We start from the raw sequence: 60,948 nt of genomic DNA on the forward strand, positions 1-60,948 counted from the left end.
GTACCAGATGATAAAGTTAAAATCAAGAAGTTAAAACTCCTGCCATCACATTATTACATTTATTTCTGTAAGCCTCCTGGAGTCACTGTGAGTGACTTGGGCAGTTGTATTCATTTTCTTAATAAATAAATAACCATGATTTAGATAAAGAAACATCAGACTTTTTTTTTCTTTTCATAGACAACATCTTAATTTCTCACTAGTCTATTTAAAATAACTTAATTAGCTTAGGAAGACCTTCTATATATGTATATCAATAATATTCTTTTTGCAGAATTTATCTTTCCCTGTAAACTCAGTGAGGCTTATTAATTGTCTATTTATGTCAAATCTTATTGTGTGCATTTGTGTATTTCCATGGAAACATTGTAGTTTATAGAAAGCGTATGAGAGTTCTTTCAGTTACCTGAATAACTAGACAAATTACCAAACTGTTACACAATATTAATTTTAATGCATTTTGGCAATGTGTTTAGTGCATTTTGGCAAAAAATGCATAACTATAAATAAGATATATAATTGACAGGTATATAATAGCCATTTATGGTATGTTCAACTCCAGCCACTATTATGCCCAAAATATCTTCTGTCTGTCTATCTAAAAAGGGGAGTCCAGTGTTTCCCAAATGAAATTAAAATAAGAATTGCTAAAAGACTACCTTGACAAGACAAGCCACTGGATATCCCGACAGATGAAGAGACAATACTTTTTCTAATAACTCTAATACAGTACCACATGTTGATGCAATTAATATCCAATTTTCCAATTAATAAAAATGATATGATTTTTTTCACCTAAATATACATGGGAATGACACTTAACAATCTAATATTATCAAAAGAAGGACCAGGGGAGACATGATAGTGGTCTTCCAATATTTGAGGAACTGCCACAGAGAAGAAGAGGTCAAGCTATTTTCTAAAGCACCCGTAGGCCAGACAAGAAATAATGGATGAAACTGAACAAGGAGAGATTTAACCTGGAAACAAGGAGAAACTTTCTGACAGTGAGAACAACCAACCAACGGAACAGCTTGCCCTCGGAAGTTGTGGGAGCACCATCAGTTGAGACTTTCAAAAAGAGATTGGACTGCCATTTGTCAGAAATGGTGTAGGGTTTCCCGCTTGGGCATGGGGGGTTAGACTAGATGACCTACAAGGTCCCTTCCAACTCTGATTGTCTATCTGTATCTGTATAAAAGCCTAGTGGCTTTGAGAGAACCAGCTTATTCAAAAAAAAAAAATTGAAATAGATTCTCCAAGGTATGTGGGAGAATTTGTATTGGCTGAGAGTATGCCCAATGCTATCTTCATTTGCTTGTGAAGATTATATCCATGTTGAAATAGTGCACCAAAGCTAGCTGCCATTGTTTCCCTCCCACTTCACACACACACACACATATTTCCCTTGGTACAACTAAGGGACATAAAATGATTTTTAATTATATCTCTAAATGAATTTGTAGCAACATGTTTTGACTTCTGCACTACCTGCCTAAGCTCCTGGGCAGCTTTTAATGGTCTATTTCCTTTTGAACAGAGAGGGCAAGGTTGATACCCTTTTATTTGTATCTGGGGGAAACAAGCAAGGTGTAGTTTATGACTCCTAACTAATAATTTGTGATTCCTAAATAATTTTAATCTCTCCCATTAGAGTGCTGCTCAGTGCTACTTTGGCCCTTTCTGTTTCTAAGTGCCTGTTTTTTCTGCCAATGTTCAAGACTGCAGTGTATGAAAGAGCTCCTGCATCTTAATAGTCTGCTTGCTTACTGCCAAAAGCATTTCTTAAGCAGAAATATATTTCATAAATAAAAAAAAACCCTCACATCTCCTTTAATTTAATGCTTCTCTCATTGCTTTCCAGCTGCTTAGATTATTTCTATTCCTGCATAATTTTGCAAAGTTTAATATTTTTATGCCATTAAATCCACAAGCCTGCAATTCTGCAAAACATTTACTCTGCCAAAGGTCCATTGAAACCAATCAATGTAAACAATTGGGAGGCATGGGGCCACCAACTTGTCCTTTTTTTCAAATGACCAGCATGTTCAGATGCCTTAATTACTGCCTGTCATCTGATTCTTAGAAACCAATGGGATATATTTCTCGGTGCAGGTTTAATAAACTGCATGATATAAACCCCAGAGAGAAATAGACGAACAGCTTGTTATCAAGATAATTCATAGAAGTTATGATTTTAAGTGTGTTAATTGTATGCCTGCAAAGTCACAACCCTGGGCGTTGATCTACCAAGCTCCTACCACTCAGATTATTTTGATTTTTATTCATCAGACTTAATGAATCAGGGCCGTAAAATATTTGGAGGATCACCAGATGGCATTATTTATATCTTTGTTGCCATCTACCGTGTTTCTCCAACAATAAGCCCCACCCCAATAGGAAGACCCAGCATGTTTTCTAGGCATAAAATGAAATTAAGCCCCTCCCCCCAAATTTAGGCCTATTTTAAAACATGCAAAATTGGGGGTGAAGGCAAGGGGGGAACTTGCCATTAGGAGTGCCCTGCAGGCACTAACAGCCGATCATGGCGAAGCATGGAGGGCTCCCTTATCCCCACCAAGTGCCTTTGCTGCAGACCTGGGTCAGCAGGTGGGCAGCATTGACGTGGATGTCCGCCGGCAGCATTTCAGCCGCTTCTCAGGACTCCGTAGTTTCCATGGTTCCCACCGGTGCTGGCACCTCTCTCGCCAGTGCTGTCTCCAACAATAGTGTCTGAGTCACTCCCGCTTTTCCCCCATCCCCGTAACAACAGGAAAAAAAAACATTTTGAGGTACCTGGGAGTGCCACACGCTGCGTTTTGGTTTAATCCCGAGCAGCTGGGTGGGCGTGAGAAGAGCTGAGTGAGTGTCTCTGCTGCTTCTACCCTTGGTGCTCCAGCCTTGGGCTCTGCAAGTTTCCAAAAATCCCGGTGTGCAGCCCATTCCTGCATTCCAAGCGCCCAGGACGAGCTGCAGCTGTCCCTCTCTTGCCAGCACCATCCCCAACAACAACAGCAGCAGTGGTGGGAACTGTGGAAGTTATGGAGGTGGCTCCCTCACCCGAGAAGCAGCTGAAATGCTTCCACGGTTCCTGCCGCTGCTGCCGCTGTTGTTGGAGATGGCGCTGGCGAGAGAGGGACAGCAGCAGCTTGGCCTGAGTGTGCTTGGAATGCAGGAATGGGTTGCGCACTGGGACTTTTGGAAACTTGCAGAGCCCGAGGCTGGAGCACCAAGGGTAGCAGCAGTAGAGATGCTCGCTCGGCTCTTCTCATGTTCACCCAGCCACTCGGGATTAAAACAAAATGCAGCATGCATTTTGGCTGTTAGGAGTGGCTGGTGGCGAGGCATAGGTGCTGGCGGGGCACTCTAGGTGCTCATGGGGGGGGGGGAAGAAATGAATTCACCCCCGAAAGGATGTCCTAGCGGTTTTTTGGGGGCTCAAAAAAAATAATAAGACCCAGCCTTATTATATGAGAAACATGGTAGCGATAATCAGATTCTGCAGCTCAGACATGATAGTTCTAAATTAGCACAATTCTCTTACCTAGGTGGGGATGCTAAACTTGGGCTAAGCCATTTGGCCATCTTTAACAACTCTTTTTCACAACCAGACATTCACAGGTTTTAGAAATAAGACTAACTTTCCTCAAATCTTATTGTTAGGTTTTAACACTAAGAAAACCAGAGAACATGACAAAATGTTCACTCCTTGCCTAACTTTTATCAGGGAAGGAAATCTCCTCAGTCCTTTGGAAGGCAATTGCAATTGGTTCTCAACTTGGTTTGATTTGTACTGTGATTTTATAGTTCAGCACATTGTGAGCCATTCAAAGTTGGTTTGAAGTTGGACAGCACTTATATTTACAGTAAAATAAGTCAATCAGTCAATCAATTAATCAAATGAGAGTGCTGCCACCCAAAAGCCTTGTTACAAGTTCTCATCAGCTGATCCTCTTTCATGGTGGAATTTCCCCATAGATTAGTGGAATGTAAACATCCTTTTATTGCTTTGATAGAAGATATGATGTATCTCCTGTACATTAATGTGTAGCCAATAGAGGGAGCAATTTGCCCATTGCACTCATCCACAGGGTTGCCATCTGGCCGTTTTTCCGGCCAAATTCGAGAAATCTGTCCGTATAGAAATATATATATATATATTTGGCCGGAAATTTGGCCGTATGAAAGTTGCTTGGCTGTGAAATCGAAATTTTGGCCGAATACTGGTTTTCAATACAATATATTCACCCAAAGCACTCGGAAGCAGCCGGTGGAGCGCAATGTTAATTAACCATTTCTGAGTGATCTCGCCTGTTGCAATTGTTCAAACCAAAGGGGCTTAAGAGGTGCATGCGCACTCAGGAAAGGAAAAGGTCGGATGGAGAAAGGGGCGAAGGAGTGTGACAGAAAAGCGAGCCAGCGCGAGTCTGTGAGTGTGCGGGGCTTGAGAGACGATAAAGGAGTAACCAAGCATTTAAAATTAGTATCACTGCCCTAAAATAATACGCCGAACAAACATCAGCTGTCCCTGAGAAACTAAAGAAGCATTAGACCCATCTTGTGTTTGGATAGGAGACATCTGAATGATCCCAAGTAGGGTGTTTAAACTGGAAAAAAGCACCACTTCTATACTGTCAATAAGGTGTGTCCATGATATAGCACCTGAAGCACGAGAGAGACTTTACTGCTGCTCTTCCCGCATGACTGCCTGTTAAATTGGCCTCTTTAAAAACAGTTAAAAAAACAAAAAAATATATATCCTCATGTTATTATGCATAAAAAAAATTTGGCTGTGAGAGAAAATAATTTGGCCAAATTTGTCCGTATTTTGACTTGAGTTTGGCCGCAGAGCCAAGCTGCGATCTGGCAACCCTGCTCATCCAATTCCCAAAGCTGATGTGTTGGAATGCAATGTGATGTGAGGGCAAGGGTGCATTTCAAAGGATCAAGAGACCACTCCTTTCAGATAGTTTGTGTGAGAGAAAAAGGGTGAAAGTGACTCCTACCTAATAGTTCCCAGAGTACATGCTTCATGGAGATGATAGTTGCTTTAGTTTGTCATGATTTTGTCTGTAGGTGAAGAACAATAAAGAATTCTGCTTAGAATTAGAAGAATGATGCATCTTTCATGGTTTTTGGAACCTGACAACTGAGGGCAGAAATGAGTGAGGTCAGAGGATAATTGTAGATCATGAACCTTGTGGCTTTGTTTGTTTCCAGGGCTATGTATAGGGTGTGGTACAAAAGGTCAACATGGGAACCATGGAGGTACTTTAGAAATTGCATCCATGCACATAAAACAGTGGGCCTTTGATTACACCATCGTGGCCAGCATCCTGACATTCTTTTTTTACCACACTACAGCAGGGGTGTCAAACTAGATTTCTTCAAGGGCCAGATCAGCATTGTAGTTCTCCTCTGCGGGCCGGCAGCGGGGGCAGTGGGGGGTGGCAGGGGGCAGGGTGGATGCCTCCTGCAGCACCCTGCCAGCCAAAACAGGGCACAGGGGTCTGTGTGTGCCCCCCTTTGCCTCGTTTTCATCCTCCGTGGCCTCCTGCAGCACTCTGCCAGCTGAAAACAGGCTGTGTGTCCCATTTTTGGCCCGTTTTCAGCCTGGTTTTGCAGCATTTTCAGCCTATTTTGGGCCTGTTTTTCAGCCCATTTTTGGGCCATGTTTCGGGCTGTTTTCATCCAGCAGAGTGCTAAAGGAGGCCATGGAGGGTGAAAATGAGGCACAGGGCCCCCACATGCGGCCCGTTTAAGCCGCCAGAGGCACCACGGGCCAGTCCCTTGATATTTCCAGGACAGCCCTGCGGGCTGGATTTAAGCACCCCATGGGTCTTTGATTCCCCTGCTCTACAGATAGCTCTGTAGATTTATGCGCAATGGTAGGAATGTTGCATTGATTCTGTTGGCATTATGAAGTCTGGAGCTGTTTTTCCCCTCTCTGCATGCCATTACCTTTTCAGACTTTAGAGCAGCCTCACATTTTGAACTTTTATTCAAGTCACCAACAGGACTGACTACAGGAATGATATGCAGTCTGAATCTGCTGCCCTGATGATACTCAACACATTTCCTTGGGGAAAAGTTTGACTTTCTTGTCATGAGCATGGCTAGCTGCAGGACACCTCACTATAAAGTGGTTTTTGAAAACAAGAGACGTTGCAGTGACCTCTGTCTGGGCTGGAGGTGGGCCCCAGGGCTTCCCCGGACACCTACAATCTGGAAACATCATTTCATATATGGGGGAGGAAACATTGCAATTGTAACACAAGTCCTACAAAAAACTTAGCAGCTTTCCCCTTTCAGAAGATTCCTCACTCCCCAAAACAAAAAGAATACAAAGACAAAATAATAACTCCCCCCCCCACAATAACAGTGTTTTTTTTTAAAAAAAAATCATCTTCATTTTAGTATGCATTATTGCTCCATTCATCTTAGCCCTCCAAGCAGTTAAGGGTAGCCTTTGATTGACAATAATTTTACCTCCAGTGGACATGATGGGTATGGGCTCAAATGAACGCTACTGTGGGTAAGCCAGGACTGCCATCTCTAGTTTTGGATAATCATGGAGTTGGAGGAATACTGGACATGTATTCATCTCCTGTCTCCTGCCATGTATTGAATGATGGGTTTCAAAACTCAACCTTATCTTCTTGCTGAATTGCTATAGCTTATAAACTGTGCAAGCCTGGTTGACATTGAATATAAGCAGTCACTTTAAAAAAAATAAAAAAATAAACAGCATTGTAGAATATTGTGTGTTTTATTTGGATGAGGGAAGAACAACGTGAATTTTCTTTTCATCTACTAAAACCCCCAACAATTTAATGGACCTATTCCCTTCTCTGTCCCATGGAAATATTGATTCACAGTAGCTTGAACAGATGGAAATGTTACCGTTGCTTGGGAACAATTCACATCTTGTCTCATTACTATTGTTTGACACATCAGTAGATTTTATAGGCAATTCCCATTTTTCCAATGCTAACAAATTGCAAAATTTGAATAAATGGCAGTCTTGGCTCTAATAGTACAGATCTGAAACAAATCTAATGTCCTGGGAATGCTTATATTAAATGTTTTTATATATTCCCTGAATGGTTTAATATTAACAGAATATTTATTGAATATGAGGCATTTTATTATGTATGTTATTTTATTTCAGGATATGGAAATAGTATGCAGTAAAGAGCCAGTTTGGTGCACGATTAAGACATGAGGCTAGAAATGAAGAGACTATGAGTTCTAATTCTGCCTTGGGCCTTATGCCTAAAGCAGAATTACAACTCACAGTCTCTCCATTTGGAAAGAGACAATGGCAAAACAATTCAAAATCTTGCCAAAAAAACCTGCAGGGACTTTCCAGGCAATGTCAGGAATAAAAATTGACACAAAGGCACACAGACAAACAATCTAGCTTTTAAGAGCAGTAACAACAATTAATAGCTTTTAACAACAATTAATATACAGTAGTATTTTAACAGCTTTTAACAACAATTAATATACAGTAGTATTGGGCTGAATAAAAATTAAAAAAACAAATTTTCACATTTATTACCGTAAATAGCAAACTTGGATGTTTATTTTAGATTTAAAACAGCCCATCTAAGTTGGGTGCACGGTTGCTTCCAGGTGTTCTCCTTCCTTCCTGTCTTATATTAAATTAAAAGCCACTACCTGTAACGTGAAATTTATTTTCTTCTCTTCTCTTTTATCTTGATAAAGTGTCAGCTAAGGCATGAGGCTAGAAATGGAGATACTGTGAGTTTTAATTCTGTGTCGTGCCCCTGTCTGAATCCAAGGGGGAAGATAAACAGTTGATAGTGAGCAGGAGTGTGGCTCCATTGGCTGTGGAGGAAACTGGGGAAGGGCAAAGTCCAGCTGGGCAGAGCAGGGAAAAGGTAGAACAAGGGAGAGGGAGTTCAGAGGAAGACCCAGGCCCACCCCTTTCTTCATCTTAGGGCATGCAGGGAGGAATGGAGAAGAGAGCAACATGGATTGCATGGCTTACGGGGGAGGAAAGGGCCCTGTTTCCCTTCATTAGCTACACCTGGGAATGAGAGCTTAAAACAAATGCATGCTGAGTGCGTTGTCTGCTGGGAACAAATGTGGGTTTATCTTTGGTTATCTGTGTTCCTGGAATCCTCCCAACCAGGTTGATTTACTGCTGTTCTTTCATGTCTGGAATTCCTTCTCTTGCCCTGCTGGACTAATTACCTCATCTTGCCCTGATTAGACTTATAGTTACAGTTTTTGTTGACAATGTTTTGGATTTGATTCTCTGCAGCCACAGGCTGTTCCTGGGATAGTTTTTCTCCAGCCCAGAAGATAATCAAGACATTGGGGGCAAAGTTGGAGCTAATAAAGTGACTCCTACTGATTATCTGACTGTGTTGCCTTTGTGCCATGACCCAGATCATCACATTCTGTCTTAGGCATTGGTAGCCATTACATTTTCTTACTTCAAGCGGATCACTGCAATCATGGGGCGCAATCAAAATTATTAATTAACAGGAAAGAAGGAAAGAATCTTGATCTGCTTCAGAAGATGAGATTTTAGATATTTTTGAGATTTCTTATAAAAGTAAGCATCTACATTTTATGGACAAAACACACACACAATTATTATAAACTTACTTTTGAGATAAATAATTCAAAATGAAATTTGAAGCTTTTCATTTCAAAGTCTGTATTTAGATCTCAGAATCACATTTTAACATCAATTCACATTTTCTGTCCGACTTATGAGAAGAATAAGAAGCACAGCCATAACACTAACTCAGTTGGAAAAGGAACAATTACAATTTGTGTCTCTTTTCTCCACGCCCCCGCCAGTGAATATGATGGGAGGCCTGACCACTATTGTCTGCATTACAGGCATTCAAAGTCATATTATATTATTAATGTGATATATCTGCATTACAGTGGACATTATGTGACCCATTTAACATTACAATTAATTATTCTTTTTTTTTTCCATGTCTTTTTATTTAGATTGGGAGCCTGAAGATGAGTAAGAGGCTCAGGAAGTCCTTGTTCTTCAACATCATCACACCTTTTCTCCAGAAGCTCAAGGGGGCTTACATTTTATCTCTGCAAACTTCCATGATTTGCCATGGCTGGATGTCCCCAGTTCTAGTCCAACGCCTTCAATGTCACAGCTAAGCGTAGGAAACATGAAGTAAAGATCATAAGTACAGTTGAAGGTTCACCTAGAAACTGCTTTGCTTAATGACTGAGTCGTTGGTCCTAACAGTGCTTGCTAAGCAAGTGTTACCTGTATCAACTTTTACCCACTTTTCAAAATCTTTGCTCAGTTCCAATTCTTAGTTCATACATATATGAATCTATTTATATTCGCTCTCTCTCTCTCTCTCTCTCCCTCCCTCCCTCCCTCCCTCCCTCCCCCACTTTCCATCTCTCTCCCCTCCCCCTCTCACACACACACAGATTCCAGAGGCAGAATGCTGGCATCTCCTTTCATCTTCACATCCTCAACATCTTGCAATGGGACGACAATCTCAGTTTAAATTCTTTACGTAAGACAAAGGTATTTTTGGGGGGGGTGGGGGGGAGGAATCAGAACAAACATGCGAGATATTTCAAACCAATATGAAAGATCAAGATTTTCATCATGACATAATTACAATAAATTGCTACTTATCATCACCGTTTATTCTGGACACCTATGAATGACCAGTGTGTGGGTGGATGAGGCGAGCCATCATGGGAATAATGACAGAAACAGAATTTTCGTGCACCTTGTGTTCAGCATTTCCTCAAATGGTGATAAATGATAGCCTGAGTTGCCTTTGGGTTAGACAGCAACAGAGATTTCATATTGTTTGTTTTATTTTTAGCTATATAAGCAGTGCATAACATGGAGGCAACTGGCAAAGGCAGAGCTTCCAGTAGTCTCAAGGCACTTCCTGCCATACGAGCTAACAACCTAGCATAATCAAGATTCTTGACAGGTTCAAGACTTCTAAGCAAAACACAGCCAAGAGCACATAGAAACCTTCGTCAGATGTGAGGAATCCATATAAAGGAGGAATAGAAGCAAGACTTTAATGTACATTTTTTAAAAAACAACTTTTTTCCTCTTTTTATACTTTCGCTGCTCAGACAGGAGGTATCTCCAACAAAGTAAAATTCTTTACATAGAATTCTTTATTGGCCAAGTGTGATCGGACCACATAAGGAATTTGCCTCTGTGGCCATAACACTGTAATAGGTATAGTTAGGAACAGGTAGGCTTGCTTCATTTTACATGAAAATATAAGTATTACTGCATAAGAAATAATTTAATGTAATCATATTAATTATGCATACAACATAATTAAGCATAAGCTCTCAATGTACATATGAGCAACAAATGATAAATCATGTTCATAAAATATATTCATCATAACTCCTAACCAATTCAGTGATAGTCATAGGACACTAAATAAGCAAACAACATATAGTGGATTCAAGACAGCACTCAGATCCCCTCCACCTTTGTTCTTGATAGCCCTTTTCTATACTGTATAAATACAACAAGAGTCCAATAATTTGTTGTATAAGTCCTAATTTGAGGTCCATTGACATTCTTGCTACAGAAGTTAAAACACTCACCCATTGTCTTGGCATATGGGAATCTCTAATTCTTTATTCATTTCGTAATATCTGCATATCAAATTGATTTATTGATAACAAATATCTATGGAAATGAATGGCTTTTAATTTTTTTATTGTTTAGTTGCAAAGGATTTATCAAGTTGTTCTAGTATCTCAGCTTCTGGTTCAAACAATGTAGTTAACAAATGTAGCAACTGCACATATTGCCATTGAGTACCTGGCAGGGCTCCACCAATGCTTGAATACAACTGAATAACATAAGCAATTTTTTGGATTTCAGCAATTGGAAAAGTGGAAGGGCAGGTGAGGAAAGCCTGATTTATCTTTTCCTCTCTGGATGCTGATCCAGATACTTCTGTATCTGCTGGAGAAAAAGAACCCTCATTCTTGAGAGAAAAACAACTGAGGTGATTCCCCAGGTTGCTTTGGCCTCAAATATAGATCAAAGATCTTTTCTGTAATGTGTCATATTTGATTTATGCCTGAATGTGAGAATTACTTCTATTGCATTCAAAGAAATGCAAGAGAAGAAAAACCATTTTTATGGTTATCAAATAATGCCATAATTATGGACTCAACCCCAAGTTCATGTATTGTATTACAGGATTTACACAGACTTGCTAAAGTCTAAACTACTGTCTATAGATCCACTCAACTCATATTCGAGGCATCTGTTTTAACCATGGGTTGTTGAACAAGCCATAGTAGCACAATTAATGCATTGCATTAAGCCAAAGGTAGTATTAAAGGTATGGAGCACTAGAACTAAGTGTATGAAGCCTTGGACAAATATCAATGTCCCCATGCAAATGATCACCCAAAGATCTGGAAAGAGCTCTTTTCATTTCATTTACAGGTAAGTCTGGAAAAAAGTATCAGAGAGAGAACAGGTTTTCAGTTTTACTTTTATTCCCATCTACCTATCTTCATTCCTGAGCTAACCACAAATTATAAACCAGAATGGCTTGGTTTGTGGACAATTCCTTGGAGTTTTCTTGTCAAGGTTTTTTTTTCCAGAAATGCCTAGGTTATGCCTAACCATAAAAATGGTTTTTCTTCTCTTGCATTTCTTTGAATGCAATAGAAGTAATTCTCACATTCAGGCATAAATCAAATATGACACATTACAGAAAAGATTTTCCTAGGTTTGAGAGAGAATGACTGGTCCAAGGTTACTCAGCTAAGTCAGAACTAAAATTCATGGTCTCCAATTTCTAGCTTGAAGCCTTAAACTGGTTCTTAGCTAAAATCAACCCAACCAAAACATAGTTTATAAATGTATAACCTTATCTATGTGTGTGAACTGACTTAAAGAAATGTCCATGGATTTGACCTAATACAAGCTGTAACAGCAATTGCTATGATCCTTGGGAAGAGAGTAATTACTTTTTAAAGAATGGCACATGTTTAGCTGATCAAGATATGATACTTGATTCCATATTTGATGGATAGCAGCTATAGTAAAAATGGAGAAGCCAAATGAATTGAACTATTTACTTTTTAAAAAAACGCTTGTCAAAAGTATGACATAAAGTTACTATATTACATTAAAAAGTTATGTTCTGTAAAAGAAAGGTTGAGGATTGAGAGAAAAGATAAGCAGACTGGAAAATGCTGTTGCCATGGATATGAAATTTTCTGATTAGCACAATACTGTTATTTTTGCATAGGGTGTACTTTGGAAATAAAAAGACCAGAGGAAAGGTCAAGCTTAAAGATTCACTCCCTCCCCACAAAGAAATATATTCAGAGCTACATAGTGCAGCAAAAAAACAATACTGCTCATTTTCCTCAATGTATTGGACTCAGCGTGCTCTATGCCAGTAATTTTAGACTACTGTGGTATAAAAGGAAAATCAAAAAGCAACTACAAGGCTATTGATGAATGTTGTTTCCCTTGGTGAGTTTGGAACATTTAAAGGATATCTTTCATGACAGAAAATCTTCCAAGGTGTCATCTGTGGAAACAATCAAACTATAATGCAAATTAGGGGTCCTTGATGCTCTCTGACCTTGGTAGTTTTATTGCAGATGTTTCATTACCCAAATTAGGTAATATCACAGGGTTAATGGGGACTAGCACTGATGATGTTACCTGGTTAGGGTAATGAAATGTCTGCAAGAAAACAAGCTGAGAGAGCACCAAGGACCCCTCCTTTCAACCCTGAGCTACAAATTTTCTCCTTTATTAGTATAATGCAAATTAAAATTCCCATTTCAATAAATCAGATAAATTCAAGTGTATTACAGTCAAAGGCCAGAGACCAGAACAAATCATTTCAATAAAGTAGATTTAAAATAGCAACTAAAATATTGCAGAAGAGTCCAAAATTCATATCACATAAATGAAATCAAAGTTAAAGTCAATATATACCTATTAATGTGCGATCATTTTCACACACATACATTCTATATACATACACACACACACATTAACACACACAGACACATAAATATATATGAGTTCTTTTATTGTTTTTTAAATTCTTTATACTTAATAAAGTTTTATCTCCAAAATTAGCCAAGAAATTTAATAGGATTTCATCATTTGATATGTCTATCTAGTGTATAAATAAATTTACTTATAATAATAGTCACTAATTCTACTATAATGAGTATGAGTGCACAGAAAAAATAGAGGCTATTGGGTAATAATTTTATGTACTCTGCAATATAAAAGGGGAAAAATAAATGCATTCTTACCAATAATGAATTATTATTAACGACTGATGCTATAAATATTTGGACACTTTGCATCAATAGTTAAAATTGTCTGTATTTACCCCCGAGGCGTAATATTTTCATTGATGTTGATGAATGATGGACAGTGTCATGGGACGTTGATGTGATACAATCATTGCTTTTTGTGTTGACAGGTTTAGTATTTCTTATTCTGGGGTTTGTTACTTAAGATGCCTGTGGAATTTTGTATCTTTCACCTTGTACTTAAGGCACTCAAAAGTGAAATTTTGTGATTTTTTTGGCACATTTAAAGTCCTTTTTCTCTCAGAGCTGATTGGAATGGAACATCATAAACATGTTTATTATTATTGTGGTTGGTTGCACAGCCAACCAGATGCTTAGCTGGTATTTAGCATTTCTGCTCACCTATTAAGTCCTCCCCAAGGCCCTGAGATAGGTAGATGTTGTTGTTTAATAATATTAAAGTTATCATCACACGATATTAGTTGTTTCAAGTATTTTTATTTGTTTGAGCAGAATGTGAGGTTAGTTTCAGCCGCCCTTTCACTATTTTTTCCTCTCAACTACAATCCTTAGATTGAATTTTAAACTGGATTTGAATCAGAGAGGCTTTCCTGCCAAGAATGCCTCCAGATACAAGGCTATTCACGGATTGTCCTTGAACTAGAGAACTGCCCTCTGAAAAAGTTGGACACATGCCCACCCTAATGGAAAGAAGAAACAAAATTATGGAAAATCTGCCTCCTAGAACAATTTATGTGGTGGAAAAAATTAAGATGAAGAGTGGCTATGAGCACATTTGTTCTATTAATGTTGTTAACTTGTCCTTGGCAGAGAGAGATTAGCACAGACACAAATAGGGGAAGAAAATTTATTATCAGAGGTCTCCAGTGTGTAAAGATCAGCAAAACCAAACAGCAGATTATTATCATTGCTGATATATCATACACAGTAGGACTCAGGTTGCTTAGCTGCTGAAACTGAAGAACAATTCAAAGACTGCTCTATGTAGTACATTTTTCAAAATTAGTGGAACATTCCCACTGCTTCAACTACCAGTATTAATTTCTTTAATTTCTTTAAATAAGCTTTAGAATAAACAAAAATGGTGAGATTCCTCACCAATATTAATCCTATGCCCCAGCATCTAAGTGTTCTATAAAGAATTTTATAGAAAGAATTTAAGCAGAGTGTCAGATCTGAAGGATGGAAACTTTCTAGCAGTTTGTCTTTGTTCCTCTGTTTGGTGTAATTCCCATTACTTCCAGCCAATATACAAATTTTGGAATATATTGTTAAGGAGCAACAGCACATTTTCTAATTTGTGGTTTTAAATGGTCATGGATACTACAACTAATCTCATGAGGCTCTCCTGCATGTCATTGAGAAATAAGCATAGCTTGGTTATGCTAGTCTGCTGCAATTAATGTCAAAAGAGAGAGAAGCTCCATACCTTGATATAATTTGTTTCTCTACACCATCATTGTCCTTGTCCTTCATGGACTCATCTACCCAGTATACCATTAAAGTAAAAAAAAAAAGTCCTGACCAACACTGTAGAGAATGAATAATTTTCTGAAGGTCATGTTTGAATCGTCTTTAGCTCTGGTTATTGTGAATGCTCACTACCCCTGTAGAGCCCTATAATAATGTACAGCTTTTGTAGGACATTCAAGTAATTTCTTTGGTCTTATTCATCCACCTTTCCTTTATAATTCCCTCTTTTATTTATTTCAACCTGCCTTTTTCTGAGTCCATCCCTTACTGAGTCCATCACATTGATTGCAGGAAATACGACTTCAGCAACAGAGTGGTCGATGCCTGGAATACTCTTCCTGACTCTGTGGTTTCATCCCTGAACCCCAAAAACTTTAACCTTAGACTGTCTACTGTTGACCTCACCCCTTTACTAAGAGGTCTTTAAGGGGCATGCATAAGTGCACCAACATGCCTACCATCACTGGCCTAATATTCCCTTTATTCGTATCCATTTCCTGTATTCATAATCATGTTTATACTTATATCTGTTATCTAATACATGCTCAACAAAATTAATTAATAAATAAAAAATAAAAATAACTAAACATTCCCAAAGAGAATAGTCAGATTTTGTTTTCTCCAGGATTGAGTGATGTGTTCTTTCAAGTTCATGCTACTGTTACTGTCACCAAATATATAGTTCAAAAGCATCTATCTTCTTTCCCTTGCCTTTCTTCATTGTCCAGTTTTCCCAGTTGTAAATTTCCATTGAAAGGACAATTGCTCTAACTAGTCTGATCTTTCTTGTCTTTGAATTGTCCTTTTCCTTCAGGATCTTTCCTCTGGTTGCCTTCTTCCTTAGATTTATCTTTTTATTTTTCCAGATGGTTCTTTGTGCCCCAGAAAACATAGCTATTAACACTTCATTTTCTTGCTTCCTTGCTGTGAAATGGTAAGTTGATTAAGCAGGTTGGTTGACATTTCCTTTTCTTCTTAATATTCTATATTAATCCAGGATTTTTACTTTCTATTCTATATTCCTAATGAGTTTCTTTAAAACATTTTTTACTTTCAGCCAACAACATTTTTGCATATCCCAGTGTGATAATATTTCAACCATTCACTTGCTATTATTATAACATATAAATTAAAAAGATATGGCAGGATTGATTCATTGATTCACCTCCCTTCCTTATACGGATCCATTTTGTTTCTCCAGATCTGTTGTATAGAAATAGCTTACAGTATTTTTCATAATGAAATATAAAACTCATTTATTTAGAATAAATAGGTTAAAAATATACATCTGAATATTTATTTTAGTTATGTATACATAGAAATGCAATTGGTAAATATTATAATGATGTATTATACTTCGTTTTCTTTTTTCTTTTTCTGCTCTTTTTATTTTTCTTAAAGTATTTTAAAATATTTATGTATCTTTTATTTTTCAAAAAGCCCTTTTTATGGGGTTTTTTCCTTTGAGAATGTATGTACTTGCATCATAATTATCTTTGTGTGTTAACTTTCTTTTTTCTATTACTATTCTAAAAGCACAATAAAATTAAAATACAATACATTCTTGTTCATTGTAAATATTCTGGAAAAGAATAATCAGGGGTTCTGACCCATTCAGTACTATGTGGGTTGGCTTCCTTCATACCTGAAAAAAGAAGCCTCACCTGCCCTATCATTCCTCTCCTTTCAGCCATACCAGTGACAGTGATCCTACTCAAGCTTCTTTCAGCATTATTTTCAGTGTAATTGTTGTTCCTGAACCCACTACAAAATTGGCCAGACTGTGCAAACGATCCAAGAAAGATATCACAACCAGAAACTCATCTTAACGTGTGCTAAGCTTGACCTATGCAAGACTGTAGACCAGTGGTAGGATTCAAAAATTTTCACTACTGGTTCTGTGGGTGTGGCTTGGTGGGTGTGGTGTGGCTTGGTGGGTGTTATAGATCGGAAAAGGGAGGCCACACCAGAGCATTCCAATAACACACTTTATTCAGGGAATAAAGGGGCTGTCGCGTCTGCTTCTAACCAGGCAGACCTACCAGCGAACAGCGGCTGGCTCGACCTCGCAGCCAGCTTTTATAACCGGCTGTCGAAGGGAGCCAGCCAATGGGGCTGTTGACGCCCCGCGGAAGGAACGGACCTGATGGGGAACTTGTGTCAGTCCTGGGGACATAACAGTGGGCATGGCAGGGGAAAGATACTGTAAAATCCCCATTCCCTCCCCACCCCACTAACCTGCTTTCCAGCTCCGTTCTCCTGTGCAGGGCAACAAAAGAAGATCCAGCAGATCAGCTGGGACTCGGGAGGCAGAGAATAGTTGGGGGCGGGGCCAGTCAGAGGTGGCATTTGCCAGTTCTCTGAACTGCTCAAAATTTCTGCTATCAGTTCTCCAGAACTGCTCAGAACCTGCTGAATACCACCTCTGCTGTAGACCTCAGAGAATTTAAGTAGAGCCACATTGGTCATATGTTGTAGATTTGAGTTTCCTATAAAATCTGTTTGGAATATCTAAACCACAATAATGTTAGTGAAGTCTTAGGAAAGCAGGCAAGCAACCCTGTTTGTATTGATACCACGCCCTCCCACTTTCCCTGCTCCAGTGATGGTATGATGCCTTAATAGCCCAATAGTTCTTGAAGTCCCTAATAAAATTCACAGTAGAACAACTGGGGTTTTTTTAGGCTCAGTCAAAATATTATAAAGTAACGAACTATTGCATAAGGATTTTGTTGATCCTGCCTCAGTGGCAGCACCAGGCTGACTTTGATTAGGTTTGAAAATTATGCAAGGTTGATCTTGGTTGGTATGTGGATTAGAGGCTACCAAGGAATTCCTTGGTTGCAGAGTAGATTGTGAAGTCAACACAACATTCCTGAAAAAGGAAACAGCAAACTAATTTATTTATTTGCTTACAAGATAATAGGTATAAGTAAAAACATAGTTATGAATACAGTACATATATATGGATACATATAAGAAAAATAAAAATAAAAGAAACAATAGGACAGGGACGGTAGGCACGTTGATGCGCTTATGCACGCCCCCTACAGACCTCTTAGGAAAGGAGCGAGGTCAATAGTAGACAGTCTAAGGTTAAAGGTTTGGGGGTTTGGGGAAGAAATCCACAGAGTCAGGTAGAGTATTCCAGACATTGACCACTCTGCTGCTGAACTCGTATTTCCTGCAATCAAGTTTGGCGCAGCCAAAAGTTTTGTGCAATCACTAACAGATAAGCTCCAGTCAAAGGTTTCTTTAGCTTTAATTTGGTATTGATGAAAATATTGTCCAAGTAATCTGTAATATGTTAGTAAGAGCCAACACAGAAATATGTTTATTTGCCTTTGATAAATTTTGGATGAAGCATAAGGAAAAATTGGAACAATTATATGGCAAACAAGTCCTAGAATAAATGGATTTAGTATGAATTTGAAGGAAGGGAAGGGAAGACTAGGATTCATGACAGAAGTCCTTAAATGCTTTCTAATATCTACAAAGGTAGAACTAAATCCAATACAGGGAGTCCTTGACTTACGACCACAATTGAGCCCAAAATGTATGTTACTAAGCAAAACATTTGTTAAGTAAGTTTGTCCCCACTTTATGACCTTTCTTGTCACAGTTGTTAAATGAATCATTGCAGTTGTTAAGCTAGTAACATGGTTCTTAAATGACTCTGCCTTCCTCATCGACTTTGCTTGTCAGAAGCTTGCAAAAGGTGATCATAGGTACCCAGGACAATGCAACCGTCATAATGATGAACAAGTTGCCAATGCCAAACACCCAAATTTTGATCACGTGACCAAAGGGATGCTGCAATGGTTGTAAGTGTGAACAATAGTCATCAGTCACTTTTTCATTGCCATTGTAGCTTTGAACAGTCACTAAACGAACTACCTGTAGGTTTAAGTTATGGGACAGTTGTCTTAATAGTTAGAGTGGTCTGAATACATTACACTGGGCTAGAGTTCTATTTATTCGAAACCTTCACATGGAGACAATTAACCTTCATTCAGAATAGAGGAAGCTCTGAGATGCCAGCTAGAGGTCGGACATGACAGTTTTCAAGGTCTTCTTGATGTTTCTGTGCTGTTATCTTATGAAATTGTTGCCCTGAATCCCCTTAATGTTATCTTATTGCATCACTACCCATGGTCTCCATGAAGGCCTATTATCGCTCTAACTATCATGAAAGCTCCTGGCACTGTGGTAGGATTTACTGAAAGTCCAGTGAGCCCAAATCTGGTTTTGTTCATGTTTTTCACTTTAAAAAAACCCCAGTTAAATGCCACATAAACATAACCTGTAAACATGCCACATATTTTAGCTAAAAGCTTGATTGATTAGATTTCCTTCTGGTATCTTCCAAAGGGGTAAACCCCAATGATAACTTGGCAACATACTTTATTATAATGAGCAGATTAAACAAAATCTTCACCATCTGTTCTGGTATTCAGCAAAGAGAGACTGATTTGCAGTTGAAAGAGAAATAGGAAGTGAGAATGAGGCTCCTTCATTTTATTCTTTGGAACATTTTTGATGGTATTGAAACCGTGAACAAAGAACTAGAGGCCTGCTAATTATTGTTTCAAACTTACCAATTTCAGGAACTGTTTTTGAGGGTCATTGCTTTTGTGATGGAGAACTATTGGAGACCTTGGAAACCAATTGCAGTATATGTTTCCTTTCATATATTTTTAATCAGTCCAACGCAGGGATATGCCAACACGTCTTGCTTGAGATACAGTTTTTAGCCAGTGTTGCTTCTGCACAATTCATTTTCTCTATAATTGAAATAATTATTTAATTCTTTTCTTAGAGAATCTTGACAATGCCAACATTTCATTGCATCTCAAATGTCACATTTCAAGTATTGCATTTCAGTGTTTTCCAATTTTCCATGTTTTGCTATATTTGTGAAATCTGAATTTGACTTCTCTTAATTCATTTACAATTTCATTGCCAGCTTGTCCATGGAATTGTTGCTGGTGGCCCCCACTGGTGCATGTCTTGTCAAGCCCGATCAGTTTCTTTTTCCTTAGCAGCCATTTTGCTTTTTTGAAATATAACTTTCTTCCATTTCCTCCTATTTTTTTGGCATAAAAATGAAAGCCTGTTAATCAAATATTTTCTCCACTGTTCTTCAACAATGTGCAACTGCACATTGATTAAAATTTAAAGTTCACCCATCAACTACTAGGGAAGCAAGCAAAGGATCTAATAATTGGAGAAATCCGTTAACGAAGCTGCTACTTGTATCCAAAAAGGGACAGGAAACACATATCTGTAAGAGGATTGTAACTCCTTCCAAGTGCATATTTAGATGCATATTTTTCAGATTTGGCAACTTTAAGATGTGTGAATTCCCCAGCCAGCATGATGGTCCCTCTGTTAGCCAGATCTTATGCCATGAAGGGCTTTTGAAATGATCATTGACAACATGAATTGCCAGTTTGTGAAATAGCAGGGATGGTTGTGCATTCTATGACACAGCCATGACTGAAGCTTTCTGAAGTAGTTATAGCTTTCAAGTGATCAGCAAGGGCCGTCCTATGTAGCATGCATTACACTAGTCCAATTGAGAGATGACTATCCAGTCCAGGAACAGGCAAAAATCATGGACACAATGAACCCTGTGCATAAATCATGAAAGGATCTCAGTGGGGATGAGATGGCTTTCGGTGTCAAGTATAGCAATGCATCATCATTTTCAGTTTCAAGTTCGAGAGAATGTTCTTCTGTATTGTATTGTAAAGTCATAGGATTGGAACACTGTAATCAGACTGAAAGGCAGTAAAATATGGTTCATTTGTAATAAGTTGAAATGATAGACTTGACAATACACAACCAAGAGTTAAATCCTCTCTCATCCATTAAATTCATGAATGACCTTGGAACAGAATGGCTTTTTCAACAAATCTATTCCAGCCTCTGATACCTCTTCAGAGAGCAGTGTCAGATCCAAAATATAGTATCTTAAATCACAGGCCCAAGCAACACTGTCCCTTGTCACATTTAGGGATGGGGGTGTATCTTATTTCCTGCCTGTGAAATTGATGCCTCTATTTTAATCAGCTAAATTTCTTCTGCTTTTCTGTTCTTTTTTATTTTTTTGGACAATTTAGATCAAATCTTCTTTAAAGTGTATTTTCTTCAGGCTTGTAACCATTTCAACTCTCTTTTCCAATTCTCTTTTGCATCTTTCATGAGGCTACTTGCCTGAATTTCTCAATTCTTTCTCACACCGCATCCTTAACAAACCAGATGAACTCGCCTTTGGCTAAATTTCCTGTGCTGGTTTTTTTCAAGCTGATCCTTTCTTCCCTCAAAAGCTCAGAACACAGTTCACAAGTGCCCTCTGCTGGAACAAAGTATAAATTTGGGGGCTCTGAGGTTGGGGAGAAAAACATGGAAGTGAACTAGTTTCATACTGTGCGTATAGGAAAACGTACTGTTTACTGATGAAATATAACAGTTCTTTATTAATCAGAAGTTTGGCAGTTTACTTGACATTTCATTTGTCATCACATCTTAGCCAAGCAATTGGATCAGTCAGTCTAAAGCTTTTACAGGCAACAGATCCGCTTTCTCAGCATAAGGAATTCCTCATTCCATCATCTTTTTTGTCTGAAATATTTCTGCTTGACTATCTCTTGATTACAGCTTTTGTAACCAAGACCTTTGACTGCACAAATGCTGCTATACATTTTCACTAATTTTTGCTGATTTGTAAAAATATTGTTAAGTATTATTTTGTTTTTATTGTTTTGTAGCCTGAGCCCTCTGTTCTTAAGACTAATCAGCAACCCAACTCTTGATTGTGGATCTAGTATGGGAAGATATTCTACTGATTACAGGATTTGTCCGGTTAATGTAATTCATTGCCTGAGCCGTGATGGTGCAGCGGTTAGAATGCAGTATTGCAGGCTCACTCTGCCGACTGTCAGCAGTTTGATCCTGACCAGCTCAAGTTTGACTCAGCATTCCAAGGTTGGTAAAATGTGGACTCAGATTGTCAGGGGCAATATGCTGACTCTAAAATCGCTTAGAGAGAGCTATAAAGCACTATGAAACAGTGGATAAGTCTAAGTGCCATTGCTATTGCTGTTCCTTCTTTCCTGCTCTAATCTTTTACCTGAAGCTGAGCCTATGTTTCTACACTCTATTGTCTACTGGGAAGTGTGAGGGCAATGTAGAATGGACTTAGTAATACTCACAATATGGGTTTTGTTGTAGTGTTACACTGGCTAACTGGTGTGGTTAGCCGGCAGCAGGTGCAGACGGCTGAGGAGAGCGAGGACTCAGATGAGGGGCCAGGATCATTAGGGAGTGGACTGCTGCCTTCAGAGATTGTGGGGGCTAGCAGCAGTTATGAGGAGTTTCCTGAGGAGCCTATGCTAAGTGCACGGGCACGCAGGATTGCTTGGAGGAAAGAACAGTTACAACAGCACAGGCAATTCGGGAGTAAGGCTGCAAGGTAATGGCCCCTCCTTCAAGAAGATAAAAGCCAGCTGTGAACAAATGTATTTTACAGAAGACAAAGACATTTTGAAACTGCAGCTTTGTGGATATGAGTTTGTGAAGATTCTTATTTTGCAAATTATTTCTTGTCTGTTATCATTTGGCAAGTCTCACTCAGTTTGACAAGGCTTGTGCTTATCACAGCTAATTATTTTGTAAAAGCATTACAAAGTTTCTGTTCTTTTTGAATTGTTTGATTTTTTGGAAAAGGGCGTGGGTCAGAACACTAAATAACATGGGTTTCTTGTATTTTAATTTGCCTTATTTCCCCTTTCTTTTTAAATGTATAATTGGCTATAAATCTATTGCTAAGGGCCTAGCAATAAGAACGTAAAAAGCCTTTCTTCTAGAAACCAGAATCTTGCGGCAGTATTTGGTACATTGTAAATAAACATTTTGAGCATAGTGCTGGGGTAGTGTTGAGAATGTATCTTTATGCTCTTCCCTTGCAAATGTTTTTCTTTAAAACTTTTATTCAGAATACAATGCTCTTTTCAATCCTTATGCTTACATATTATTGCATGTTTAATTTTTCATGATGTAATTGGATAGATGATTTATCCTAAACCAATCAACTTTTACTTTGAAGTTTCTTTGTTATATAAACTACAAAGATAAAAGTAAATCAGTTTCCAGGTTCTTTCCTCTAAAGGGAATCATTTTTAACTGAAATAGCAATCGAAATAGCTCTTAGATTTATATACCACTTCACAGTGCTTTACAGCTCTCTCTAAAGTGGCTTAGCATATTGCACCCAACAATTTGGATCCTCATTTTACCGACCTCAGAAAGATGGAAGTCTGAGTCAATCTTGAGCCTGGTGAGATTTGAACTGCCAAATTGTAGGCAGCCGGCAGTCAGCAGAAGTGGCCTACAGCACTGCATTCTAATCACTGCAGCTCTTTTAAACATTTTACATAATCTTCCTTGTCTCAGTTGTCTAATTGGGCCCAGCATATTGAGGCATGCGGTTAGAGGTCATTTACAAATGAAGCAATTCTGGTGAAGTTGCCTACTTAATCAAACCTTATTAAAGCAATAAAAAAAACGATGTTTGTACTACTATTTATTTATTTATTTTTCTGCTTTTCTCTTTGCATTGTGATTTAAGTTACACAATGACTTCATACAGATAGGTCAGGGAAAGATCTAAATCAAAATCCAACCATGGAATCATCATTTGCGGTTTATAATACTCATCACAGCATAACGCTGATTACCTACTTCCTTCTTCCTAGTGGGTAACTCTTGTCTGGACCCTGGGAAATGGGCTTGTAAAGACTAGATTTTAAACTTAGCAGATTGCCCAGTGGTGGCCATGTTGGAAATTACAGGCCTCTTCCTGACACTTCCCAGGTCCCTGGCATCTTTCCGTATTTATGGCATTTCCAGGCTTTTCTTTACAGTATGCATCTTTATATTATGCTCTTGACTTTCACGATTCAGCCGCTTCTTCATTTCTATTTTTCTTTGGAATTCAGTGAGCCTGGAGGTTAAATTCTGTTTCAGGGGTGGTTATTATTTCATTCGGACTAAGCCCAAAGAGGGTATGACTCTGGAGCAGATAGAAGTCAGGGAGGGGAATATGCCCGTGGTGAGTTTTGAATTCAAATCCAAATCCTTTATTTGACCAAGTGTGATAGGAATTTGTCTCCAATGCTGAAAATCTCAGTGTACATGCAAAGCAACAGAACCATCATCATCAGTCCAAGAAAAGTGGGAGGGAAGAAGACAATAAGGATAAATAATACTACAGTCATATTACATGGTTAAATACACTTAGGCATTAGACAGCACTGTGAGAATTAAGTGTTCAGCAGAGTGGTGTCATGAGGGAAAGAACTTTTGTGTCCAGTTGTTTTGGACATGCAATGCCCTATATCCCAAGGAGAGGAGTTGAGAAAGTTTATGAGGGATGAAATTCAAAATATTCCCTAACCGGCTCTGTGGGCGTGGCTTGGTGGGACTCAAGTCTTTAAAAGGAAGAAGGCAGGTGGGTGTGGGGCAGGGCCAACCAATTCAAATTGTCCCTACCACCTCTCCCGAGATGGCGCGAGGTGGTTGAATTTCACCCTTGCTTTGTGTCCAAGATGTGAGAGGTCTGCAGATATCCTAACTCTCCTTCTGACCCTCGCACTATACAGGTCTTCTATGGAAGGTAGGCTGGTTGCATTTGTTCTTTCTACAGTCTTGGGAGTCCTATCTGTTGGAGTCTGTACCTATCCCGTTTGGTTGCTGTACCGAACCAGGACAGTATGGAAATACAAATTAGACTCAGTAATTCCTCTGTAAAACTGTTAACAGTTTCTAAGTAAGTATCATCACTTGCAAAATCAATCTGTGTCTCCTTTCACTGCTATAAAATCCTGCACTTTCTATGGCCCACGGACCATAAATTGTACCCAGTAAGATAAGTGTAGCTATGCCCCACCACATCCATTCTTGTTGTGTCATTTTTTATGAGATGACTATTGATTCACTGGCATTCATTCATTCTTAGTGAAAACCCATTGATCCATTGGCATGATTTATTTGTATGTTTGGGCATACAAATACGGCACTCCAATTGCTGATGACTCTGAGCATACCTCACATTTGTAAATCAGCTTAACAATAAGAATACAAAATAAAATCAAAACTGAATCAACAGATATACAAGTTGTTGCAGAATTGTTCCATTTTACTGTTGCAAAATGCAGCGGACACCTCTTGCCACTTGGTTATATAAAATCCCCTCATGGGAAAGAGGGAAAAAAAACAGAATCAGAGAACAGAATTCAGGGATCAACACATTGGTGATTTTTATTATTTTTTTTGCCTCGAGATCTGCAGCACAGCACTTGAATTTCTGCCTTCAGATGAGTGGCAAGTCAGTGGAGAATAGAAATAAAAAATTCTCTCTGAGCAGCCAAAGGTCGAAGGGAAGGCAGAAGCAAATCTCTGATGCATGCTCAAAGGTATACGGGAAGCTTTTTGAAATGTTAAGGAAGCAAGACTGAGCTAGGGACTGCTAAAGGACAAAAAAAAAAAAAAAAAGGAACGAAAAGAAATGGCTACAAGATGTCATGCTGAGATCACTTGTCATCCATCTCTATATGCAAACAAAAAATTGCACAACCTCTCTCGGGAAGCTCAGGAACCCTGATGAACACGAAGAGGAGACGCTTATCAACGGACCTTCTGCCCACTGACTGTCAAGTAAGGAAGACTGCCACTATTTTTTTTTCTGATAAAGAAAAAAAAAATTAAAAGTAGGAAAACATATTTGAAATGTGAGTTTTGAACTGAAAGGAGCTGTTCCAATAATACTGGAAGTGTTCAAAGAACACCAAAGCAGGGGTGGGATTCTACCAGTTCGCACCTATTCGCTAGAGCCGGTTGTTAACATTCTAAGCAGTTCAGAGAACCGGTTGTTAGAAGAAATTACTGGCCTAATCCTGTAAGGAAGGCAGGAAGGAAACATTCTGGTGTTGCTTACAGAAACTGCCTTTCCATTAACCCTTATTCCATTCTTGGCAGGAATAGACTTCCTGTCTCAGGAATGTCTCTGGAGTTTTTCCCCCTCCTTTGTTGGTACTTTGCTTGTGTGGAGTGATCATTCAAAGTTACAATGGCACTGAAAAAAGTGACTTATGACCATTTTTCATACTTACGACTGTTGCAGCATCCCCACAGTTTTGAGAGGCCAGGCGAGATGTGTGCCTTGATGGGAATGATATTGAGTTGGCCATACCTAGCCAATAACATGGCCACAAAGCCATATCCACCCAGTCACATGACCACCAAGCCATGCCCAGCACCTAAGCCATGCCCACAGAACCAGTTGTTAAAAAATTTGAATCCCACCTCTGCACCAAAGGTGTTGTAGGCTCAAAACAATCTTGTTTCAAACTCTCCCACAAATGTCTAAGAACATTTTCAGTGAGATAGAAACAATAGCTCAGAACATTTCAAATTTGAAAGGCTTTGCATAGTTCTAAGAGAAAAATTGATCTTAAAAGAATCCTCCCAGTTAAGAACTCCTATTTTTTCTGTTCACATTTTCTCTCATTATTCCACAGATTCAGGAATCTATCTTGCAGTTTAAAAAAAATATAAACCAAGGAAAAAAGAAAAAGGGTAATAATGTTATTCTCATAAAGACAAAGTTTTAGCCTTTCTGTAGTGGTATTTACTGTAGCTACTAATTTGAAATCCTATTGTAATAAAAGGATCAATTTTCCCATTATAGTTTTATTTAAAAGATGGTTACTTGGGACAGTTGCTAATTAATATTTTGATGCTGATATTCACAATGCAGATTCATTTTAACTTATGTTTTTATTTTAGATGTTTTGGATGGATGAGTGTTAGATGCTTTAAGTACATTCAAAAGCAGAGATTGCATAATGCACTATAACTGAAATATTTATTAAGGCAAAAAAACATAATACTTTTTTCATATGCAGGTAGAAGGAAATGTTCTCTCCCTATATTCAAATCTGGACATTAGTTTTATGATGCTTTGGCAGTTAGGATTAGCAACACTTGGCATAAAAACTATGCAACTAAGAAAGACACAAACCATATTTATTTGGAAAAAAATGTTTATATTTTTATATATAAGTGAAAATAAGTGAAACTTCATTGAACAGTGCAAGTCTCTCTCTTTCCAATTTTTATATACAGATAATAAAATTCCCAAACTGGAACAACATGAAATGTGAAACACATTATTTGAATATAACATATATATAAATTCTCATAGAGAAGTCATCTCAATCTTCTATATATAATGTGGATGTTAAATATTACAGGAAATACATTATGCCTCCTTTAAATAATTAAAAGCAGGAGGGCTACTGCTAGTATTATTTTAAAGTCATGATTTAGTCTAGATTTAAGAAATCTACAGTAGAAACAAATCTTTTTTAATGTAATTAGTTGACATCACTTCCCATGGCACAAATATCTCTCTTTGTCCCAGTGTCATTTTCTAATAAGAAAATATGAAGTATTTTGAAAAACTAGGGATTAACAGAATCCATTTAAAGAAAAAAGTGGGATGTAGGTGCACACTATTAGGAACAGCCTTTTTTTAAAAAAAAAATTCAATTCTCTGAAGTTAGCATGCTTACACATAATCAATGAACAAATAGACAAACCCAGTTTACCTAAAAAAAATTCAACTAATTTCCAATAAGGGTAATATGGAGAGCATTTGTCCATATAAAAACCTATGACTCCCAATTTGGAAGACCATATCTAAAAGAACATTATTTCCATAAATGATTTTTCTGATTTAAAGAGTGCTAGTATACAAGACATTGCTGTTTCTCTCCTGCAGTAGTATCTAAGGACATACTTATCTGCAACACAATCTATTTCAGGTTACATTGGCCAAGATACTATGAATACACCTATGCAAGAATTCATACTTTCTGCTGTCCCTCAAAATCTCTCTTGCTTCGAAGAAACTACTTTCAGAGGAGCCACCTCCATTTTCTACTGGAAATCTTACGCTAATGAACAATCTTCTTGTTCTTCTGTGCATGTTAGTAGACTATTGACTTCACTTATGCCCTTTAGAACAGCAGAGGGAAGGCTGATAGAGGTTACTGCTTTCCATGCATGGATGGCCTCCAGGATTTTTGATGGATTGCTAGGTCCCAAATCAAAGAGTGCATATGCGGCTGCTAACTGGACACCCCAGGCCACATCTGGAAAAGATGGAAATATAACAATCAATAGTATCCTTGACCAAAGGACAAATCACTGCGGCAACATGCAAGTATTAAAATAATATTGGTCCTGCTACCAGGACTTCAAAGTAGGACTATCCTATGACTTGTGGGACATTCAAGCCCGAGGTGAATTCAGGGTAACCTTTTACTCAATGACTGTAGAATGGACTTCTTGTAACTTGTAAGATCTTCAAGTCCAACTTCTCTTCCGAGAGCTGGGTCTCTAATATGCATGCTGGAAATTTAGTGTGTTGGAAAGAATAGGGAATTGCACCTTGTTCCAAAAACAGAACTTTGTACACTTTGTGGATATTTCCATAGCACGGGGGTGTTAACCCTAAAGCTGACCTGACCAAAGCCATCTTAGAAGCTTCAGTGTTGCCACACTAGAGCTGAAGGATAGGGAGGGGAGGGGATTATAGATAGCTGGGGTTTTGTAGCCAAAACAAAATACTTTTTCTTGGGAATCAAGGACATTGTCATGCCTGGTCAGAGGAAGGTAGAGTTATGTCACCAGGCAAACAGACAGCGCTGTGATTGGACCATTGTTTTGAGAAAGTGACAAACTTTTACTTTTAATTAGGTGAAAATTGTGGGAACCTTCTGAGTCGGTTTTCATCAGATTGGTGCCAATATGATATATCCAATAAAGCTATTCTTTGAGAACCTACCTGCCTTGGAGTTTTGCTTTCTATGGGTCTATTACTTGGAACCCTGATAGTGGGTGTATACACACATACACACAAACATGCAACATACCTTGTGCGAAATGAAATCTGGTATGGAATCTATGAAACACTACTGAACAGGAAATAAATAGACATAAGCCACCTGCCACCCTTGCTGCTTGCATCGGAGGGTAGATGAGACTCTAGCCCCAAAGCAGGCTATGTGATTCTTGTACAGTCCTACTGTTATATCCCAATCCAACTCATTTTCCAATTCTCCTTACTTAAAGGAAAAATCACTTACCGGGATGGCTGACAGACAATTCATTTTTGCTAACTACCATACAATATGTAGGATTATTACCTTTTTCCTTTGCGTGCTGTAGAAAGACTCCAATAACAGAACTGATATTTTCCACAGCAGGAAAAAATCCTTCTCTCAGACCTATTTGTCCTAGATGACCTACAAAGTGTCAAAAGAAAGAAGTAACTGAGATTTATTTTTCAATTATCTGTTCAACCTGCCTCATAGTTGTACTGCTGCAGGTTGCAGTTGGGGGCTCATATAACTGAATGGTACCACATAGTATCATAGATGAGATGCTGAACTGGTACTGTTTTAAAAAAGTCCCATTTCCAAGGTTTTTTTCCTTGATAGTTTACCACTCATAAAGTGTTGATGTGGCCGTGAGTCTATCAAGGAAAATTGGAGGGAAACAGGTATGCTAGTTTAAGAGTGTTCCAGTTATGCAGTATAACACAAAAGACCCGTTGGGGGCCTATTTCTTCCTTCATTTCTTTTCCTCTCATGACTGACCTGCTTTGCCTTCCTCCTTGGATGTTTTCCTGAGCACATACTTCTTTTTTGGTGCTATGAAAGTCAGAGACAAGAAAGGAAAGGGACCAAAAAAAAAAAAAAAGGAATTGGCAGAAAGGAGTTCTGAAAATGAGGGGCTTTTTGCACTTAGTTTGCCTTTTAAAAAGTGGAGCTTTTCTTGGGAAGAAATGGAACTTGTATCATGTATCAAATCTGAGGAAGAATGCTGAGTTCACTCATCTTGGATATCCCTCAGTTCAATGAGAAAAACTTCTACCATCTTTGCAGTATGTGGGGAATGGAAGTGTCAGACTATAAATATACTTGTTGGGTGTGACATGGAGCAATAAGGTGGAGAATGGTGTGACTAAAAAAATGGGACAAACTTTAATATATTCACTCTTTGAAATCTAAGGACCATTCTGTTATTATTAAAGATTGGAAAAAAGACTATTAACTCTACTCCTTAATACTAAGAAATTGTATTAAGGGTATAGAAATCAGCATCACCGGCAGCTGATTACGATATTTCATCAGTTCGCCTAAGGAGGTGTAAATAAAAGGGGAAGGTGTCCAAAAGCCTGATATCTGCAGTTGAAAACCTCACATGCTCACCAATCAGTCTCAGCACAGTGGCAATGATTATATTAGAAGAGGAGGAAGTGCTTCCACTGCCAGACCTGTTCTTTATCCAATTATCCATGATTGGCCACAGCTCTTTGCTAAGAAAGAAAACGGAGAATTATATGCACATTCTTGTTCAAAGCTAACACAGCCTGCCAAATTCTTCTGAGAGACAAAAAGCTTTTGCTTGAGATAATTTCAACTAAAACTAGGATGGAACAATAAGGCTTCCCCACCTCACTTTTTGTCCTCACTGCCATTAGGCATCTATTCTCTCCCGTACAGAGCCAAGATGTTAGAAAACCTCTCTATTCCATTCCTTCCCTTAACATACAATCAGTTACATTGGCTGATGTTCACAATCAAGGGAAGATTCTCCCAAAGCCTTTGTACATCTTGACATCAGTAAAAAGGCTGGCATCTATAACTAGCTGCTTGGCTGCCACAGACAGAAAGATGGCCATGGAGATAAGTGGACAGGGAATTCTGGGAGCTGAAGTCCACACATTTTAAAGTTGCTAAGTTTGAAAACACTGCTCTAGGGTGGTAACTGTATATAGAAATACGAAATTAAACATGGTACCTTATGATATTATCATGGGTCCAGCACCACTTTTGATATGAGCATAAGAGATCAATAGCAAACACATATTGCCATGTATTCTCTTTCAGGTCTTCTCCATATTTTTCACTCAGCTGAAATTCCATTTGTGGACACAACTGTATCGCCCAAAGTAGACTGGAGATCATCATGCTAATATCTCCTGGGGCACTCTAAGGGAAAAGAAGACAATAAAAACATGACTTTAGCTTAAATTAAATTTCTATGACAGAAAAATATATGGAAGACTTTTGGGGAATTCTGATTTCAGGAGATAAAAAAAATGCTTCTGTTTCCTTTGGAAAATATATAAAAATCTCCCAACAAATGAGAACAAAAAAAATTGTAAAAAAAGTAAATTAAGTACTATAGAGATAACTACTTTGGCAAAGATCAAATCTGCATTTCTAACTTAGGGGGATAAGTCCATTCATGTTACTTTTTAGAAACCAGCATTTGAGCAACAGACCACCAAAGAAGTATGCAACATTGTCCTTTGTACTTTAAAAGATAAATCAAATGTAGTTCTGATCTTACATAATCACTAAGAAATCAAGTCTGGAGCCTGTCCTTTCATTGCACACAAAGAAAACATCAAATATTTGTACCTCTTCCCAATTGAGATAGGTTTTCAGGCATTTCAACACATCTCCTTTTGCACGCTGTCTAGCTACTAACTGGATTGCTTTGTTGATCACACTTTCAGAGGAGAACACTTCACTCCATATGTTTGCAATAAACAGTATCAACTGGTCAGACCGCGGGAAATCTGGAAGGGAGAAAGAAAAATTAAAGCAAAAAGGGAAAAAATGACTTTCCAATTGAACAGGTGTGAATCTCTTAATACCATGATACTGCAAGTTCTAGACCTCTCAGGCATAAAAGCTACCTCACCGGGTTGTTTCTGTGAAGAAAAAAACGAGGTGAAGAAGGACTAGGTACATTTGCCATCTTGGATTACATATAAAAGGCAGGATAAAAATATTTAATAGTATAATGATGATACAAATGATGGGGTAGTGCATCATCGCCCTTCAAAGAGAAATGGTTCTGCTCACATTGTTGGCAGCCAGCCAACCCTACCTTCAATGATAATATAAAACTGAGGGATTTAAAAGAAAACCGAGTGATTTGTAGCTGTTAGTGCAATTTGTAGCTGTTAGATCCCCTTAAAGCACTCCAGATCAAACTGCCAAATTTTTTGAAACTTATTTTAATAAAATAAGGGATAAAATGAGTTAAGTTCTGCAACGATTGAAATCTTCTTCCATATGATCATAAACCATTTTAATAAAGGCTAAAATTCCAGCTCCATCCTTTGTAGTCACCAGCAGCTATCCCTATGGCTGTCAAAGCCTGAACAATAAAAAAAAAACACCTCACCAAGGGGTGCTCACCCAGATTTAAAAAATTGAAATAAATAAAAACAGGAGCCTCAGTTTGGACCTCTGAATGGCCTCAAGATTCGCTTCCCATAACAGAAGAAAGGTTAAGAAAGCAGAAAAAAAGTAGGAAATTAATCGAACAGAACAGAATAACAGAGTTAGAAGGGACCTTGGAGATCTTCTAGTCCAACCCCTGCTTAGGCAGGAAACCTTACACCACTTCAGACAAATGGTTATCCAATCTCTTCTTAAAAACTTCCAGTGTTGGAGCATTTACAACTTCTGGAGCAAAGGTGGTATTCAGCAGGTTCTGACCAGTTCTGGAGAAATGGTAGTGGAAATGTTGAGTAGTTTGGAGAACCGGCAAATACCACCACTGACTGGAGATTTTACAGTATCCTTCCCCTGCCACACCCACCAAGCCATGCCCACAGAACCCGTAGTAAAAATGTTTGAAACCCACCACTGTTCTGGAGGCAATTTGTTCCACTAATTAATTGTTCTGTCAGGAAATTTCTCCTTAGTTCTAGGTTGCTTCTTTCCTTGATTAGTTTCCACCTATTGCTTCTTGTCCTGCTTTCAGGAGCTTTGAAGGATAGCTCGACTCCCTCTTCTTTGTGGCAGCCCCTGAGATACTGGAACACTGCTATCATGTCACCCCTAGTCCTTCTATTCATCAAACTAGACATACCCAGTTTCAGCAACCATTCTTCATATGTTTTAGCCTCCAGTCCCCTAATCATCTTTGTTGCTCTTCTCTGCACTCTTTCTCAACGTCTTTTTTACACCATGGCAACCAAAACTGGATGCAGTATTCCAAGTGTGGCCTTACCAAGGCATTATAAAGTAGCATTAACATTTCACGGGATCTTGATTCTATAGTTTGCAATTAAAGCAGGATCACAGATTGTTTCTGCCTAAAAAATACAGTTCAGGGTTGAGAATGTTTTAAATGAATGCCAGTCAAATGTTCTGAAGCAGTAAACTGGATATTTGTGAGGGATAAAATTAGAGTATTTTTCATAGGAGTTTTTTAGTCCTCTCTAACAGCAATCGTTATCTAATTGGTTATGCTTCTGGATCTTCTAGATACATGGTAGTTTATAACAACATATAAACAGCAAGTTATACTATACCTTCCTTAAGTAGAGTGTAGCAGAAAAGACGTGCTTTTTCTAAGTCCCCAAGCTGATGACATATTCCAACATAGACCCTGCAGAGGGACTGAATATAATTGTGGCTCAAGGACATCTTCTGCTTTTTCAGTTTATTTAGAATAGTCTGTAAAGCTGGCTCAGCCAAGGACTATAAATGCAAAACAATATTTGCTGTTGAGTTTGTTTCAAACAGTGTCAATATAATGAGAAAGCAAATGAACAGATACAACAATTATCTTCAGAATTTGCAATTCATCAATATAAGAACAAGGAAGAATAGCCTCAATGCTGAGAAAAGATACAGCTGCTATGAAGAGTTCTTGACAGATGCTACATAAATGTCCCTCTGTGTTCCATAGCATCTTTTCACCTTTGAATCCAAAGGACTCCACTGTCCTTTTGTATCTCACTAACTAGAGTACAGGAGAATCTATTGCTTGGACTTTTCTCCTGCCTTTTTACTTAGATAAGCAGAATTCGCTAGCCCTCTTCTTTTGCTTCTATCAACTACAGTATCATTATTTTCAAATTGGTGCTTCTTATTTCCCTTTTCTCATGGCACTAAAGTGAAAAAAAAATTGACAAAGTTATATTCTATATATTGCTGGAGGCAGCTTTAAAACCATCCATTTAAAAGACATCATCCATGAAAGTCAGGTGGCACTGAATTCATAAAATATCTGGCACTGTACTGTAATTTTCATTATAATTCTCGAGAACTGCATCCTTTTCTTGAGTCAGTTTTAGGTCATCAGTTTTAGGTTATCGTTCCTTTCAGGAACTGGTTAATAACTCTTTGCAAACAGCTACTTTAAAAACTCAGTTATCACATTGATAGTACCATTGTAAAACATTTTTGTATAGTTGATTGACTAAGATATGTTATTTATACAGGGAAGTCTGATAGGCTGAGTTAGATAGCAATTCAACACAAGTTGGTTCCTATCAAGTCAACTGGTGTCCTAGTTCTACTGACAATTTGTGCCACTGTTTGACCCTTTAAAACCCTTACCTGCAGCCCTCAGAAACTATGGCAAACAACCGAGAAAAGGTGCCGTGATTTCCCAAAGGAAAAGAAAAAAAAATCTGAGCAAACCTTAATTCAAACTCAAGCTCAATTCACCTAAGAATACCCCAAGCCCTCAAAACAATCCCCCTGAAATCTGGCCATCCCTACCGAGTGACTATTATTGTATCATCTCCTATTCTCATTATGCTCTTTAGCTTCTAATTCTTGTTTTTATATCAAATCTTTGATTATAAAAAATAGCCCTTTCTGGATGATTTGATTTAAATCTTAAGCAATTTGTGCTGGACACGAGTGGGATATATGAATAATGAACAGAAAAAGAGAGATGGTTCTGGGGAAGGCCACATCCTTGTACTATTGTATAAACATTATATTGAAAAGATTGATTGATTGATATTTCACACTTCTTAACTAGCCATCTTCATCAGAGATGGGCTCTGGATGGTTCATTTCCAAATATTTTCAGTTAGCAGTTATTTCTGCTTGGCGGATTGAAAAGTCACTGCTTTTCAGAAAAGACCAAGCTAGATTACAGTTCTGAGGAAACTTCTTAGATGAGAAGCAAAATGTCTTCAAGGAAAAAAAAAGTCCAGTTGCCTCTTGGAAAAAAGCACCTTTGGGATTCTCTAGGAAACCTTTCACATATGCCTAATCACACAACTATAGTCCTGCCACCTAAATATGGAATTCATGCAAAATACATTCTAAAGATCTATATACCAGCAATAATTAAAAGTTAAACTAAACAAATTAAGATCTTTAAAATAGTAACCCACACCAAGGTTCTTGACCTTTAGATTACCCAGTAGGTCTCAAACAATAGGACAGGCCAACCTTTGATATGTGTGATATAGCCAAAAGGAAGAAAATATTTAAAAGAGAGATAGGGCTTTTTAAGCAATTCACTGAAGTTTCTCTTTAGACAATTAGAAATCAATGATATATCATCAAAAGAGCTCTTAAATGCTTCTTTTAGCACGACTAAGGCTCTAAGTATTATACCAGAAAGTTATAAAGCTGACCTTCTTTTCAACAGTAAGTTCATAAACAACTTCTTTCTCTTCATCTCTCATTATTGGAACCTTTGATGTATTACCAACAAGAACACGGCTACGAATAACAGGCAACAGGTCGAAACAAGCTTCCGAAATTTTTTCCAATGCTATAGTCACAGCCGACATATCAGGATCCTCTGTTTCCTCCATTTCCAAAAGTGATTCTGTATTACGGTCATCTGTTGACTTAGTAGCATTCCCATTGTCCAGAGGGTCACTATCAGGAATGCACTGTAGGCCACCATCAGAGCGCTCTTCTGAGCAGGGATTCAGTGTTGATGATCTGCTGCTCTCTAAACATGGTCTTTTCACACTCTTTGGCATAGTCACGGATGGCAGCTTCCTTTTCCCAGTCTCATTCACATTGGAGAGCAGCTTCTCTGGATCAGATTTAAATCTGATCCTTGTTTTCACAAAAGCAGTTGATGGGGATGCAATTGCTTTAAAGCCACTGATTTGATGGCTACCCTTCCCATCTACAGAAGATGATCTGTTAAACTGAATATTACCTTTCAGGATATTGAGTGTTCTTGCCCGAGCAGATAATTCTGGATACATACTGTCCAAAATTTTCACTGAGTTTTCCTGAGGCACAGATGGAACAGAATTACTAGATGTAGATGAAGGCAGTCTACCTGGAACAGGAAGAGCATGTTTAGGAGTGCTGGAACAAAACTGAAGAGGGGACGATAAATTTCTCTGACCTAATGATATTTCAGAAGGTGATAAAGTGGAAGATGATGATGATGACGATGAAGACTTGTGTTTGGGGATTTTTGACAATGTTGATGTTAGAGGAGGAACTGGGGTTTTATGTAAAGGAGAAATCAATTCATCAAGTGGAGATGGTAGGGAAGATTGGCTTGAAATTGATGCTACAGGGGAACTGCGCTGAACAATTCTTGGAGGGGTAGCTAGTAAAGGTGGAAGCAATGGGGGTAATGGTGGACCCATCTCTTGCATAATTTTTGTCAAAGTTTTTGGATAATACATAGTTTGCATAGAAATATCTACATTGGCTAGAATGGTTTCAGCTGGTAGGACAGGCTGGTTTTTCTTTTTTCTCTTGCAGATAGATATGGTCTGGAGATGGGTATCATCACTATAATTAATCTCTTCCCGTGCTTTAATCATGACAAGGTCTGAAGAGTTGAATGTTTGTTCTGCTCTATTCTTTGCAGAAGGAACCGGTGGTTCCAATTTTTCTGATAGCACTTTTTGTAGTTTATTATTAGAATTGGACGACTCAGAGGTAGGTGATATGGATGTCCTGTTGGTCTTAGATGCAATGCTTTCTTTATCATTATTTATATTATGACTCTTGTTATGGGATATATCACTACCATCATCATCATCGAGACAAGTCATGATGTAACTTTGGTCTGTATCTGAGCTGGATTCTGAAGTGGAAATGCTCCTTTTTAGTTCCATGTTGGATTTTTTTACAAGTAGGTTAGAGTGGACTTTCCTATCAACAGGGGATTTTGTATTCAGTACAGCTGTATCATCATTAACATCTGGCTCACTCATAGGGGACTTTCTAGAGATAGTTTTCTCGTTAGATAAATCCCGACTTGGCAATAAAGCAATTATTGAAACATTTTCTTCTGTTTGCTTTTCTTCTAACTTTTCTATTGTTGGGGAGGCTTCTATTTTTAAGGTTGTATTCCCACCAGTGCAGGGCCATACTGCTGCATATGAATGTTCCCATGTCTTTTCAATCATTTCATTTACAGAGGAGTCAGTAACTTCAGCTTTTTTATCTTTTGAGCATTTCTCTATTGTGACCACAGGGAACATCTCATGTCTGGCACCATCTGAAGAAGTCATACTGGGTGGAAGACTAGTGTCACTGTTTTTGATTGAACAAGTTGTATCTCTGGACACTGCACAACCTAGGTGTGTTTTTGTGCAATTCACCTTTCTTAATGGATAAAATTCTTCTTCTGATGAATCTGAGACAGAAGACTTCCCCACTGAAACAGAATTTTCTATCATACTTACTTCATCTATTCCTTTAGACCTTATTTCAGTACCCGATACAGTATCTGTGTCCTTAGCTGTTTTTTCATTGATATTTTTTACAGTATCATTTCTCGACCGCATGCCTGAATCCTTAGCCCTGGGAATAACAAGTTCCCCGTGATTCAACAGCAATTTGTTTTCTGTAGAAGTATCTGTGCTGTTAATATTGTTTGGACAATATCCATCAGAAGACAGCATTTCAGAGTTGTCTTTACTGAAACTTTTAAGAGTAACTGATGCCTGGGGCTTGTTGAAAGTGCCATCATTTTTATCTTGTTCAAAATCCATTTTATCTTTTTTATTACTAGGATTGTGGTAATCTCTCGGATTCAAAATCTTATCTCCCTCTGATTCAATAGGTTTTGACTTTTTATTCTTCCAATTTTCCTCAGAATTATGTTGATCAATGTGATCAGCATTTTCCTTATCAGGGGAGGGAAAATCAACATCCATAGATTCTATTTTTGCCTCAGAATCACTTGTCATAACAACAGACAAGGCTGATTCAATTTCTTCATTTTTTCTCTGTGATATATTTTGCATTGGTTGAACTGTATCATTGTTCATGTTCTGTGCTGAAGCTACTTCATTTGATACAGAATAATCATAATTCAGCCCCTTTTCTTCCATGGCATACTTTTTTGTATCAGGTAGTTCATTTATGACCATTGAGCTGTTTTTTTCAATTTGTAAATGTCCATGCAGCAAACCAGGTGAGTCTTTTTCACTTAATCCTGCTTTAAGAGATTGTATAGTTTCCACTTCAGTGAGTTTTCTTGATTCACAATTTATCTTCATAAGCCTTTTTCTTAGTGGATTTAAGTCTTCCATGTGACTATTTAAACTAACCCCAATTCTTTCTACTTTGCACATGTTTTGGGGTGTAATGTTTGCATTTTCAACTTGTCCCACTTGAGAAGCATTTTCAGTGACATTGTGTAATTTAAGGGATACTTGACTTATTTCAGTAAGTCCCTCAGATTTCAACAAAGAGTCTTTAGCAGTAGATATTTGGGTTGGTAACTTGTTGGTACTACTTTTGCAAGTTAATTCCTCTTGTGTTGATTTAATATATATTTTTTCATCAAGTAACTGTTCTAATTGTAGGTGTTCTTCCTTTGGTGTATCTTCTAACTTTGTCCCTTCACTAGCTTCATCACACACATTTTTCCTCGACCTATCATTCATGGCCTCAATTATTTCGCCGCTCTGATAAGATTGCTTCAAACCCTCAGTTAATGTTACAATATCAGCTTGCTTCTTTCCATTTACCTCACTTCCATTTTGTTGGTTGCATATCTTCACTACAGAATGAGGTTTGTTAGATGCGTCCAAAGAATTAATATTCTTTTCGATAAATTCTGTACATGTTATGCTGGCACCCGGTTGCTCAACTCTTTCACTAAGATTTGTTTCAGGGAGGAATTCACAATTACTGATATTCTTTTCCCCCTCTAGTAATGGGTCATTATTTCTTTCAGCTGCCACATATTGTCCTTTTACTGTTATATGTTCAATGTGCTTTTCACAAAGTAGGCTTGCTTTTTCTGAGTAAGATTCTGTCTGGTGGTCCTCAAAAATGTTTTCCCTCACTCTTCCTTCTTTATAATTAGAAGGATCCTTCACATTTTTACAAATCACTGGTATGTTTTCAGCAGTTAAAATAGGTTCTTTGGTTTGCTGTGCTTCATTGCCTTTGGGTCCTTGACCCCAATCATCTTCTTTTGTTTCAATTAACCTCTTCTTTTCCTCCTTTTCAATGAAATCATTAGTCTCTTCCAATACATGTCCAATGAAGATTTGACTTTTTGTTTCTGTTTTGCTAATCATTTTTTCACAGAGTTTCTCTGTACTGGGAGATATTGTTTCAGGGGCTGTGTGTATTTGTTCGAAGTCAGAATCTTCTTTCAGGTGTTTTTCTACCATCTTTGTAGTATTGTTCTCATGAAGGTATTCTGATGCTCTAAGCGTAGAATGAGATGACAACATCAATTTTTCGTTTTCTAATTTTTTGGATCTTTCATGTGATTCCTGTAGATGAGTCTTTACACTGCTGTGTTTTAAAACTTGTGAGCAAAATTCTGTCAAATGCAAAGTTTTAGATGCTGGTTTGTCCTCATCATATTCTTCTATAATATTTTCAAGTGTTTGCGCATTCTGCTCCATTTCATCATCACTGGAGTCTGTGATATCTCCAAATAAACTGTCCTTAAAAGAGAAAAATGTAAATATTAATGTACTAATAAATAATGCATATAGTTGTTACAAAAACTAGCCTGAAAAATATATTGCTTAAATATCAGAAAGTCTTAGAAGTATTCCGGGCTGGAAAAGGCTTATTTCATCTGGAATATTGTGTCCAAAATAGTTTAAATAATTTCTGATGAACAACATTTTATTTTGGAAAATATGATCTGCCTCCAGAATAACAATATGGAACAATTTCAGACTCTCTATAGAGAAAAGGAACATTCTGGAGTTCTCTGGAACAAACTGGTCACATGTCAACAAATTTCGTTCGGATAGTTGCAAATGCTATAACTGAAATATGTTTTGTTCCACATGCATTAATTCTGTTATATCAATTTCATCACCATCTCTACAGAAAAAAAGTATCTATTCAAATTCTGAAATTCTTAACTTTGAAAGAGTATTTTCCCCAAGGAAGAAGTTCATTCTTGAAACTCACAAAGCTTCTTTACCAGAAATAACTGCTGGCTAGAAGCTCATCACAGACATCAATGTTTTTTTCATGTTACTTTTAGCCAACAATTACTTCTAGCCAGAACAGTCTTGACATAATTTCTGAAGTTAAATAAATAAAATATTTAATTTTAATCTCCTTTTGGAACTTACCGGAGTAGTAACAGGTGAAAACTGTATGGGTGACAGTAGAGGAGGAAGAGGCCTAATCCATTTCAAAACATCTCGTAGACTTTCATCAAATTCTTCCTGCTCATTGTTGAGAAGATCCATGTTATTTGTTGCTAAATCTGCCTCAGTAAAACCATCTTGACATCTGTCTTCATCAGAAACACCACCATTGTTTGCTTTAGTGGTCTCCATAAATTTGTTTTCTATCAGGTGACTATTTCCAGCAATTTTTTTGTCCACCTGTATCTTCAGTGATGTTGGAGAAGTTCTCATTGTAGAGGGCTCTGATGAAAAAATAGAAATCCATGCTCTTTCAGATTTCTTCACTTTTTTAGGATTTTGCCCTCTTTCTATAAGACCAAAAAAAAAAAAAAATCTGTGATGTATTTTATTTCCATTCCATTACTTTCATTCCTGGAAGTTTATGATAGCAAAAACATACTTTTCAAAATTTGTGCCAGTTGTTAAGACATTTAGCCAAAACACATTTCCCTTCCCTTTCAAATTCCAAGAGGGAATTATATATATGAGATTAGGTTAGGTCACCTATAGGGGGAAACATTCCTGTGATGTCTCCAAATCACTTAGTTACTCTTGTGAAGAAAAATGAAAGGATTGCCCATTCCCCCCACCTTGGGAGGGAGGGAGCCTGTCTTGTGTTAATATGTGAACACATTAAGGTGCTACCAACACTATAAAGCTACTGCAGTATACAAGCTCACCTGAAAAACATCCTTCCTTTAAGCAAAGATGCATTTTTGACTGTAAACAAAATAAATTTCATTTCTACAGAGATTGAGCCTAAGGACCACAATATTATTATCTCTACTCCAGAGTTTTGTCTCCATAGATCAAAAGAACTCCAACCAAGTAGGATAGAATCCCTTTCTCACAAAAATGACAAGGCAGGGAGTGTAAGTGCTGATATTTCTTAAGTATTGGTAGCTATGGGGGTATGTGTGGCACATGGATATGTATGGCATATTCTTGGCATAATTCCACATCTTAATGGCGGGTGGTCATGCTGTCTGATTGTTTATCTCTGTTTTTCTTTTTCAAAGAAACACAGAGGGATGGATTACAATGCTATCAGACATAGATACACAAGGCTGGCACACAAAGACTGAAGCAAATACACAGAAAGAACAAAACACAAAGGTTGGAGAAAGAAGGGAAGACAGAAGAAGGGTAGACACAGACAACAAATGTACAAGTGAGTAAGAAAAATATTGCATTTTAGTCTCTTATTCTAAGCCGTGTATGAGTTGGAAGGCTATATAGGTTTCTTTAATTAATAATAAATAAATAAAATTGGAAATTACTTACTGGTCTTTCTATGTGTTTCTGAAGCAGGAAGAAAACCAGCAAATAGAGAGGGAAGAGAAAAAAGCATGAGTGTTACTTAGTCTTATTAAAATATGAAAAGTTTTTTTTAATTATTTCAATTCCCTTTAAAGCACTGGTACTTGGTCTTACCTATTGTCTGTTCACATTTGTTGATCTGCTTTTTTCCCGTAGAGCTTTCTATACACTGCCAGAGTTCTTCCAACAGAAATTTAACTTTTTCTGTAAAAGAAATCCACATCATTATATTGTTTACATGTGGTTTGATGTGCTGGAACATGGCTATATGTAATCCAAGACATTGGTAAAAATAAAAATTCAGGTGGATAATTGTGTTGTCTCTGAACAAAAACATAAAGCATATCTCAACAATGTTAAGATATATAGTACATTCACCAAACAAGAGGCATATGTGTAGAATATACACAATTCAGAAAAGCTAATTTTTATTAAAATTTGAAAAAAAGGCATTGGTCATCAAAAGGTCAAAGCCCAAGGCCTAAAATACAACACATTAACAAAAAGAATGGAAAATCACAGATATCCTTGACCTCACTGACCCCCCACTTCTTTCTACTAAATTGTCATGCCTATATAATTGATGAAGACATAAAAATCATTGTCACAAATAAAATATTGTTTTACTTTTATATAGTTTAATCAGCAATGTATGTATGTATGTATGTATGTATGTATGTATGTATGTATGTATATGTGTATTTCTGTATATATTTTGATTTTATCTAAGCGTTAAGTCATAAGGCTTTTTTCCTTCTCTACAAGTCTCCTGAGTTTTGCACCTCCTTGGAGAATTCAGGCTATTGGTATGATAAACAATACCAAGAAGTCAAGAACATCAATTTAAATTGCATCATTTCCTTGTAATTTTGGCCTGTCCCTTCATTAACTTAAATAATGAACCCAGAAATGAAATAAAATATAATTTTTAACCTGATTTTTTCTTAGCATTCAAATTACTTCGTTCTGTACTACCTGCATATAAAATTACATAAATTTAAACCATATCACCTGATATAAGGAAAAAAAGCTCACTTTAATTGACCAAACAGGAAAGTATTTGAAAGAACACATTTTCCTTCATTTCCTCTCTCAGATGTTATTATGTGCATAAAAGATACTTGTTTTGGTAGATGAGCTGGGAGAATTTTTTTTAAAAACTAGCAGCTTTTATATGTTCGCTTTCAAGGATAATGATTTGTACTTAACAAATGGTAAGAAATTAATCCTTAACTAGTTTTAATTAATTCTATAGCTTGCTGCCTCTCTCAGATATTTTTTTATTGTGTTAAATTCAAATAGAGAAAATTCAGCATAGAGATATCCAATCATCATACTGTCAAATGATCTTGTGGAAAAAGTTGATAGAACCAATTTCATTCCTAAAATACCAAATCATTTCTATGTGCCATTTCCTTACATTCTTCCTTCCTAAATTTCTACACTAGTTTTGTAACCCATCTCCAAAATTTGCTCCTTGGCCATGCTTGTTTTTTTACTGCATTTACTACCATCACACTGTTTTTTTTCCCCCCGAAAATGGGGTACTGATTTCTTTTCTATTCCAATGCTTTTAACTCTTCATTATCTTCACAATCTGTACATTTCTGCTCTGGCTTTTAGGAAAACAGTGAGACATCCTCTTTATCCTGCATCTCTCTATGTCTATGGAGATTCTCAGTCATCCAGGTCATGGTTGTCCCAAAAGGATTTTTCAAGAGGCAACTGGACTTTCTTGTTTCTGTCTGAAGACATTTTGCTTCTCATCCAAGAAGCTTCTTCAGAGCTGAAGAAGCTTCTTGGATGAGAAGTAAAATGTCTTCAAAGAAAAACAAGAAAGCCCAATTGCCTCTTGAAAAAGCACCTTTGGGACTCACTCAATGTTTCAATAATTTTAACACTGTGGTGGAATACAGAAAAAATATTACATCGAAACTTCCAGTATGAGGCTCTTCGCGGACAGACCGAAACCGCAATCATGCGTGATTTCAATCTGCACTTGCTGCTGGAGCGCCCTCAGCCAGCTGGTTTTGGGGCTAAGCCACCCCATAGAGGTGGTGAAGAGGGGGGAGACTGCCAGCAGGCTGGAGGAGAGCCGCATCTTTCCTCCTCAGCTGGCCATTACTCCCTTTCCCGAAGGCTGTTGCAGCGGTGGTCAGAAATGGCCACCTCAAAGAAGAACTCGACCGGAAAAGAATGTGCAGGAGGAAGATAAGAAGAGAAAGTTTTGGTTGACCGGGTTAAACTGCAAAAACAACAACTAAGGTACCCTGGAATTTAAATTAAAAAAAAAAGTAACATTGTTTCCAAAGAAGATTTTGAAGCAGCGAAGGAGAGAGAAAAGGGAAAGGATTTGGGGTTTTTTTCTTCTCTCCTTTTCCCTATACTGACAGCTAAGAGATCTAAATAAGAAATTGGAAAAAAAATCCGCTTTGACATCAATAGGCATTTAAGCTGAAAATAAAATGTTAAAGGGATAATAAAGATTTCTGGATACTTAAAACCTTTTAAAAGCAGGAAAGGAGAGAAAAAGAATAAAAGGGCAGGATCTGGAAAAAAGGGAGGAGACTGCCTGGAATTAAAAGGAATTTACAGTAAAACCTCAACAAGATTTCTAAAAGATACATTTTAACTGAAACGTGGCTACAAAATAGTAGAACCCCAGGAAGAGAAAGTGGAAAAAAGAAGCATGAAGAAACAGCTTGGGAGTATTTGGATTATTTGGTGATCTCTGGATTTTTGGTTATTGCATTTGAATGACTAAAATCAAGTGGGTGGTTGTTTAAAAGTCTTTTAAAATGGCACTACTTTTAGATGAACTGAAAATGGAACTTAAAAAGTACAAAGAAGATGCACAAGAAAGGAGAGGTTCTTTTGGCTTCATATTTCAATTCTTAGAAATGGAGATCTCGAACTATGAGAAACAACAAGAAATGCCTGCAGAACAAGAAGACTGGGACAAAGAAGAAGCCATCTTTAATGAACAAGTAATTTTATGTGAGGAAAAAAAAGGAAAGGGGGAAAGAGAATGAAAAGTTTAAGATTTGAAAAAACAACCAAGAAAAGAAATAATAACTTGAAAAATAAGTATAATATTAGAAAGCAACAGAAGAGAGGTAATACAGAAGAGAGAATTAGAACTACAGAGACAAGGGGATAAAAAGGGGAGGGAGAAGAAGAGAGGGAAGAAGGAAAGGAAAAGAAGTTATAAAGGACTGGAAACAAGATATGGAGAAACAGGGCCTATTTAGAGATAATAGGTGAAAATTTAATTGAAAAAGGGATTCTGCAAAGGTACATAAGAAAGTATTGTTATATTAGAAATAGAAATAATTTTAGAAAATATGAAACAATGTATGATTAAAATGATGGATAAAATAGTTATTGTAATCTAGTGAAATGTTTGTTAATAAATAAATGAAATAAAATGAATGAGAGAACTAGGAAAGGATGGGAACATTTTAATTATTTAACGTTTTATAAAATATAAGGGAAGAGAAATAGGGGAAAAAATTAATTATGGAAAGCTTATAACTGTTCCCAAGGAAGTATGATATTCAATTGAAAAGTAATGTTAAAGATGTTAAGACTCTAATGAATATTAATGATAGAATTGAATTGGAATAGAATGAGTGTTTTAATTACATATATTTATAATCACTTTTTAGGAATATAGTGTGTATTTTAAGAATGTATCAAGCAGAATTCGATTGGAAGTTATATATTACATTGAATGTTATAACCTCAAGGTATATATTGAAGCTTAAATAAGAACTGAATGGATAAAATTAAAAGATATAAAGGTGTCATACTCCAATTAGTAACTACAGGAGAAAATTTGTTTAATGAGAAAAGAAAATATGAAATTGAAACAGGACAGAGAAAAGTATAAATATAATGATTTGAATTGAAATGAGATAATTAAAATAAAATTGAGAAAATTAAGAGAGAAGAAAAACTATGTTGAAAATGTAAAACAGTAATAAGATATGGAATAGAACATAAAAGTGAGCAGGAAATTGAGTTTGTGTCTGTATGAAGAAGTGTAACCTGGGACCATGCTATTTTCAAAAAAAGATGTTTTATTTGTATTATGGGTTTTTTTTTGTGAAAACCCAAATAAAATTTTCAAAAAAAAAACAACAATCAATATTACATCAAGAAATCCTTTGCAGCCTTTGGAAAATCTCTAATTTGTGGCCCTCCCATAAAGAGCGAACCTGGACATGCAAGAACCAATGGTTCCTATCCTAAAGAGAACCACTATATCATAGATTAGGTGATTTCCACTGGGTCATCAAGAGAACCACTGACTTTGAAATGTGACAAGGAAAGCCCTAGCATTCACACTGACCGATATGTCTTCTGGGAACTGAGCAAATCATCTGTATGTGTCTGTATGGTTTCATCATGCCTGTGATAGAGATCATGTCCTAAATAAGGGGTTAAGTGTCTGGAGTTCCTAGATATATTGTCATGCCCCTGACTGAAACCTGACAATCCATACATACCAAAGTATCAGAGCCTTCTACTGAATAAGCCAAGTTACCAAAGAACAGAAGAATAATCAACAGCAATATATGCAAAACTTACACATACCAACCTTTGTTCACATTTGCTACTAAATTCTCACTCTCACTCTGGGTTTCTGCATTTTTCAACACTGAGAGGAAAGAGAACCAGCCATATCAGATTAAAAATTAAACTGTGAATCAAAATATTTCTTCCCACACCCAAAAGAGGAACAAATCATGAAAAGTCACCTTTCTTTTGCTTTCTGTTAGGGAAGCCATCAATCTTTTCCTATTTACCAAAAAGGGGAGAAAAACAATTTAAATTAATGGATGTACACAGCCTGAGTAGTGACACTGAAAAGATGTGTGAGTTTGTTTTCATATTCAGTAATAAAAACATCAAAGTGGTCTTTGTGTGTTCCAGATGCCTTTGAAATATACTTCTTAGAATTTCCATTAGAATGGCAATAAGCTATGCTGGGAATGAATTCTGGGAATTGTAATCGCAACATATCTGAGAAACAACCAAGAATGCCACTTTACATGCATAATATCTAATTAGAAACAACCAGTTTAGGATAATTTATTCTTATAATTGTTAAATGGTTAAACAGTTGGTCTTTGCTACCATGGTGTTTGCTACCACCTCCCTCTAGTTTGACATGTATTTTGCCCCTTTCTTTGCCCATCCAAAGTTAAGCCAAATATTCCGTGGCTGGGGCAAACCCCTCCCCTTCATGCATACAAAGATACTATGCATCCAGAATATTTTTCAAATATTATCATTATCATTACAGTTAGTTGCAATAACCATCATTTCTGCAGATGGCATTTCTCTTGCCACAAAAATAAAACTATAAATTCAACAGTCCAGTTCTGCAGTTTCAGTCCCCTTCTTGCATTAGTAAAGTTATCAAAATAATGCATGCATCTGATACAAATGTGAGGAGCAATGGAAGGTGTCCTTTAGTTGTGGGAATTGTGCCCAAGAGAGCACAAGAACTTATGTCTCAAATGACTCCTGACAACATTCATTCCTTATCTCAGAACACATTAAATACTCCTGTCCATGTTGGGGAATTACTTACAACTTAAGAATACTACAAACTTTAGTCTTTTAAAGAAATCTGTATATGTATATTATTGCTTTAAAAAGTTACCTGTGCTTTCTTCAATTCCTTCTCAAGTACTTTCTTCTCTGCTTTCAGTTGTTTAAAATCATGAGTGTGCTTTGCTGCAGCTTCTTCATTTAAGGAAACAAAGAAATAAAAATGCATTAAACAATAGCTTTCAAAAACAGTAGCTTTCAAAATTATGGCACAAATCTATCGGTGCACTTGGATGTTAGTACCTTTCTGTTGGTTTAGCCTTCTAATATTTATTCAGGGTTTGCAACACTGGGCTCTGTACCAGTATGTATTTCACTAGGATTTCATCACACTGGATGTGTGTACAATTCTGCTTTGTTAGAGTCACAGTAAAACATGAACAGCAGATACCAGTTCCACAGCTTTTCTACAAATGTATAAACAAAGAACTCCATATGCTTGGAGTACCTTTTTGGTGGTCTCAGAAAGCAAAATGATTCTTAGGGAGTAAGAGTATTTGAAAGAAACTGCTTCCAGAAAATAAGTTACATGATAAATATGCAAAATAAATAACTAGAATGATGTTTCATCAGTTCATTCTCAAGGTTTCCTGACAGACCATAAAATGCAAATATTGGTTACATTTTATATATTTTCAGAATGCAATAAACATGTTCTCATTTCTGTAGAAATTATTCAGGTTCATCATCATTTAATCAAATTCATTAAAATATAACTCAAAATGTGCAAATATATACTGACCACAATTGGGATCAACAACTCTGTTGTTAAGTGATGCAGTTGTAAAGCAAGCATCATGTGACTGTGCCTGACCTTCTGGCTGTGACTGTTAAGCAATTCACTGCAGTCATTAAATGCAACCGCATGTAACTATGATCTGTGAATTCCTGCTGGCTTCCCCAATGACTTGCTTGTTGTTAGCCAGATGTAACGATTGCCAAACGCCTGAATTGCAATCACCTGACCACAGGGACATGACGATGGCCACAAGTTTAAGGACTGGTCAGCTTTCTTTATGAGCACAGTCATAACATGTGGCTGAATGAGCAGTCAGTAAGCAAGAACTACCTGTATTAAGGCGATTGTAAGTTGGATCTCCAATCTCAAGCACCCTGCGGCTTCTCAACAGCATAAATGGAATTTGATAATTAAACAGTCTTAGTTTTCTCCTCAATTTTCAAGCAGATAGATGACAGTTTGAGAAGCAAGTTCAATTTTATGGCTAAAATCTCTTTTTGTATATTTAGATATCTTCTGCCAATTATACATTTGTATTATGCTTATGAAATATCACCCTTCAACAATAAAGATTAAATTACCTTCAAGCTTTTTCACTTTATTTTCTAATTTTTTCTTCCTGAAAGTATAAACAAAATTTTAAAATACATATGTGAAAAATTACCAAAGAACTTCCTCAATCTATTTTCTTTAATTTATGTTTGGTTCAAAGTTGCATTTTAGATTTAATTCTATTTCATAATTTGGTTAGCTTTATGAGGTGTTGGCTGCCCATAGTGTTCTTTATGGATAACAACAATTGGAATTGTGGAACCATTAAAAAGGGGTGCTGTGCAAAATCTGTGAGTAAAACATCTGTTCTTTTAGCAGTGAGGCAACCATGTCATTTGAAAAATTTCAAAAGCTGCCCTGAGCTATCTGCATATACATACTCACTTTGCTTCTCTGGTGGTACTATTGGAAGTGTTGTCTATGCATGCTCAGAGACACACTTCAAGGACTTATACTTTGCATGGCTTTATTGAGGGTCCCTTCAAATACTTTGCACATCCCTAATAAAGGCTGCTCATAACATACAATAAACTCATCAAGAGGTGCAGGAAGGAAAATTGGGGAGAAAACTTGCTAATCTGGTTGGCAACTAGCTTGAGATGTTTGCTTCTCTGAACTAGTGAAAGGTACAAAATTAAGTCTTCTTCTCTCATCAAGCAAAACTATCTAGTTACACTATTTATCATCACAGAAGAGGAGACAATCTATGCAAAAGGGGAATGAGTCATCAGAAAGGTGGTATTTGTAAGTGGCATTCTTCCCTTTATAGGAGTTGCATTTGCTTTCCTATAAAAATTGGAATTATGTTCTGGTCTTGCTGATGTGGAAGTATATTAACCAATTCTTTCCCTCTTATCAAATCTGTCAAGGAAGTCAATAACTGCCCTCACCCAAAGGTACATCTCTCTCCCCCCTTCCCTCTCCCTCTCTGTAAAATTACAGGAAGATTATTTGAATTTGGATGATTATTTGAATTTTTTAATTAAAAAAAAGGCAAACGCAGTGTACATCCATTAGTTAGTTCCATTATAATGACTCACACATTGTCACTTTTATCCATTTCTTCTCTCACTCGAACATATTCCAGATGAGTCTCTTGGTATATCTTAAGTGAGCTCTAAAAAATATGAATACACTGTTGATATATGTATGTCTAAGCATTTGGATGGACATTTCTGTGTTCATATATCCTTTGGACAATTCATTTATCTTTATTAATTCATAACATGGTCCTGCAAAACCTCTCATTACTGTACATCAGCCATAAGGCATTCATTGTTTTATTTGTTGTCTGCGATGGGCCACATTAGTTCATCAATGTGCATCCCAAAAATGTTTTAAATTTTAGTACTACATTTAAGGATAGAGCAAAAGCAGGTCTCTGGAACTGCTAATGAAGTAAAAATCCACAACTAAATCACCCATCCACTCACTAATGTTCACTGCTAACAGTCCTCCTAGGTTAGCCTGTATGTTTCTCACCAGAAGTCCAACAATGCACTAGGCATGAGATGATGTAAATCAGAAAAGGCGGCCCATTGAGACAAAAGATGGACTTATGGCTGAAGCAGCATAGTGAAGTGCTAAATCTCCACCAAGTCACACTACCTCATTTTTTTTTAGATTTTATAATTATAAATAATTATAAATATACAATCATGTATTACAGAGTTATAATTTACAGCTGCTAGTCAACAGAGTGTAAGCTAACTTTTCAAGTCCTAGTCTTTCTTAAAGGACACGACGTACTATGGTATCAAGGCATGAAAATTCCCAAGTGACGATTTTTAAACCAAAACTTTATGCATAAATTTCCAGGTACAAATCATAATTATATTTAAAAAAAACAAAACAAAAATGCAGTGTCTCTAAACAATATGGATCTCTATTTCAAAAAAAGAGGAAGCTACCTTTTTTTCTTCCAGTTCTGCTTTTACAGATCCAAGCTCTTCTTGACACTTTTTCAGAGGTGATATTTTCTGGAACATTTGTTCCACTTGGTGATGAAGTGTACTGTTTTCTCTGAAACAGACACAGGAAACTTTACAGAGAGAAAACATGGCTTTAAAAATGATTAGAAAAACAAAACAAAACTTAAAACTCAACTGAAATTCTGTTTTGTACATTTGTTTTGTCAAAGGCCCAAAGAAGCAATAAAGCCACACTGTATTCAAAGATTAATTCTACAAAAGCTATTTTGTCATGCTATATTGCTTGGGGAAGAGTCACACTATAAGCAACTATTAATACCCAGAAACTCATACAACTCCAAATAATGGAAAATTGAACTGAAATAAATTCTTACCTTTTAGCAAATTGAAGCTGTGCTGCCTTGTTAAAGAAAACTGGATATACAGAATTATCTTTGCTACATATGATAGAGCAGGAAAAATGGGGGGCAGGGAGAGAGCAGGTTTCTTGAAATTGTGAATCCATTAATAAGGAGAGAGAGAACATAATGAGAAACTTGGGGTGCTGCCTGAATTAAGACATAAAGGTTGTTAAAATCTTAAAGGTACCTTTGAAACGCAAGAGAGAAAAACTGAAGGAGATCAAATCCTATGACAGTGTAGAATCAAATAAGGATCAGGACTATTAGAAGCCAAAGGAAGGAATTCAAAGCTGACTGGTTCAACATTTCTTTATAAAATCCTGAAATCCCTTTAGAGACATTTTGCTGACATCTGGATATCTATTACTGATTCTTGGATTTGTGAATAGATAAAGAATGGGTTATCTCCCTTAATCCCTGCTTCGGTAGAAGCAGGCATGCATTTTAAATTTGGTATATAAAACTATCAGCATTCAATGTTTTTTTAAAAAAATCTCCTGAAGTCATTAGTTAGCTTGATGACTGAAGAGTCAGAGCACAATAATTGGTGACTCTCACTTTATGGATGCTTTGTATCAGATACCCCCTCCCCACAAAAACACCATTCACTCTCATTGTCATGGAAACAAGGCAGATGCTTTCTACTAAAGTTGTTGCGGCTGCTGATCGCTCCCTATCTAACTACTAACGCCTGATGCAACTCTGGGTAATCAAAGCCCAGACAGATTACACCAGCAAGATTTCAGAAGTCAGAATGAATAAAATATATAGTATATGCAACTCAGTATTCCATCAAATACGGCTCATCACTTATTAGAAGCTTCCGACACCACTGTTGAGAATGCTACAATTTAAATTTCCAACAATAAAGCAAGGCATTGAAGTTTTTTTTTTTAAATGCAGAAAAGGATATCATTGCACTTTTGTTGGTACTCTGCAAGTACGTGGCTGTAAGAAAAGGACAGGAGAAGGATTAGATGAAAGTGCACACATGACAAACAAACAAGACAGATTGCTGACTGGCAAAGGGGGAAAAATAACTCAAGAGACCAAATTCTAAACTGCATATCTTGAATATCGTTGTCTGGTAATTACAGAAAATGGTCTCTTATGCTTAGAAGAAGAAAAGGGAAAGCATTCTCTTTTCCTTTTGAGCAAATATATGTTTGAGATCTGATTTCTCACAGCAGGCAGACATTTTTGTTTTCATAAATGTATCCCCAAAAGGGGGGATGTGGAACTATTTCACCCTGGTGATTAAACTGCTTCCAAGTAAGTATATCAATGGCTATAAACAGTAGAGGGGTGAGCCACACAATTGTGGGGGAACTGCTGCCCATGTGCTTAAAGTGACCACATACTACCTTCATAGCATCTAATCTAATCTAACATATTTTATTAGTCACATGAGACAGGCCACTATATAAATATGAATGAATGAATGTATGATATCTTTAAATTGACATCTGAATGATATCTTTAATCAGTATCAAGGGATGGCTGATACGTTATATTTCCATAAAAGTCATAATTTTGCACACAACTCCAACAAAGATTCCACACTGCCCCATTTCCAGGCCTGAGAGTTAATAGCCTTGCATAGCTTTGAGCATTTGGGAAGATGACCATAGCCAAAGATATCCCATGCTTAATACACTGGATCTTTAGCCATCCCTTGTCATTTTCTACACATTAATTGGCAGGAACTACTGACATTTTACAGTGCAAAATTGATATGCTAGATTCGGTGTCTACAGGATGTCCCCAAAAAGATGACAACATGAATGTAGCAATGTCATGATGCACACACCACTCATATATATTTGTATCCCAATGCAAAATATATTGCAACATCTGTGGCATGATGTAAAAGGTTTGTCATCTTATTATCTCTTGCCTTCTCCATAAAGATCCCTTGATGCTACACTACCCTAGAAAGCAAAAAGTGGTCCTTTACACCACCAGACCTATTCATGGGAAATCCATGGCTTATCTGCAGTTCTCCATCATCCGAGATTCTATTGCAAACATTTGGCAGGAAAGTGCCTGGTATTTGAGAGTGCAGTTTCTTGGGTCCTCTCCCAAGTAAGGGTGAGGATAGGAGGAAAATTTTGCTCCCATTCCAATCTTTAAACCCATACACCTGGCCAAATGTGCTCCAAATAGTTGCTTTACCCCTTCTAACAATGTTATTGTGTCAAAAAGATACAATTTTGGACATTTTGCAGTGATATAATTGATAGGAGCAAGTTGTACCCATGCCTGACAAAAGGTTGCCTATATTATATTATATTTTAGGCCTCAGGAAGTGAAAACCAGCACATCAGCTGCGCTTGGAAGAAACTGATTTCAGTGAAAATTAATTAGTGGTTGGTATAAAATGGTTTCCAAAGAGTATTCAAGTAAAAATATTTCCAAACACTTTTTGAGAGTTGTCATAGGTATTTAATGTGAAAAACATTGTTATCATAACAGCAAAGTATACCAGGTTGACATCTTTGCACACCATCTTCCACAGTAGTGTTGGACATAACAGAACTCCCCAAATGTACTTCATCAGAACCTTATAGATTATAAAATGGATTATATTCCATATTAGACTCCTTATGCTCATCATGTCCAATGTATTTGCACTATTACCCTGTTTCTCCAACAATACGGCCTCCCTCAATAGGAAGTCCCAGCATGTTTTATAGGCATGAAATGAAATTAAGCCCCTCCCCCCAAATTAAGGCCTATATTAAACATGTGAAATGGTGGGGAAATGGTGGGGGGGCTGGCCGTTAGGAAGTACTTTTGTTGCACACCCGGATATGGTACTGCCTGTGTTGATCCTGATACAAAGTGCCCCACCAACGCCGAGGTCGACATCCAAGCCGTCGCCGCCCGCCTGCCCGAAGATGCAAGTGGGGGCGGAATTAAGTCACCCCCGAAAAGACGGCCTAGCCATTTTTTCGGGGCTCAAAAAAAAAAAAAAGAGACCCGGCCTTATTATATGAGAAACACGGTATATATTCCTAGCCTCCCATCTAGTCCCTAATTATATTCAAAAATTAGTTTAAGACTACAAAAGTAAAGCTTTTGTAGCAAAAATAGATAAAAAGGTACTTACTCGGCATCAATTATTTTTTGTTTTAAAGCTATTAAGGCAGCAATATATTCGTTCAAATTCTGCAAAAAAAAGATGACAAATGATTAAGAATATTTATTAGAGCTGTCAGACTTTGCAAATGATTTAGAGGAAGTGCTTGGACCTTGTACAATCTTTTTTCTAGATGGGCTGCCTTCATCCACAGCAAAGAAGTGCAGCACTTGTGCAAATTCTGAACTGTTTTTCCAAATCACTGTCAAGGTTTGCCTTGTCATAAAATATTTTATAAAACTATTATATTATATATCATAACATATTTAAATCAAACTAGAGATTTGATAGAAGCATCTCTTGACATGACATTTTAAATTAGTTTTAATCTGTTGCAGTAATTTTATAAAAAGAAGCTAGAACGGTTTAAACACCATTACAGGTAAGATTATATGAGAAAAATAAGGTAAACCAAACAAAAAAAATGCTGCAGAAGAAATGTGAATGAATTTGTGAACAGTTGTGAGCAAGAGAGCTCTTTTTCTAAAGCTATCATCTTTTATCACCACAGTTTTCCTGGTCTTTTTTCTTTCATTAATTCTTTCTTCATCTATTTATTTTGAAGTTTAATCCTCGTTCATGCTCTCCATATTATCAAACCACCCCAATGTACACTAGTTATTCACTTCTCGCACTAGTTATTCACTTCTCTAGTTATTCACTTCTTGCACTAGTTATTCACTTCTCTATTCAGCATTCTTAGTCATTCAGCATCCATTTACTGTTCATCTTATTTCTTCTCACTTTACTATATATGCTTAAATACTCCATTCTCTTAGTAATCAAGTCCAACTGGATTGAGAGGAGAGGATTAAGTGCTCAGAAAGAAATATGGATATGGGAAGGCTTATTACTGTAGTAATAGGAAAGAGGTATGAAAGGATTACAGAAGACCTATCCCATCTAGTGCAACTGCCTCCTACAATATGGAAAGCTGAATTCCCAGTATATGGCCTCAGGCTGCTTTTAGTGTATTCATCTGTAATAAAGACCTTGTTGAAAACACTTTCTTAGGGGTTATTATGAAGATTTTGCATCTATAATCGAGAACTGTTGGGGCAAGAATAAAGAAGTGCCATATCTGACATCTGTCTCCGTTTTGGTAGTTTAGCAGCTCTCACATAATGGCTGGGACAGAGGAAGTTACAGTAATTTGAGAACAGGTTGCCCAGAAAATTGGCTGCACCTGTGCTGCTTTCTTCCCTTCTCTTTAAACCCTCTCCCCAAGGATAGCATGGCAAGGTTAACTATAAAAACTTTGCTATGAAATAATTGAGTGTGCATGGGAGAAGGAGAGAGAGGGAGAGGGAGGTGTGTGTAAAACCGTAACGCAGCTTAAAGCAGCTAAAAAAAGGGTGTTTTTCTCTAGCACTATTCACAAGTAGTAGGTAGATTAGCAGAAGTTGTAGCAGGAGTGGGGAAGAGTGGAGAATATCAATAGTGAGTAATAGTTATGTGAGTGCTTGTGTGTATTTTTGAGGGACCTGGGTTACTGTTAGCTCTTTTGGTGTCTTGAACCCACCAAACTGGATATAGTTTAAAAGAAATTGTGACAAACACTATGGGAGATAGTTATCAGGTCCCCTGTTCTTGACATGATTGGATGTAAGTAACTCTATTTGAAACTGATTTGTGCAGACAGGCTGAGTATACTGCTGATATGTTATCCAACCTATTCACCATTATCGTCCTTCAGTTTCTAGATCTCATTGAAATTGCTGTTATTTTTTATTGGAACAGCATTCTTATGTTTTTCTCAAAGTAGCACAATCACATTTTCTGTTTCCATTTTTTCCCTTGATCACATTCATTTACAATGTTGCATAATTTTCTCCAAATTCATATTTTCCACTACTACCATTCATTACAGCACAACATAAAATTATTGCCACATTATAGATTTCTCCTTTCCTATGAACCACAACCATGACACCAATTCACATCCTCTTTGTCTTTTCATAATTAAACCTACAGCTTTACTTCTTTACACGTGTTCAACTCTATAATATTAGAGTACCTTTATTTAGTAACCATCATTCCTTAAATATCACAGCTTATTTATTTTCTAACCTTTTATTTATTTTACTTTTGCTTATTTTTCTCATTAAATCCTATCCTTAACTTATGAATTTATTCTTTTGATATTCCAAGTTAATCTTTCATGTGCATTGGGTTCATCAAAAGTACCCATAAATATCAAACTTTACTGACCATTATTGCTCTGATCCATTTTCACTTAGGAGAGCAGTGGCTCACGTGGTTAGAACGCTGGGTTGACAATCTGCACACCCGTGTTTGAGACCCAAGTGCTGTATGTGGTGAGGTGAACTCCTGTCATTCGCTCTAGCTCCTTTCAACCTAGCAGTTTGAAAGCATGGCACCACTTCTGTGGACTCATTCATGGGAACATGAAAGGAGCCCCCAAGTGAGCATCCCCTGGGCAATGGTGATATCACCTGCTAAATATTTCAACTTGAAAACACCTCTACAAAGAAACTGTAGACTGGATTACCAGTCAAAATAATACAGTATTCCCTGCTAATGATAAGGGCAATTACTTGGTAAGGGCAATACCAGTCAGATTTGATTCTGGCTCATATTCCACAAACATAACTAAAAACCATTTTTGCCACAATCACATTTCTATGCAAGCTAAGATCTCTAATCTATGGATTAATTTGCATATCATTGTATTGTTTCCTATATTCCAGCAATGAAAACGTGCAAGCAGTATACTGAATGGCTAATAATGCTTACTGGGATAGGGAATCATAATTCAACTAGAATCAATGGAGAAAGCTCAGAGAGGTGCCTATTCCAGATGTCTATTTCTCAGATTCTAGGAATTATGGATAAGGATTCCACTGCAAGTGAAGCTCAATACTTAGGTCTGGCTAGCTTCTAAATAGCCAAGCTAAGTTTGGTTGTAACGAGAAAGAATTACCCCTAAACAGAAAGCTTTATTGAAACTGAGTGACTAGCTCCCTTTTATGACTTGTCTGGCCCAAGGTTTTATGAGCAGAACATTCAATAGAAAATGGATTTGTTATTTTGTAAAAAGTATGTGCAAAGATACTATATAAACACAATTGTTTCAGTTTATCTGCCAAACTGACTTAAGTATTTTTAATAGTAAAACAGAATGTGCTTGGGTAAATGAGGCATCATAAACAGAACACTTGTGTCATCTAATATTGAGCAAAGCTACTTTCAATGGTATTAATTTTTGTATTTTGCTTCCATTTATCAAGCATCATATTAGCCTACAATAATCATGTGAAAAAAAAAATCAATGAAGTATTGTAGAGAGATTAATAGGTTCATACAATTTCTACAGACTACTTTCAAGAAATGCTAGAGTGACTAGAATTTTATTACATTCTTACTGAAACACCTTGTTCTCTTAGACAAAAATAAAGATTTTATATCTTGGAAAGTAGACTAACAAAGCTTAACCGGAATAAAAAGATGAAAATGCACTCTTGCTTTGTAAATGTAGTATAAGTAAATAAGCACTCTAGTAAAAATCAAAGATCATACAGAATTTAAATCAGCCTCTGGACCACAAAACACTTATTAAACTCCTTACTGTAGGGAAGAGAGTGGGGGGGATAATTCTGCTGAGTCAGACTTTCACTTGAAGGTCTACATTGATGAAGAAAATTAATAAATAGCACCTTAATACAAGCAAGCTAATAATCATTTTAAGAAAGAATATTATTTTATGATGGCATGGAAAAGTGAAAAAAAGTCAAAGCCTAAGGTAAAAAAAATGAAGAGTACAATAAAAAAGGACAAAAAATTATTAATATAAAAAGATAAGTTTGAGCTTCTAAACAATTCATTGGTCAAAAACAGACACCAAAGTAAATAAATGAAAGGAAAATATAATTAAGAGATGATAGTGTCAAGGTTCCAAGTAATACATTCATAATAAACAGAGCTCTGAGGCAAGTAGGATATTTTGAAAACCCTTTAAGATGAAAAACTTTAGGAATATGAATCAGTTCACTTTTCTTTAGTTGTCCTTCTATAAACTAAGGACAACTAAAGAAAAGTGAACTGATTCATATTCCTAAAATGTTTTTTTTTCAACTTAAAAAGTATTCAAAATACCCAGACAACAGCATTTATTGTAAAGCTCATGAAAGTTCTTTATGATGGAATCCAATCTGATCATTTGGACATCAATGTCACTTGAAAAAAATGAATTCTAGCATTTTAAGGATACATTGATTATTAAAATCAGTAGGGATAGGTTCATAATCAGTAAAAGTTATAATTACTATACACCTCCACTTACATTATATTAAATCAGATGATCTGACAAGGGGGCTTACTCTCAGGAAACCACAGGAAAGCAAAAACATACTAATAAAAAAGGCAATTTAACTGGTTACATTACACATACTTTTTCTGAGGTGACTTTAGATCTTAATCTTCTACAATAATGCTGATATACACATTCTGTTTCTAAGATTGGACAACATATTTACAATTGGAATTCTTTAAATTTCTCTGTTCAGAAATTGGCAAAACCTACAAAATACTAGGACATATGTGTAATATAATAAATATGTGGAAATCTGTTGCTTTAAAGGAAAATGATATTTCCAAGGAACTTAAATGAAAAATTTCAGCACAATTCAACAAGGGCAACTATCACCCCAACATTACACTGACTATCCAACGAGGGCAACAATCAGTGTGTTCTTGAGATCAGAAAATGATAAAAAAAATTGATAGGTTCAAGATACAGAGATAGGCTTAAGATACAGAAGGAACTTAATGAAACTAAAATTTAAATAATAGAATAATAATGAGACAATATGATATGGAATGTTGATTAGAATATAATATGATTGTAAAGTTAGGAGGAAAGGATTATAAATATTGCGCACATGATATATATACCAAACCGATACATTGTATAAACTGAAAGATGGTTTTATTTATGTTGTATGTTATAAAAATAAAAAACTTTAAAAAAAGATACAGAAGGAACTTGATAGACTTCAACACTGGGCCCTTTTTAACAAACAGAAATTCAATATAGAGAAAAGTAAGGTTTTATATTTAGGCACTAAAAACAAAATGTACAGGCATAGAATAGGTGGTACTTGACTCAATAGTAATAACTGTGAGAGGGATCTTGGAGTCCTAGTAGACAATCATTTAAATATGAGCCAGCAGTGTGCTGCGGCTGCCAAAAAAGCCAACACAATCCTAGGCTGCATTAATACAGGGATAGAATCAAGATCATGTTAAGTGTTAATACCATTTTATTATGCCCTTGGCAAGACCAAACTTGGAATACTGCATTCAGTTTCAGTTGCCATGATATAAAAAAGATATTGAGACTCTAGAAAGAGTGCAGAGAAAAGCAACAAAGATGATTAGGGGACTGGAGGCTAAAACATATGAAGAACGGTTGCAGGACCTGGGTATGTCTAGTTTGATACAAGGGGTGACACAATAGCAGTGTTCCAATATTTGAAGAGCTGCCACAAAAAAGGAGTCAAGCTATTCCCCAAAGCACCTGAGGGTAGGACAAAAAGCAACTGATCAAGGAGAGAAGCAACCTAGAACTAAGGAGAAATTTCCTGACAGTTAGAACAATTAATCAATGGGTTTCCTGCTAGAGCAAGGGGTTGGACTAGAAGACCTCCAAGGTCCCTTCTGTTAAAACTGTCTCCTGATGAATACAAAAGTGGACAGCTCACCCCATGCTGGAGGAAGCAAAGGTGTTGGGAACTTCAAGAGAGCTCCAGGAAACCGAACCATTCACCACACCAATTTGCTCCACGCGCACTTCGCCCCGTCCCTAAAACACCGCCGGTCATTAATTCAATAAGGCCGTCTTAAAACAGGACTGCCCACTCCAGTAACCACCCCTCCCCACCCCAGCACAATGGGGTGCCACGGGCAAAGGGGCAAAAGATTAAGAGCTCCACCTGCTGAAGGGCTCCGCAGTTGGCGCAGGTCGTGGCCGCCTCCACCGCGATCGCTGCCGTATTGGCCGCCGGCGGGGTCTCCCCGGGCATCATGATTCCCAACGCAGCGCAAGCGGCCCATCCGTCGCCCGTTCCAAGGCTCGGGCGGTGGCGGCGGCGGCGGCGGCGGTAGCGGTAACGGTAGCAGTAAGAAGCGAAATCTTCCCGAGAAGCAAGTGCGACGCAAGAGGGAAGAAAGACCCTTCGCCGGCGCTGCGATTAGCTGTCTCGCGCAGTGCCTGATTTAAAAAAAAAAATGCCCGCAGCCCAATCGGCGGACTGTAACTCCCTCCCACCCTCCCAATGCAACCTTGACTTTCGCTTTCTCAAATCAAGGCCTTGAACCTAAGACGCGGGTTTTCGTAATGGATGATGTTATCTCCGCATGGGCGGTTCTGTTAGAAAGTTGTAAACTCTCTCAGCTTTTTTTTTTTTTGCAAAAGGATAGCAGGATGGAAATATGACCAGTAAATAAAATTTAACTTTTGTATTTCATTATAATCATACGTAAATGTAAATTTTAATTTTAAATTAAAATTCCGTATGTTTTGGAATGTGTTACTATGTTTCTCGAGGGTCAGATGCAATTTCCAGCCAAGAATAAATGAAATCTGGAACTGCATCAAACAAAAGCGAACTTTTTAAAATCCTGTCTGAACCGGGATCCTAAGTGTACAAAAGACAGTAGCGACAGACATCATGTTCTGATACAAGGAGTGCGAAGGGGAGAAGCAATACCAAGGCAATCTAGAGGAGGAAAAATAATTCCAAAGAACAGAAGAAACTCGAGCAGGCATGGAAGACTGCGCGTTAGGTATGGATATCAGCAATGCAGTTTTCCCCTTTCTCCGTGCGCTTAGCATTTTAAAAAAACATCCCTTTACTTGATGAAGAGTCCGG

General features: G+C 37.2%; 1 protein-coding gene across 2 annotated transcripts; it reads right to left on the bottom strand.

Moving 5' to 3' along the window:
- Positions 1-26,915: 26,915 nt before the first annotated feature.
- Positions 26,916-60,221, bottom strand: ICE1 (interactor of little elongation complex ELL subunit 1). 2 transcript variants are annotated; one of them, XM_087930675.1, is made up of 20 exons: positions 60,010-60,221; positions 54,026-54,084; positions 51,826-51,861; positions 50,887-50,904; positions 50,492-50,603; positions 49,622-49,698; positions 48,611-48,648; positions 47,343-47,425; positions 46,432-46,471; positions 46,272-46,331; positions 41,783-41,872; positions 41,633-41,650; positions 40,289-40,590; positions 35,375-39,640; positions 33,302-33,470; positions 31,389-31,549; positions 30,763-30,953; positions 30,171-30,277; positions 29,103-29,201; positions 26,916-28,046 (listed from the first exon to the last, which is right to left on the bottom strand). In XM_087930675.1, the coding sequence occupies exons 1-20, from the start codon at positions 60,100-60,102 to the stop codon at positions 27,844-27,846; spliced, it is 6,222 nt and encodes a 2,073-aa protein (XP_087786801.1). In that variant the 5' UTR covers positions 60,103-60,221; the 3' UTR covers positions 26,916-27,843. The 2 variants fall into 2 exon arrangements, with proteins under 2 accessions (XP_087786801.1, XP_087786800.1); XM_087930674.1 differs by having other exon boundaries at positions 40,289-40,656.
- Between the last annotated feature and the right edge of the window lie 727 nt (positions 60,222-60,948).

The sequence above is a fragment of the Pseudonaja textilis genome, chromosome 3 (genome assembly GCF_049901715.1).
Source record: "Pseudonaja textilis isolate UNSWEBS1 chromosome 3, rPseTex1.2, whole genome shotgun sequence".
Lineage (NCBI taxonomy): Eukaryota > Metazoa > Chordata > Lepidosauria > Squamata > Elapidae > Pseudonaja > Pseudonaja textilis.

Excerpts from the sequence above, each read along its gene's own strand:
- ICE1 (XM_087930674.1), bottom strand. The coding sequence starts at position 60,102 with ATGATGCCCGGGGAGACCCCGCCGGCGGCCAATACGGCAGCGATCGCG. Across the intron at positions 30,954-31,388 it reads CCTATCTCAATTGGGAAGAG|AGTGCCCCAGGAGATATTAG; the intron begins GTACAAATATTT and ends CTTTTCCCTTAG. Across the intron at positions 30,278-30,762 it reads ACCCATGATAATATCATAAG|CAAAGAGCTGTGGCCAATCA; the intron begins GTACCATGTTTA and ends TTTCTTTCTTAG.